The sequence below is a fragment of the Muntiacus reevesi genome, chromosome 3 (assembly GCF_963930625.1).
Source record: "Muntiacus reevesi chromosome 3, mMunRee1.1, whole genome shotgun sequence".
NCBI lineage: Eukaryota > Metazoa > Chordata > Mammalia > Artiodactyla > Cervidae > Muntiacus > Muntiacus reevesi.
In genome coordinates, this window is record NC_089251.1 from 244552157 (window position 1) to 244623741 (window position 71585).

Here is a 71585-nt window from a genome sequence, read left to right on the forward strand (position 1 = left end):
AACAGTAATGACGAACCCCACCTGTTAAGGTTCTGTTTTCTTCCCTGAGTAACTGGCCCAGGATTAGGCCAGATAGGGAAGGAATCTGATCAAGAATAGAAACTTAAGTTATCAGATTCTCTACAACTAAGTCAGAACCTTCCAGAAAGAACCTCTCACAAGCAGTAGTCCTAGGCAGCTAATTTTGAAAACAAGGGCTAAATACCTGTTATTCTAAATAGTTCAAGAGCTTTTACATTGAAAAAAAAATACAGTTGACCCAGTCGTAGGACACAGATTTGAACTGTGAGTGTCCACTTAGATGAGAATTTTTTCAATAATAAATACTATCAGTTCAGTTCAGTCGCTCAGTCGTGTCCAACTCTTTGTGACCCCATGAATCCCAGCATGCCAGGCCTCCCTGTCCATCACCAGCTCCTGGAGTTTACTCAAACTCATGCCCATCGAGTCGGTGATGCCATCCAGCCATACTATAGTACTACACAATTCCAGGTTGGTTGAAAGTGTGAGTGTAGAATCTAGGATACAAAGGAACCATGGATGTTGAGAAATTCTGTATATGGGGACTGTATGTTATATGTGGATTTTCCACTGTGAGGAGGGCCAGCACTCCAGTCCGCAGTGGTCCCTCAAGCCTCAACTGTATTGCTATTACATACTGTTTGACTAAAAAGCATCTTATATAGGAAATCATCTTTCTTGCATCCCATTCATTTGCTGCTGCTGCTGCTAAGTCACTTCAGTTGTGTCCGACTCTGTGTGACCCTATAGACAGCAGCCCACCAGGCTCCCCCGTCCCTGGGATTCTCCAGGCAAGAGCACTGGAGTGGGTTGCCATTTCCTTCTCCAATGCAGGAAAGTGGAAAATGAAAGTGAAGTTGCTCAGTTGTGTCCAACTCTGAGACCCCATGGACTGCAACCTACCAGGCCCCTCCCTCCATGGGATTTTCCAGGCAAGAGTACTGGAGTGGGTTGCCATTGCCTTCTCCATGTTTCTGTTAAGAGAATTGAAAACAGATACATTTTCGAAAGTCTGTCAGAATTGCAGTTAAAGACTGTTACTTCCACACTGTTGGTGGGAATGCAAACTAGTACAGCCACTATGGAAAACAGTGTGGAGATTTCTTAAAAAACTGGAAATAGAACTGCCATATGACCCAGCAATACCACTTCTGGGCATACACACACACCGAGGAAACCAGATCTGAAAGAGACACGTGCACCCCAATGTTCATCGCAGCACTGTTTATAATAGCCAGGACATGGAAGCAACCTAGATGCCCATCAGCAGATGAATGGATAAGGAAGCTGTGGTACATATACACCATGGAATATTACTCAGCTGTTAAAAAGAATTCATTTGAATCAGTTCTAATGAGATGGATGAAACTGGATCCCATTATACAGAGTGAAGTAAGCCAGAAAGATAAAGATCATTACAGTATACTAACACATATATATGGAATTTAGAAAGATGGTAACGATAATCCTATATGCAAAACAGAAAAAGAGACACAGATGTACAGAACAGACTTTTGAACTCTGTGGGAGAAGGTGAGGGTGGGATGTTTCAAAAGAACAGCATGTATATTATCTATGGTGAAACAGATCACTAGACCAGATGAGATGCATGAGACAAGTGCTCGGGCCGGGTGCACTGGGAGGACCCAGAGGAGTCGGGTGGAGAGGGAGGTGGGAGAGGGGATCGGGATGGGGAATACGTGTAACTCTATGGCTGATTCATGTCAATGTATGACAAAACCCACTGAAATGTTGTGAAATAATTAGCCTCCAACTAATAAAATAAAATTTTTAAAAAAAGAATAAAAAAGAAAAAAAGACTGTTACTTCCTTGGTGTCCTGTTTCACAGTGAAACACCTTGCCTAGTACCAGAGTTTCTGTCCAGAGGCTACCTTTAAAGATCAGTTTTGTGGGAAAGAATCAGATACTTTACATCCCTTTCTCTTTCACCAAAGGGACAGAGATCCTGAGTGTGTCCGTCCACTTCCGGCAGCCTCTCTAAGCATTAAAAAGAGGGAAAAAAAGACCCTGCTTTGTGAAATACGGCAGAGTGTGAGTGTGAACTGGAAAGGGCCTGGCAGCAGCGGTTTTCCTTCAAGCACTGCTCTCTTTTGGAACGCGTTGTTCCCCGTCCGTCAGAAGTTGTAATCTGTCGCCATCTCGTGGTCCCTCCGTCCACCAGATGTTTGAAATAGCGAGAATTGGGCGTCTTAAAATGTGCACAAGATTTGCCCAAATACAAATTACTCCGTCCTCTTTGATTAATTTCTTTATTATTAGAATATTTTCACCTTCAGAAAGGGACCATGTGACCGAAAGGGAAGGGGCCATGTGACCATTATTTGAGGAACTCACCACTGTTCTTTAGAAGAAAAGGTTGCAATTTCCGGAGTCCTCTCGGCTGCGTTCAATTCCGGCTGGAATTCTCACTCGCTTGTCACAACTTTTAACCCTTTCCTGTCTTTCAGGGGTGAGTGTGAGTGTCTTCCAGGGGTGCCTGTTGTGGGTAGGGGTGTCGATTTAGCTCTGGTTCCCAAGGAAAGTCCAGAATGAACTCTCTTTAAAGTACACAATCACACCGAATTCGCTCTCACTTAAGAAAAGCTGAGTGTACGGTTAACAACGCTTCCCACAGCCCTCGTCTCGGGAGACAGACGTTTAAACCGTGAGCACTGCCATTCCCCCACCCCCCTCTTTTTTGGTCATAAATTAGATGCTTAAAATAGACCTTAACGAGCAGGCAAAAATGAATTCACAATGTGGCTCCAAAATTACCTTTTCTGATGGCTAAAAATGCTAAATGCGTCAAAAAAGATTGACGTTTCATATTTACTCACCTTGACGTGGACCATATTTTACGCATAGAAATCTCCCCCGCAGCCCATTCGGGTGCCCCTTCCACTCCTTACTTCACCCACTCCTTTTTTCCTTTGCCGAAAGGTTTGGCTCCAAATCCACTTGGAGTATCTTTAAACCTCCCAGAGAAGGGGCACTGTGGGCGGAGGGTCGTGTTCCCAAGCCCCAGGCATCCTTGACCTAAAGGAAAGTTGTCTTCTGAAGACACAATCGAGTAGCCGGAGCTGCAGGCTAGCAAAACCTCCGCGCCCGGAAGAGAGAGACCAGAGGGGTCGCACTCGCCGCCTCTTTCTTCCGCCTCTGGGCATCTTGTTCCCATTTCTTCAAAGTGCTAAATCTTAGATCAAACGCAAACGAAACAGCTGGGCGGATACCACTCCCTTCCGGGCCACCCCTCACCACCGGTTCGAGTCCCTAGAGAGGATATCTTTTTACCACCCCCATTATCCAGGGCATCTTCCCCCGGGAGTAATAAAAGATAAAAAGAAGAGTGGAAAAATATAAACAAAAATATAGACCCCAAATATTCTGAAGAGCCAAAAGACAACCACAACCACCCTCCTTGCATATTCTTACTGGATAGGCAAAAGGGGGCGAGGTACTCCACCATCACCACCACCACCCCGCCCCAACAGGGGAAAACAAACCCAGCATTTACTGCCGGGAGGCGGATGGTGCGAGGGAGGCGGGTTTGCTAAATCCTGGCGACCTAAGCCGACGAACTGGAGGCTTCAGCTTCCAAATCGTGGGCTCTGTCCTTGGTGCTGAAAGAGCTGTGCCCTGCGTCCGAACTCGCTGCGCTGAAACTGTGGAATTCTGGGCCCTCAGGTCTTTACCATCTCCGCTAAGCCCAAGAGCCTGGGTTGGAGTGGAAGATAACTGGAAACCAAACCAAACCCACGAAGTCCCCAAGACTGTTTCTCTCCCCTTCTAACTGGAATGTCCATGAATGCAGGGATAATATAAGTTGCCAAGACAGTGCAAGTTCCCTGAAAACAGTGCCTGACTCCAAACATGTGATTAATAACCATTTAACATATTACTAATATCTAATTAAACATTTTAAAATTAAGGACAAGCAGGAGCCTTCATTCCTCCCTTCCATCTATATAAAGGAGAAAGGGAGGGATATCCTCGCAGCTGGACGGACTCAGCTTTAATTTGCGATAGACAATCCTGTAGATTTCTTTCTAAGGCGAGATTATTTTATTGGCTAAAACGTTAGAGGTGAGCGTTTTGGACACAGAAATCAGAAGAGGGAGTGGTTGGAAATGTCTGAGGCCACAGGTGAAGGTAAACAAATCTTCCTTTCTGGGGAACCTCGGGTCTTGGGAGAAGGTGGAAGGGACAGAAGGTGAGCAGGCGTCTTCCTAGTACAGCACACCCTGAGAGGCGCCTCCTCCGGCTGGCCTCCTAGCCCCAGAGCATCTTGAATGATTTACCACTAGCACCCAGGTCCCTGACTGACGTAACCATTTCTTTTAGGGAGACCTGAGGAGGGGGCGTGGGTGGAATTCCGAGCCTTTTTTCTTAGTAAACTGCGTTTTTCAAGCGTGGCAGAGAAGCTACGCGGTGCGCGGTTTGGAAGGTTTTTTCCTGCGCGAAGTGGGCACGCCCACCTGCCCAGTCCTGAGCTCTGGGACTCAGAGTTGCAGTGACCCACGCCCGCCCTTCCGCATGCTCTTCCGTCTTTAAAAAGTGCCCGAGGTCTTACTGTAAGATTGAGAGAGGGCAACAGTATTTTCTTTAGTATCAAGGGCAACGCGGTTATTTCAAACCTCACAACGAGAACCCTCTTACTAAATCGGACTGTATCTTCTCAGGAGGAAGGGCGGAATCCTCGGTCTCCCTTATGGAATTTTCAGTGTTTTGTAAGATTTTCGGCATTTCCACTGTGTAATGGTGAAAGGCAATAAGACATTCAGAGAGAAGAATCAGGATTTCGGTGGGCTAGCAAGGTCGAAGAAGTGTCCGTAAATAACCCCTGCCTGCAGCATCGCAACAACAAAATCACTGTGAAAACGAGGAAAGAAATCACTGGTTACACGGTGTCACCCAGACACGGTGATCAACTCTGCTTTGCCCTAAAGAAAAAGAAACTGGGGTGGAGGAAAGAGGACACTATAAATTAGAGACGAGGTGTCTGAGGGTTGGCTTGAAAAGGCCGGAGAATAACAGCCCCGCAAGCCCCTCCAGGTGTTGACCCTGGGGCGCGAGCAAAGACCCGGCCAGCACAGGGCCTCTCGGTCCCTGGCCGCATGGCGCCATCTGGTGGAAATTTTTCCGTGAACGCCTTTTTACCGCGAGGGGCTTTCGGGACGCGGCAGTTCGTTCAATCCGTCTAAATATTGCAAAAAGAGAATGCTTAAACAGCGTGAAACGAAGGGAGAGTGGAGGGGAGCGGGCCTGGGCAGAGATGGCCGGTCCGCTTCCCCCAGCCCACCCCCGGGCCACCTCTATGCTCGGGTTCCCCTTGTGTGTGGAGCGGCGCTCGTGCGTGTTATTAACCTTCAGATGTGATCAATCAGGAGGACTCCTTTCCCCATCACCAAGGGAACCAAAGCTAGGAGGGAGCGTGTAGTGGGTTGGAAATCGGACCCTTTTCTCCACGGAGGCACTCGGTAGTGTGCTCCGGTGGAGTACTTGGGGAAGCACCGAGCAGGATGAGAAAACTGAAGTGAAAAAGAGATGGAGTCCTCTAAGGGTCTGCGAGCTCTCCCCTCATGTCTGTGTCCTTTGCTTTTACAACAATCCTGGCTCAGTAGAGAGCCAGCAAGGACGTGACCCAGGGAGCGGTTTCTGCTCAAGGAGGCATCACAAAGCTGGGGGAGCCGCGGGGCAAGTAACTGAGGCTAAGCTACAGCTCTTGTCTTCTCGAGGATATGGTAATGGGGGAGAGGAAAGGGAGGGAGAAGCACTCAGCGAGGCAGAATTCTTCATAGAATTTCTCTTTTCCTTCTCCTTACTCGACCCTCTGCCTAACTCAAAATACAGACCGTGTTGAGTACGTTCTGGATTACTCATAGGGCTTCTTTTCGTTTTTCCGGGTGCAAACCCGTGATCTGGGTTTATAATCGCCCTATAAAGCTCCAGAGGCGGTCAGGCACCTGCAAGGAGCCCCGCCGCTCTGCCCACGAGCTGCCCCCGCGAGCAGCGGCCTCGTGATTCCCCTGCTGAGCCGGTCCCCGCCTCCCCACTCCGCCTCCGCCTCCCCCAAAGCCAAGCAGCCACCTCTTCGGATCGCTCTCCTCTCTTCCAGGAGCTCGCGTGCGGGACGGTGCCTGCAAAAGACAGGCTGCAGCTGGAGGTGACGCCGGGCAGATTACGCCTGAGGCAGAGCCGGGCCGAGCCGGGCCGATTGCTGGGCGCTACGCAGAAGAGCGATAGGAGCGCGCGGCTTGCTGTCTCCCAGTCTAGGTGGGTAAGCGCGCAACCGCCGGGACCTTCCCAGTGCCCAGCCGCTACTGTTCAGCTGGGTCCTCTTCACCCGCGGTTTCATGGCCAACCCCCACCCCCCGAGTCTGCCATCTATCCTCCCGAGCCGAGAGCGTCCCGCCCGCCCGAGTCTTGGCTCCCGGTTCCTGCGCGGCGCAGAGACCTCAGCCTTCACAATCATCCTATCCCCATCAGCGAGATTCATGCCCCGGGGACGTACAGGGGCTGAGGCAGAAGTGGGGCGAGAGCGATTTTCTCCTCCGCTTCCCGGCTGCGAGCACCGGTCTCACCAACGGGCTCCTGGCCAGCAGCAGCCGAAGGCGCGACTCGGAGCGGTAACCTGTTACTTCCCCAGAAACCGCTGTCTCCCAGCTGCCTGCGTTGCGGTGCGAGTGCGCGCGCGGGGCTAAGTGTGGGGGTCCTGTGGAGAGTGTGGAGGCGGTGGCCTGCGGGCGCTACTCTGCAGGCTCTTGTATCTACCCAGCTTCGCCCGCACTGTCTCTGTTCCCTGGCCTTCGGAAGCCATCGCACCAATGCCGAGCGCGGAGCAGGGGCGCCGCGCACCTATCCTTGTCTGCCGCCTCCCGCGCGCTGGGAGCAAGTTGGTTTCCCTGGTGATGTTCCCCTTTCTTGCCTCCTTCACCCTCCCCGGGTCTGTACAGCGAGAAATACGGGGTGGAGGGGAAATACAGAAACAAGGACGGAGCCCGGTTCTTTGCTTCGAAATGGCTTAAAGCGGGTGGGGCAAGAGGGAGACGAGAGAGGTTCCGACTCGCTGCTTTCTGGCTGTCTGGAGTACAAGGTGACTGTATATCTTCCCCAGCCAAATCCGCGGGAGACCGTGAACACACGAACCCCCTTTTCTTCTCTCACCTTGTCTCACCAAAGTCCCCGTTCCCTGGAGCAGTTAGCCTCCTTCTTTCCAGGGAATTAGCCAGACACAACAACGGGAACCAGACACCGAACCAGACGTGCCCGCCCTGTGCGCCCTCCTCCGGCTCACCCCCCCCCCCTCCGCCCCTCCCGGCCGCCCGCCAGCCGGCTGCCGAGACCCAATAGGGCTTGTCACGGCTGGGCTGGAAGATCGCGCAGAGTCTCCCTAGCCCTCCTAGCCCAGCCGCCCGAACCCGCGCGACCTGCACTGGCCTTGGGTTCCCCTAGTCTCAGCGCTGCGCTCCAGGTCGCGCCACCGCGCCGCTAGACTGGACAGGAGCCCGGGGCTACGTTGCGAGCGCCCGAATCCCAGAGCTCGCGAGCACGTCTCCTCCCCTAGTCCCCAGCCTGGCGCACCCCGACCCAGCCCGCCAGCGGCCCTTCCTTTCGCCTCTCCCTAGCCCAGACTTCAGCCGGAGCGTCCGCGCCCCCGGCCGCTCAATCGCCTCCCGCGCGCCTGGACCCCGGAAGCCCTCCCCATACAGCTCTCGCTTCTCTTTGCAGCCTTTTCTAGTGCCCGACTGGCCGAGGACCCCGGACAGTAGAGGCGTCGGGACGACCGAACTGATGGCGTCTTCGACCCCTTCTTCGTCCGCAACCTCCTCGAACGCGGGAGCGGACCCCAATACTACCAACTTGCGCCCCACAAGTAGGTCCTGCTCCAGTTTCCTATCAAATGGACTGTAGGAAAGATGGGGGCGCTGGGACCTGAGGAGCCTGCGCTGGCGGAAAGGGAAGGGGGAGCGCGGAGATGATGGAGGCTAGAAACAAATGGGGCTCTGACCCAGGTCCCAACCAGAGGTCGTTCGACTGCCAGGAATGCTAGGTGATTCCAGGGCGCTAAGAGAGTGGGGACCACGCAGGGTCGGAGCGGCGGCGAGCCTTCGCGGCGGGTGAAGGACGCGCGGTGAGCGTGTTGTTTTTGTTGTGTTGTGTTGTGTTGTGTGTGGTTTCTTTGCTAGGTGAGACGCCCGGGGTCGGTGCACCGGGCGGTGTGAGGAGCTGGGAGACTCAGCGGGAATAGAGTTTTCTATCGCTAGCTTTCGTTGAGCCGAGATCTGACCCCTCCCCCTCTGCCTTTCCCCCTGGAAGTCTATAATCAGAGGAAATTTCGACGTTAATTGCAGCTTTTAGAAAACTCGGGGTCCCTAATTGCTCCAAATTTGCGTCGAGCTATTGACGAGTGAGGGAGAAGCCAGTGGCGAAAAAGGAGCATAAAACCTTCTGAGATTAAGCCTCGACATTTTAGACAATTAATTACATTTCAGAGAAATGTAAAAAAAAAAAAAAAAAAAAAAAAAAGTGGGCCGCATTCTGAGTGGCAAGAAGTGGGGAACAAGGAGGAGCCCAGAAGGTTTGCCAGGCCAACCTTTTCCGGGGCAGGAGGCCTGTCATCAGTGGACAGCTCCCAAAGAGTGAAAGGGGGAACCAGATAAAAGGTGGCGGGAAGATTTATGCTTCCCTATCCCTAGCTCGGTGTGGCTCCTCAGCCCATTTCTAGAATCTGGGCTTAATTCAGATTGATTTCCTACCTCTTTGTAGAGGTGGGAAGATGGAGAAATTGTTTTCCGTTTTCCACTTTAGATTGAAATGGTCTCCCTCCAAATTTATCAGCTCAAGAGAGTAAGGGCACCAGAATTTCTGTATAAAAGGGGGTCTTAGGGATGGTACTGTGATCGGAAAGAGGGCTCATTGCTTCGCTTTTACGGCACTTTCTGTAAGCTTGAGAAAACATCAATTGTTCTCAACAAGGAAGGTTGGCAGGGAGCGGAGGAGGGAGTGGTCAGGTAAACCCTTTATCCTCCCCATAGGTGCTGCCTTTGGCTTCTTGGCAGGAGACCTTCTCTTAAATTTTTAGACTGCTTTCCAGTTCCCTTTGCAGCTCCAATGCCCCACCCCCCAGGGAAGCTACAATTACCCACACAATAAAGAGGGACTCAAGAGAGCCGCCAGGCTTGGTGGCTCATGAGCCGCACGCTGGCCACCAGAGCTGCTCGGAACAGTCCAAGAGAAACACGAGGCTTTAGTGCCTTTGTCTGTTGCTGTGGCACAGATGGATTTCTTTTTCAGTTCTCTCCACATTTCCCGCCCCTTTTCTGCTGCCTTGGCAAGGGTGGGTATCCATAGTGTTCATCCACCCTCGAGTCCTGCACCCCTAGCATGCCCCTACTTCCCAGAGGCAGCCCCCAACGGAGCCCATGTGCCCAACCCCAGGTCCAGACCCAGTAGAGGCACTGACCTGAATTCGTTCTTGGCCTGGAGGTCGCGCCAAGGCAGAGGGAAGATCCTGAAACACAGGTTCTGAGAAGCACCTGTCTTGTCTCCTGCCCCAACAGCCCAGCCGAGGTGTGAGCATCCCAGGCTGCGCTCACTCACCTGGCTCTCTACCCACTCTCGCCTGCCCGGCTGGCTCCGCTTCTCTGTTCCTCCAAGGTCTCCTGGGAAGTGGTTTTGCTTAATTCACACAATCTTACACAACCTCTTGCTCCAGCGACCCCGCCTCTTTGCCCTAGACCACTCAGTCTTCCCTGCATCAAAGGGGCTCCCTCACTTCCTCTTCCCATCTCATTCCCTTTCTTTCACTGTAAAAGGCAGTGCAATGGGTCTGAACTCTAAATGGGTCCCACCTCTAAAAGGCAGTGCAGTGGGTCTGAACTCCAACGCCATAGCTGAGTGACCTTGGAAAACGCTCCTCGCCTCTCTGAGCCTCAATGTTATTATTTGTAAAATGAGTCTTAGATTAACACTCCTCTTGCTTCATAGGGTTATGAGGATTCGGTGGGATGGCGTTTAAACTGGAAGCACTGTTCCGGGTGGAAATAGCTCTTTACCTTAAAGGTGTTGCTACTGGGGGTTTAGCTTTCGCACTGATTTACTGTCTGTTGCAGGAACTCCATCTGTGACACGCTGTCTCACTGACATCGGGCTAGTTCCTCTCCCGGCTGAGGCTCTGTTGTGCCTCGGGTTTAATGGATGTCACTCTCCTTATCGCAGCCAACATTCGCGACGGGCTGAAGGCACCGGCCAGGGTGGGGGATGGGAGGGACTAGAGACGCCTTAGGAGAAATCTGAGGGGAATCTCTCGCTAGGCCCATCACACCAGGTCGCATGCGGGCTCCTCAGGCTCCCCTGTACTCCTGGGTGGAAGCTGAACCCTGAAGGCGGGATAGACACTGAGGTGTCTGAGAATACCGCAGCTCCTGAGTCCCCGATTTAGACCTGGAGAGAAAGTGTCTGATTGCCTTTACTTCTCGAGATGCCGGAGGGAAGGGTTAATGAGGAGCAGGTTAGGAAGAGGGGGCAGGGGATGAAGACCCCAGGCGCACTATTGTCTACTGACTCCCCCAGCCCCACTCAGGAGCAGCCAAGCGAGCCCGATCATCTAGTCAAATACTATTTTTCACCCAATTAATTCCTGAACTCTTCCGCGACCCCATTTCATGCCAGTTTATTTTAAGCTGCCACTCGGCTGGAGACCCGCCAGGAAATTATGAGACGCATTGGTCCCAGATGTCTCTTGTGCTCCCTTTCCGGGCCGCTGTGGTCGCCCTTCGAGTCTGCGGGGCAGAGACCGAGGGCCTGCGGGTGGGTGCTGGGCCACTGAGGCGCCAGCCCTGTCCCGCTCCGCGACCCCTCGGCGGCTACCCGACTGGAGTGGCTGGGGTCGCTTGGAGGCCCAGCAGAGCGCTGTTCCCTCTCTGAAGTAGAATCGGAAAGGGAGTGTGGTGGGTTCTCTGAGGGCACGAGTCTCCCTGTCAGCCCACAGGTCAGACTCCCAGCTCGTTGGGGAAAGAGCTATTTAATGAGGCGCACTGGCAAAGACCTGCCCCCACCCTCCCCAGAACACCTTTGCCTTCGACCGCGTCCCGGACTGTCGGAGCCTCACTGAACGCACGTCTCTTGCTTTCTAGCGTATGATACCTGGTGCGGCGTGGCCCATGGATGCACCAGAAAGCTGGGGCTGAAGATCTGCGGTGAGTGAAAGGGCCCGCTGGGGCCCCAAAGGGCTTCCACGCGAGCTGGCTTGGCGGGTTTGGGAGAGAAGGATGTACGCGGAAGGGAATCCTGGCTTCTGAATGTTTTCGGAAGTGTCTACAGCCCCGACGCCAGGCGGAGACGCTCCTCTGCGGTCTTGACCTTTCTCTGTCCTCTCCTGACCTGTTCCCAGGGGATCTTTCCCGATAGGGCCCAGGGGTCGGGGCTCCCCTGGCTGAGGAGGAGCACAGCGCCCCAGCACTACAGCCTCGCTCTTCGTGCCCCGCGCTGGGGCAGTTCTGACCGGAGCGCTCGGCCTGAGTGTCGCGAAGGTGGAGTAAAAAGGGCTGGCTTTCCTGGAGAGCAGGCCCAAGGCGAGACAAACGGCTAAGACGGTGGCTAACGCGTCGTACCTCTTCCTCCTCGACCATTGCGGGTTGAAAGTGGGCTTCTCGGCTGGACATTTTTGCCCCGAGATGTCGAAACGGATTCAGACTGCGTTCTTTGAGGCCTTGGAAGCCCAAAGAAAGGATTGCCTGCAGCCTAGGTGGCTTGCCTGGAGGAGGTGCGGGCAGTGCAAGCTAGAGGTTTTGCGGAGCTTGCCCTTGAAGGGAGAGGCGGGAAGGGAAAGGGGGCCAAGGGGGCGTGGGGCCAAGAGAGGGAAAGAGGGGGTGTCGGGCACGATTCGTCAGAGATAAAGGAAAATAGATCTGGAAGCTGGAGGGGACGAAAGAACAGCTCTCCAGAGATGTGAGGATCTGAGATGAAAACGCCCAAGGGGGTGTGATTTTTTTTTTAAAGGAAAAAAAGATTTGTTCGAAGGGACACAGCTGAGTGGCTCCGGCTGAACAATGAGGACTTGCTTTCCTTGCTACATTTCACCGTCTAAAATCTCTAGCCTTATCTGGTCCAGAAAATACGGACGTCCCCGGGCAGGGGCTGGAGAGGCGGGGGAAGATTAACGAGGGGCTTATTAAAAGGCAGTCCCTCAGCTGCTGCGCTCGGGAGATAGCGGCGGCGCAGGCGTGGGCGCGTGCGCCCACCCAGCCCGGCGAGCGCCCGGGGGCAGGCCGGCGAGCCCGTGGCCTGTGGGACAGAGCTTCCCGGGGCCCTGCATCCCGGGGCCCCAGGGCGGCGGCAGTTGGTGGCCTGAGCGAGAAGGCTTATTTGGCAGTTTCTGGGAGAAACCCACTCTCCCCTGCCCGACCGCGCAGCGCCCTCCCTGCGATTCTGGGGCTCCGTCCCCTTGATCCGGGGAGCAGCAATTACGGCGAGGAAGGGTTGCTCAACTCCAGGACCTAGGCGTTCTGCGGGGAAAGCCCAGCCTTGGGTTTGGCCCTCTCCCCTGCACGCGAGTCCCGGGCCGCGTCCCCGCGCGAGGGCGGCAGGCGGCGGCCGAGCTTTGTTCTATAAATAACCCCCTCCCCCCGCCGCCATTCCCGACTTAATAGCCCGTTTCGCGCCAGGTCCCTTCGGCGGCCGCGGCGCTCGGCTTCTCAGCCGTCATTGTCATGCAGCTGGGCAAGCAGAACTGAGCGGGCCCTGGGCGCCCGCCACGGTCGAGGACAGGGGTGCGGGCGGCTGGGGCCGAGGGCTGCTTTCCCCGCGGTGCAAGCTTTGCCTGGAGGGCGGCCTTCGTCCATCCCGGTCCTGGCTTCCTGGCCTCGGTCCTGGGCGTTGCCCCCTGCTGCCCCGACTGCAGCCCCTCGGAGTCTGGGAGAAAAAAAAAAAATCTAAGCGCCGCTTCGGGAGACACACCCGAAATGCCCCGAAAGGGTAGAGGTGCGGGAGCATCCCTGGATCCGGGATTAGGTGTCCTGGAACTGGGTCCGCGATCTGGGGAGTAGAGGCTTGCATTAACTTACCCGGAAGAGGAGCTCTGGCGGAATTTGGGGGTTACCATCCTCGGGGAGTTTCTTCTGTTTTCACCCTCCTCCCCAACACTAATTTCAAAAAAGTTGCAACCCCTGTAACAGGAGAGGGCTGGCAGTTTGCCCACGGGAAACTGGCTTCTGCTAGTATGCAAGCTTTGGGGGCCACAGGCTAGAAGGCTTTACAATACGTTTGATTCCGAAAGGAAACACCAATTGGATTTGTTTTTCCGTACTTTGAGCCTGCTTGGGCTTTCCATTTTAGTCTAGTTCCCGGAGGCAAAGTACAGTCTTTGGTTTGACCTGAATCCACAGCCGCTCCCCTCCTCCACACACAGATACCCACCCCGCTTTCATCCCATCCCTTCATAGGCTTGAAAGGTGCCCTCTTGGCCTGATGCTATCCAGGTTGGTTTGACCTTTCACCTTAAGATAGTTGAGGGGACTAATGGTCATTTTCTCATTTCCAAATCCATTGCCCTGGGTAACCCCCGTTAAACGTTTCAGTGCCTTGCCAAGATTCAACCCCTTCCACTCTCCTATCCCCTCTCCTGGATCCCCCCACCCCCAACCAGAAAAACAAAGCTGCTAGGAAGGCCCCTGGTCTCACCGGTGGGACCCTTAGTTCTGGAGGCAGAATCACCTGGGAGGGCAGTCAGCCAGGAGAAACCCCAGAACTTGCCAAGAGGTGGAGAGCAGGGTGGTTACAGGCATGATGGTGTGACCTAAATAGAAGGAGATACAGGGAGCCCTGAGTTCTGTTCTGTGCTCTGCTGACTTACTGGTGAGTCCTTGGGCATCAACCTCTTCTTTATGCCGAGCTCCCAAACTGGCTCCCAGTTACAGCCCCCGAGCTGTTTTATTTAGCCCCATCCAGTGTGTTGACATGTGTGTTTTATTTTGTGTCAGTCACCAGCTTTTAAACATAGATTTCAAATTCTCTATACTTACGGTTTCTTGAAACTAAAAAAAAAGTGTTTGAGCTGGGGGAGAAATCTGGCAGGGTATTCATATCCCAGAGAAATCAGGAAAAGAGCCCCTTCCTCTAGAGAGATGCAGTTCCATGCTATAGCATGGGCTTGGGCTTCAGTCCCCACTTGCTCCCTTGGCCAGGTGAGTCTTATGCCAGGCTCAGTTCAAAACCCCACTTGGAAACAACCAGTTTCAACCCAGTGCTCTCCAATTCCTCGCATTTCCCTCCAACTCATGGGGCTGATTGGACCTTTGAGTTTGGGGTCAGCTGTGAGGAACCAGCAGCAGAGCCCAGAGAGGCCCCACTGAGGCAAGTGTAAGAGAGCCGAAGCTGTGGTCAGCTTTGATCAGTTGTAGCGCCTCTTTGCCTCCTAAGATTGTTAAAGTGAAGTTGCTCAGTCGTGTCCGACTCTTTGCGACCCCATGGGTTGTAGCCTACCAGGCTCCTCAGTCCATGGAATTTTCCAGGCAAGAGTACTGGAGTAGGTTGCCATCTCCTTCTCCAGGGGGTCTTTCCAACCCAGGGATCAAACCTGGGTCTCCCACACTGCAGGCAGACACTTTACTGTCTGATCCACCAGGGGAAGCCCCAGTTATTCACAGGCTTAAAGTGAGTGAAAGTCGTTCAGTTGTGTCTGACTCTTTGTGACCCCATGGACTATACAGTCCATTAAATTCTCCAGGTCACAATACTGGAGTGAGTATTCCCTTCTCCAGGGATCTTCCCAACCCAGGTATCAAACCCAGATCTCCTGCATTGCAGGCAGATTCTTTACCTACAGTCTGAACCACCAGGGAAACCAGGTCCTTATAGCTGAGATACAGAGCAAAAAGGAGTACAGTCTGCATCAGTCTCAGGGGCCTCTGCTTCTAAGACCTCTTGCTAGCCAGGGAGATTGTCAAAGCACTAACCTCAGTGTCCTTGAGGACATTGTCCAGTACCTCATCATCCTTGGAGAAGCATACAGTTCCTTCCAGAACCTCTCAGAGCCCAGAGAGGCTGGGGTTATTGACCTTCTTTTGAGGCTCCCAGTATTTTAGAAAACATATACCTTCCCAAAGAAGTGTTATTCTGAAAATCATATCCATTAAATGTTTATACTAGCAAATTAATGGCTTTTATCACAGATTATAATGTGGTATTGGCTCAGATGGTAAAGAATCCACCTGCAATGCAGGAGACCTGGGTTCGATCCGTGAGTTGGGAGGATCCCCTGGAGAAGGGAATGGCTACCCACTTAAGTATTCTGGCCTTGAGCATTCCATGGACAGAGGAGCCTGGCAGGCTACAATCCATGGGGTCGCAAAGAGCAGGACACGACTGAGTGACTTTCACCTTCATAATATAGTATAAGTTGTGCTATGCATAAGATAATTACAAGATGTATAGAACACACTAGTTCCTAGCACACTCCAGAAAGTGTGGTTCAGGAATGGGATGCAGGTTTAAAGTTGCGTTGTAATTGTCATCTTCCATTCCTATCAGGATACCTCTGGGATTACCTGTGTCAAGAACTCCTTTGGAGATAATATCCAAAGCTCAAATGCAGGTCCTGGTCCTTTCCCAGAGGAGAGGAGATGCTCAGGGGTTTCAAGGCAGAGACTTTTCCAGGGAGTGAGTCAGCCCACCAGAAGTCAGAGACCTGGAGAGCAGGAGTTCAGCAAGGCAGGGCCTCATCTCCATTAGGGCACATGGACATGGTCTTTTTGGCCTGAGAGATTCCACAGCTGCCAGTTCTGAGTGTAGGCAAGCAGTCTTAACCAGAGGCTAGGTGAGGATGGCTCTGCACCTCTCTGGTAAATGAATGAGGGCTTCTGGTATTGGACTCTAAGGGTTCGAAGGAGGAATTCAGAAAGTAGGAGAAGAGGTGAGGGAGAAGATGCAACCCCCATCTTCATATCTAAGTGTGGAGCTCTGTTATAGTGTTTCCCCATCCTTGTGATGTCCTTTAGAGCTTTAGTGATATGTTTAAAAAGTACTGGGAACAGTGAAAGGCCTGGTGCCTCTGCCTTTCTATTCTTCCCTCCAAAAATAGACCCTGCTCCTGCATGTGGGAGGATTCTAATCACCCCAGCCTTCCCCCTGCATCCCTCCTTCCTCCACCCCTCCCCACTGAATTGCAGTCCTGGGGAAGTAAAGCTGAATTTCCCAGAATAACTTGCCTCTCTTCCAACCTCTTGGGACTTTCCTCCAAGCTTGCCTTGTGACATTTGTGACACCCCAAGGATCTTGGAATCTACAAATATAGCTTTTTCTTGGGGTCACCAAGAAACTTAGAACTTTCTTCCTCTTTTCAGGGTGTTGTATTTCTAAGATTGAGACTGAATTGGAGGAGATGAGGGAAGGAACAGAAGCAGGGATGGGTGGAGGTACTGAGGGAAGAAATGGTGCTCTTGGCTGGCAGAGTCTCCAGCCCTTTCAGCTTAGCCTGCTTCTGGGTTTGCTGCTGGTAGTTTGCACTGCTCTCCTCAAGCAGGAAAGCATTCCACCCCATCTGAGGGGCAGAGGGGAGGGCTTTGATTCCCACCCTGGACTCAGAGTTCATCTCCATGGAGTTCTTCTCAATTTATTACATTGTTGGTCACCAGCTGCCAAACTGTAAGCTCCTGGAGAAGAGGGGATCTCTCCCATTTATCTGTATCTGTCCACCATCCTAAATGCTTAGCTTACGTCCTTTTCCACAATAGGTGCTCAATAAGTATTTATACAATTAAATGTCACCACACATAAAATTTTAGGCTTTCTTGTCTCTCTAATTCCTTTATTTAAGAGGGGGAGGGTACAGGGAAACCTGTCCTTTAGGTTTGGGTCAGAAAAATTAAACTTACATTCAACCCTGGTAGCGTTTACCTGGTGTACCCAAGGAAAGCACCTTCTCCAGTTCTCAGTGCTGGTCCTCACCTCCTCCTCCCTCTGGTTGCACAGCCCATCAACCCAGTACTGGCAGTATCCTCTCTTGTTTGCATCCCTTCCCTTAAAACCCCATCCTGGGGCTGGTTACTGGAGTGGAAGCTGTCCAATTGACTTAATTCTGCGTTCCCTGTCATGTTCAGAGAGGAGAATGGGCTTCACTTACTGTTTTTCTCTCTTGCATGACTGGGTCTGTGCCACTGATGACTCTTGACACTGCCCCCTCCCCGCCTGAAGGCGAGCAGCGCCAGAGCCCATTGAAAACACAGACATGCGGCTTCTTCTCAGGGGGTGCGAGCATCCTGCTTGGAGAGTCAGCCTGGGCCGGCAGCTAATGCTGTGAGGCTGGGAGTTCGGTGCCCTTCCTCTGACCCAGCTTCTTGTGCTACAGGCTTCTTGCAGAGGACCAACAGCCTGGAAGAGAAGAGCAGGCTTGTGAGCGCCTTCAAGGAGAGGCAGTCCTCCAAAAACCTGCTTTCCTGTGAAAACAGTGACAAGGATGGCCGCTTCCGACGCACAGAGACAGACTTCTCCAACCTGTTCGCCCGAGGTACTCCCCACCCTTACCCCACCCTCACCCCACCCCCAGTGCTAGCCAGTAGGCTCTTTATTGGAGTTTCTTTACTTTCTCCTAAAATTTTGCTGACCTTACCAAAAGAAGTTATTATTCCCTCTGAGGCATCATGAAACTGCTTTCCCAACATCTGTTTACAATATTCTCCCTCCTTCCATACTGTCCAGGTAGCCATCATTTGAAAGCTGGATGAGGGCAATCAGTAAAACAATCAACTCTAAAGATACTTGCAGGGACAAATATAGATTCATAGACTGTGAAAATCCAGAACAAGCTTACATATAAGAAAATCCAGTGGTTCTCTTAATAGCATTTATGCTCCAAGGGTGGTGGCCACAACAACAAAATCGCCCTGTGGAAAGCTGTGTAACTGGGTCTCATGACCAAATTGCTGTCCTAAAGCTCATTTTTCTTTTGAAGATCTTTCAGTCACTATTGCTGCCCCTACAACAGTCTCAGTAGGTGCTTTCCCAGTCTTCCCCGATGAGCTCAAAGGTAAACCCATCACCACACCCTTCCATGAACTCCCCACAAGCCATGGAGGCCAAACCGGAACAGTAAACAAGACTCACAAAATATGAGAGGGATAATCTGAAGAATAGACAAAGAACATCATTACAGCCAGTCTGTTCTTGAGCTATGACTGACAGCTTCAGCTTTTCTCCATGGCTGCCTCGCCTGTCTGACTCTGCCTAACAAAAGTTGAAACACAGAGTCATGTCCTGACATCCCAGAGGCTGAGCTGCAAAGGATGAGGTCAAGAGACAGGCAGGAGTTCCCTCTCTCACCCTTCTAAGCCTCTTCTTTTAGTTCTCATTTTCAGTCTAAGGACATAAAGAACCACCCTCCTCAGGGAGTCCTCAGCCTCTACCCACAGAAGCCTCACCTTCCACCAGCAATAGATCAAGCACATCATAATAACACCAAACCAAAAGCCCAGAGTCTGAGCCAGATGTACAGAGACATACCTGGTACTAGGGCAGCAAGACAGAAGCCCTGTACATCACACGCCTGACAGGTGCCCAAATGAACAACAGTGGTATTGAGCAGTGGTAGGCTGCTCATGACTTCTCAAAGCTTTCTATTTATGAGCATATTAACTGTCAGAAAGTCTGTGAACTCCCAGGGAGTATAAGCAACACTTCTGTGTATGTGATTATGTACATTTTTCTGCAAAGATGGTACAACAGATAATGCACATATGTATCCTGGAAGGAAATTAAGCCTATAAAGATACCATGGATATTAGGGATTTCTAAGCTGAGGGAATCCAGATAGGAGTCAGGTGATAACCACTCATTGACTTTTCCCCCTCAGATCTGCTTCCAGCTAAGAACGGGGAGGAGCAAACTGTGCAGTTCCTGTTGGAGGTGGTGGACATACTCCTCAACTATGTCCGTAAGACGTTTGATCGCTCCACCAAAGTGCTGGACTTCCACCACCCCCACCAGCTGCTGGAAGGCATGGAGGGCTTCAACTTGGAACTCTCTGACCACCCCGAGTCCCTGGAGCAGATCCTGGTTGACTGCAGAGACACCCTGAAATATGGGGTCCGCACAGGTAATGTGGACGGCCAAGTGGACCTGCAGAAGCACCTTTGCCCTGCAGCACACCTTTGCCAATGGTCAGGATGTCAAAGTCATGTTGAAGGAGAAATACAGACCCTGGTGAAGGAAGCAGCAAAGTGCTCCCTACCTACAGAACCTCCAGAGGGACCAGCAGTTGGTGGAAGGCCCAACCCTGGCCTTGTTATTATTTATTGTTGTAAAAGCCTAGCATTATTTATTGTTGTAAAAATAGACTTAAAAGATACAGATACACGGTGCTGTGTCAAGTTCTATATAGAGTTTCATTGTTGATTTTAGGTTATTCACAACCTAAAGAGAGCAGAATGGTCCACCCCTCAGTTCTTTTCTCTCTTCTGTTTTCACCCTGACTCATTTCTGATGAATCCTACACTTGCCTGTCCCTGAAACTGGGGAGAATTGGGCCTTTTTTTCTTTCTATACTAGTTTCCTATGGCTGCTACAAACTGGGTCACTTAAGACAACAGAAATTTATATTCTCTCACAGTTCTGAATACTACAAGCTCAAGATTCAGGTGTCTGCAGGGCCATGCCATCCCTGAAGACTCTTGCGTAGGATCCATCCTTACCTCTTCCAGCATCTAGTTGTTGTGGGAATTCTCTGGCATTCCTTGTCTTGTAGATGCATCACTCAATCTTTGCTTTCACCTTCACATGACATTTTCCACGTGTGTGTGTCCAGATTTCTCTCTTCTTTGGATTAGGGGCTGCCCCAGTCCAGTGCGGCCCCATCTTAACTTGTTTACATCCACAAAGACCCTATTTCCAAATGAAGTCACAGGAATCAGGCGTTAACACTTGAACGTGTCTTTTACGGGAAACAGTTCAACCCACTGCACCTTCTATTTTCCAGACCCCATGGTCACACATTTATACACTCTTCTCATTCTGTTCTATCCTGCGGAGTTTAGAGGTTCTGAGGCACCAAATGCTGTCTCCAGTGGGGAGCCCTGGAGGAGAGCCTCTTTCCTCCTTTCTATGTTATAGGAACTCTCTCTACTTGGTAATCCTGGCCAAAGTGCCTCAAGTTCAGAGACTTTGGGGATCTCTGTCTGGCTCTTTCTAATCTAGGAATCAAGCAGTGGTTTCTTCTTTCTACCGTCTTTCCCCGCTGCATCCTGGCTTTCCTGAGCTCTTGGGCAAACAGATGAACAGGAATTGGCAGTCCATGGCATAGCTGTCACCACAGGGAAGCCCCTGGGGCCATGCCTGGTAGCGTCTTGTTTTCTCTCTCTCTCTCTCCCCCCTTTATTATCTTGCTCACCCTTCCTAGTCATTTGAAGATGTGACTGGGGAGGGTGCGGGAATAGAGCTGAGTAAAACTACTGGATATTAAAAACAAGGGTTATAATGAAATAATGACACTTGCCAAAGATCCCAAACAGCTTTTGAAGTCTGCCAACACCACTGGTATAAGGGTAACTTCCTTAAATAGCGGCAAGAAGGCCAAGACTCAATTATATTACAAAGTCTGCGTTTGATTTTTAAAGAAAAGTGTGCTCATCAGTTCAGTTATATCTCACCTTGGTCTGATGGTTAGTCTGTTTCTGGATATTGTTTCACTTTTGTCTGAGGGCATTTGTTAGTCTATGTCCATCTTTTGTCTTTGCTATGCAACATGATTTGGATATATTGTCAACTAGTGTGATTGCATTTATTTATGATTCAAACCTGTATTAAAATGAAATATTTGTTTTCATGTGAGTATTAAATTATACATATGTACATACACACACACTTATTTAAATGGACTTCAACAAAATTAGTTATGTTGTAGGAGATACAGATTTTGTTGGCACTGACATAAGTAGAACACAGTGAACTAGTTTAAGCTATTTAGAGTAATCTACATGAATGTCTGGAATCTGGCCTTGAACTTACCCTAAGCTTACTATTTATGCTTCTTTTATTTTCTCTAAAGATCAGTGTTATTTTTCAAGGACTTTTGGAGTACAGAGATTGGCATATTCTGCTATAAGAAGTCCTAGTCCAGATGTTCTGAATGAGTCCTCGTCACATGGAGGGAAGAGCAGACTTTCAGAGAGAGGGACTTAGACCAAGAACATTCCAACATTAGCTCTCTGACAGTTATTTCAGAGGCACAAGCAGTTTCCGCTGGAAACGCAGCAGTCAGCACATCTTTCTAACACCAGTTCTCCGTCAGACACCTCTAGGTAATCTATCGCGATGGCTCCCTCACGACAGCCAAACCTTCTGTGTGGGGCTGAGCTTTCCCGTGAACGCCAAATTGGCCAAAATTTGGCAATAATCCTGAATTTGCCGTTGCCGAGAACAAAGCCTGATAAAGCTTGTGGTGGGTTGAAAAGGGCTTTCGAGTTATGTAATAATATAAATTATTCTACCAACAACTCAGTGAATGAATGAGGCTGTGTCTGCCCCTATTTCACAGAGCAGATGCCAGGTCAGCTCAGCAACATATGTAGTTTAACAGTCACCCGACCATATGTGGGCAAAACACACCAATGCTTGACATCATTTTGGACTACACAGAGGCCCAGAGAGTGATGGCATGCCTTGGCATCAGCTGCAGAGCTGGCATCAGCTCTACACGGGCACAGGCCCCCTCTGAGGCCTGCATCCTCTTCTCCTCCATGAGTATACCATGACTTGGGGATTAAAAGCTTGAGATGTTAAATCAAAAACTGAAATATTTATGGAGAGAAATAGGACACCACATCAAATTTGTATTTTTTTTAAAAAAAAACACAGCAGCAGAGCTCATCTGGAAATCAACAAATAAGATACTGGACAGATTTTTCTTTTTATGACATTGAATTTTTAATTTAAAAGCATTATGCTTTAGAAACGTGAGTTTGAGAGACATCTTCAGTGCTAAATGTTGATAAAGGGTGGGTCAACCTGCCCTTCCTTCAGTATTCTTGGGAAGCCCTGTTAGGCCATTGGGATGGAGGTCCCATTATTGTGGCCTAGTGGAGTGGACCTTTTGAATTGAAGATAGCTTGAAAAATCTGAATATGCCTTGATACTTGTCTGTTACTCACCTCTTTAGGTCATCCTCGATTTTTCAACCAGCTCTCCACAGGATTGGATATCATTGGTTTAGCTGGAGAGTGGCTGACATCAACTGCCAATACCAATATGTAAGTCCCACGTATTATTTTCATGTAAGCAACCATGCTGTCTAAGTCTGGCTTGTTGGGGTAAAAGTCCAATTCCAATGGTTCTATAAAAATTTTATTACATTTGCCTTAGTTGTCTTTTCTCTTAAAATCTTTTAGGTTTATCACAGTGCTGAATTAATGGTGGATGGTTGATAAACTATATTTTAATTGAATAATAAGAACATGGTCATAAGAAGTAAAAACCCTAACTTTTAAAGTTTAGTGTGAAACTTCATGTTAAAAGACTTAGCATTTCTTAATGATATGTTTAAAGAAGTCATGTTTTGGGGTATGATCTTGGTCCATTTTTCCACCCAAGCATATTGCTCCTTATCATTTAGGTCATATTTTCTTCAAAATTAAGGGGGACTATAAAGTCACAAACCAATTTGATCAGCCTATGCTCAACTAAAAGTTCTAAAACAATTCATGTAGTGATAGTCCTTTGAAATGAATTATATATTCATTTGAAAGGAATTGTATATTGCTTTGAAAGGAATTATATGTTCCTTTTAAAATAATTGGTTGTTTTTCTGAATGTGAAATATTTTTCATACTTATTTGAGTAGGCAAAGCCAAAATCTTCCAAAGTATTTGTTTGTTTCTAAGTTCTTGTAAATTTATTTGAAACTGACTCTAAAGTCCTGGTGGGCAGGAGGGGTGTGTGTGCAAGTAATATTTGGGTACTCTTCTGGTAATGACCCCACCATTTCTTCTACATGCACATGCCCTCTCTGGAGACAAGGACAGATTACCGGTTGATAGAAAGTCATCATAACCTACTGAGTACTGTCTTTTCTTTAACTTTATGATAATGTTTACCACTCTGTATATCCAGACAATGGTACCACATTCTATGAAAGAATCCAGAGGGAAATAATATGGTTATTGCAATAATTTTTAAATGACTTTATAAGAGTTATATGGATTTTAGTCACTAGAAATATTTGGAAAATAACTATCTACTTTTAAAGTTCGTGGTAAAGTAGATTTGAAAAATAAATTTAGCTTAAAGAGTGGTATTATTGAAAAAGAGAAATTTCATTTGACATCAAGATAGAATGTAAGTTGTTACAGTTCTAGGTATTCTATTTTTCTTAAATAAACTACTACCAGCCACGAAGCCTGAAAGCGCATTTTAAACTTATATTGATTTGTGTGTGTTCCAAAGCTGTTTAATGCTGTGACTCAGAATACTTAACTACATTCAGAAAAATGTATATTAATTAAGGACTCCTGCTTTGTTTATTAATTTAAAACAATGACAAAATTTAAAAAGCAAATGTGATGAGCAAGGCCATTAGTGCTAAAAGGCATAAAAGATTAAATTGATTGAAAAGCAAAGTGGTTTTCCTGCTCCCTGCTTGTAAATCAAGGTTAACTTCATGGATTGTCCATGTCGGATCACTGAGGCTCTGGAGAGCTGGGCAGAATTCGGGTCAAAGATACAATCACCTGTATGATCTCCTGAACAAAACCCCCTCTTCCAGTCTTCATAATCTTTGTGGTTTGTGAGATAAAAAACATATCAGCAAACCTAGACATCATAATATAGTAATTATAACTTGAAAAAGACACTAATGCTTAATTGAACATCTCACACTAAGGAATTATTTTAATTAGAAAGTTTAGCTTTTTAAAAGAAACTTAAGTATTTAGAAAATAAATGAGAAAAATAGAGTAAAAGGTATATACACATTAAGGCCCAAGGACCCTTAATTATATATATAGGCACTGAATTCACTGTGTCTTTAAATGTGTATTCTGTAGGCCTCTTGGCTGTGATATATATATATATATATATATATATATATATATATATATATATATATATATATGTATATCTCAATCTCAAGGTAAATAAAAGAAATTCACCCTGTTGAACCATTTATGACCACATATTCTCCTAAAAGGCTTTCCTTTAACCAAGGAGATCTCACAAATTCTCCTTTTTGTGTGTGTGTGTTCATAAAATCAAAGTCCCTTACTCTTCCCTTAGCTCAGCCATGAAATGCTAAAATATTGTCCAGCCATCTGAGGTCAAGGCCAGTCCAACTAAATGGCACATAGTAATTGCAGCTGTACTGAACAGTGGATATTTATAAAATATGATCCGATTCCAACAGATCGATCGCACAGGTTATTTACAATTGTGAAATAGTTTCTGTCAGTTCTCAAGACAAGGCATTGTCTGAAGAAGTAATAACTATTATCTAGAAATTGTTTTAAGCCAGTTCCCCTGGAAGATCCTGAAATGTGGCAGCACTGTCAGGAGCTTATGTAGAAATTTGCTCCCTTGTGACAATACCGTCTCCAACTGGGAACAGTGTTCAAAATAAGTCTAAGAAAGAATGGCAAGAAGGGTTTTTCTGACTGAGTAGGATTTAATTAGTGATATACTCATTTTTTGATCTGCAGTATTCATTGAGTTTGGGTGGCACTGGTAATAGAGAATAATAACTACATTCCTCAGTATAGTCTCTTTAAGAGAACTATCGAATGTCTCCATCCAAGTGACAAAGTATAAGGCACCTGATGGTTAGAATAGAAGGAACATTCATGTTTATGCTTTCACACCTGCCTGTGCATTCAGCCTGGAGGTACATTCTTCCAAGCAAAGGACTCAGTGAAGATTCAAAGAAAACATCACCAGTGTGCAGCTGGCCACAGCATATACAGCTCTCTTCTTCCAAAACATGGCCAGTGAGCACAACTCTGCGGGTTGAGCAGTGACCGGGTATAAACAACAGCCTGCCTTCAAGGATCTGATGACAATTCATAATCCCAGTGGCACGATCTATCACGGCCCTTTGTTGTGAGGTTATTATTTCAAGTATCTAGCACTTTATTTTCATAATAATTACAAAGAGGGAATTTTCTATGCGGGTTATCCGTCACTTTATACTAGTAGGCAGGTTGTTACAAAGGAGCCTGTAGTAAGTAGTTCTCGTTTGTCATAGAAAAGCAACTCTGATGTAAAGGACTTGGAATTCAGGCTGGAAAACACCCTAAATATGAGATCTTGGAACAGCTCACTGAATTTCTCTGAACCTCAGCTTCTTCTTCAGAAAAAAAAAAAAAATATGAAGAATAATTATGTCCATCTTACAGAGTAGTTCTGAAGCCTAACCAGGATACCAGTGTTAAGTGCCTAGTGTGTACAAGGTGCAATGCATCCCCCAGGAAAGGCAGCCACCCCACAGGTCACTGTTGCGCATCTGCAACCCTGCCTCACTTCAACCTTCCAGCTCTTTCGTTTCTGTCTCTCATCATCTCTGGACATCAGAGGGGCTCACTAAGCTCCCCCTCAGGTGTGTTATCTTTTAAGGTAACCGCTATATCCATAAGGAGGATAAAATCTAAGAGGAGTGTCAAGTTAGTGAGTCAACATAGAAAATTATTTCTTCCTCTCATTAAAATAATTCCTGTCTTAGCAGTCACCAAGGACACAGGGTCCTTGTGCCTTTCTGATCCATATTGAGGCATGTGGCTCTCATCTTCAGTATCTGCATCTTCATGGTGCAAGCTAGCTAGTGGAGTTCTAGCCATCACTTATATGTTCTAGATCTCAGGAAGCAGTGCAGGCAGAGAAAGGAAGGACAAAGGAAGGAAAGAAAGAAAAGGAGGAGGAAGAGCAAAAAGGAAACACACTCTTTGCTTCCAAGAACCTTCTCAGAAGTTCCATATGACATTTCTCATAGCATCTCTTTAGCCAGAACTTAATCTCATGGTCACACCTAGAGAAGATAGAAAATAGTCTTTGATCTGAATGAATTGCAACCCCAAATAAAATTGAATGAAGTAAGGGAAATTTTTATATTGGTTAGCAACTGGCAGATCCTGCCACCAGAGAAAATCAGCTTAACAATCAGTTTGCCTTGGTTCAGAGTTAAACCCACTGGGAAGGTGAGTTGAACTACTAAAACAGGCTGACTCACTCCCCTACTCAGAATATAGAAACTCTCCTTTAGTGTCACTCCCTGAATGTCAAAATCATACTGTTTTTAAATCCTTACTTTGAATCCTGTGTTCTTATGCTTTGACCTAGAGCTTTTGGCAGTTTTAGTGTCTTATCCTCTGATTCTGAAATATCATCCTGTACTATGACTTTGGCACCTAACCAGCTTCTTCTGAATCCATATTTGACCTTTGATCTCTTGACTTTATCCACTTTCATCTGTCATTTACGGAAGGGGTACCAAACCTAGAGTCCTGGCTGCAAGAGAAGAGTCTCTTACAAGTGTATACGCAATGATGTGCATATCCTTGTTGCCTTCCTGGAGAGAGGGACTATAGCTTTCCTGGAAGTCCTAAGGGTATCTATGATCTCAGCTAAGAACCACTGCTCTAGGGTGGACTTCACAGTCTTCTCTAAGGCTTTGGGTGCAAGCAGGCTCCCAGTTGTAGACATGGCCCAGGATGAGAAAGCAAGTTCAGAGGAAGTGTCAGGAATGGGGACACCATATTAGCCCATGTGACAGGCCTGGCTGAGGATCAACAACCATGGGGCAAGCTACCAGCTTCCAGGAGAGGATGTCAAGACTAAGGTCATGAGTCAGAGTAAGTTCGGTGTTAGCTATGGTGTTGAACTAGTCCTTCAGACCCAGGCAAGGACTGTCAAATAGGATGTAACTAAGGCCAAGATGCTGGAGTCATCATAATAAACTTCCTCCTCAAAACTGAGAATTGTGTCTTGTGACAACTTTGTCTCCTCAGTATATAAAAAGCCACTTGGCAGAGAATAGTCATTCATTAACTACTTATTGAACAGAACTAAGGCTTTTGGAATCATGAACCTGGCATAAATAAGGAACCTGAGGTTGATGAGATCAGATGGTCTCATGATCAAACTCTCTAGATTCTTCCTCCTGATCCTGAGAATAATGGTCCTATTGCTGGTAAGAAGACTAGTTCATGCAAATCTGGGGCCTAAATTGATTCAAATCATGAAGTGGACCAACCCTCTGGCCTTCCACACCATCCTTTCTCCCTTCCCCATGTGGTTCCTGCACTGACTTGATTCTGGTCCAGCTTTCATCCAGTCCTTGACAAGGTTCTGATATTATGGTATGATTCCATTGATTCCTTGCCTTACCCTAGAGAGCCTTCTCATTTGGTACTGTGAGACTCCAGCACACAGCTGGCCACTAGTACCTCTTTACAGTGCATACATTTTTGCCAACAATCGGTGGCACTGTTTATAACGCATTTGTTCAAGAATGGATAGAACCACATCATGAGTTTGCCCCTTGGTACACTCAACAGCACAGGCTAAACCAGGAATCCTTCTCTTCTTCTTCCTTTATCAGGCCATCAGACATGAGGGAGTGTTGGTTGCTACGGTGATGGGGCTCAGAGCAGAACCAAAGCATGATTGTGACCTCCAGAGGTGATGGTAACTGAACACATGATTTCCAAGGGTCTTCCTCCTAAATTTCAAGGGTCCTCCCAAGGAAAACAAACATATTCTTTTTTGAAAACAAAATTCTTCCACCAAGAGATATACCCTGAGGATCCTGCAGGATCTTTTGTCCTCTTTTACCACCATGTGATTAATTGGATTGTTTAATTTTTCTCCATGTTTAAAACTTAGTATCTTCACCTGTGTCTTTGTACAACCATTGGTATCTCATTCTTGCAAACAGCTTTTCTGGATCATTAAGCTAGCAAAAATTCCCATTAGTCCTCATCACTGGCATTCAGCCTGAATACCCTAACCAGGGATAAAATCTCCCCTTATCATTTGGCTGAGTCCATCTAGGAATCTCTCTTCGGGGAGCATGGTCTGAGCCGAGCCCACAGACTCTAATGCTTAGGAAGGCCAAGCAAAAAGAAGAAAGACAAAAAGCCTCACAGTAAATATCTTTTTGTTTTGGCTTAATTTTCTATAGACTGACCTTCTTTGATTTCTTTTAAGCCCTATGCCTTGGCACCATGATCTTGTTTCAATGACTATTCACTACACTGTGCTTGTGTTTGAATTGCTTTGAGAAGAGCGTGGCTGTCTACTTCTAAATAAAAAGTCAAAGCTAACCTACCAGTATATCTGATGCCCTCAGTCAGCTGTGTGCCAGTTGACATTCTTCTTGGTTTTTTTGTAATTGGTCATTAGAAATCATCAGTTATAATTATTCTTGACAGGTATTGACTTCATAGAGTTATAGAAACCTAACTGTCCTTAGGGACCATCAGTAAAAAAAAGCTATGTAGATAATTATATTGTGATCTTTAAAATATCGTCAATATTTTCAATTATCTTCATGGTTAGCTTTCAGATGTTTACATTGTTCTTAAAAGATAAACTTTGGTTCTGGGTTTTATAGATTCTACAAGTGTGAAATCGGCAGTCTCTTTTTAAAAAAATGTTGCAAACAAATTTTATATAGAACTTGGAATATTTTTTTCGATTAGCATTTTCATCATCCTATATTCTTAGACGTGAAAGGAACCCAGAAAAGTCATTTTATTTCCTTCTGTTTCTCTGGGTGGACCATACCTAAGACATTCCTTTCAGATGAGAGTCTGTTTTATTACTGACGAATCACAGAGCAGGTATTTCCACCACCTCTCTCAGTAACCCAGGCTGGTTTCTGATATTTTGTGATTAGTGACTGAATAACACTTCTAAGAAATGAATTGTTTTAGTGGTTTTGAACATCTTTTTTTCAAACCCAAGTGCAAAACTAAACCAGTGATCTGTGTTCTCCAAATAAGTGATTTGACTTCTTTATTTTCATTTTTTTTCACCACCTTTCCAGGTTTACATATGAAATTGCACCAGTGTTTGTCCTCATGGAGCAAATAACACTTAAGAAGATGAGAGAGATAGTTGGATGGTCAAGTAAAGATGGTGATGGGATATTTTCTCCTGGTAGGTTTCTGTTCTCTTTTCCAGACTCTCTTCAAGGTTTGCAGTATGGATCCTTAGGATCTTTGAGAACACTAAACACAAAGTGAGTTTGTAGGAGAGCTATGACCTGAAAAATATGATTTTTCAATAGTTCTGCCTTCTTTGTCAAAGCAAAGGCTAGCAAGAATGCTACATTCTTTGTGTTCTAACCAACCAAACACTGTTCTAAACCTGTACAAACTGACAAAGGCTGTGTCTAAACCATGCTACACAACTGTGGTCTGATGACAGCAGTTTGATTAAGCTGGGGATTAGGGAATCAAGATTATCAGTGGATTGATCAATCTTGGCCAAAATAGTATATTTACTTTAAATCTGTAGTTCAGTATAGATGCAATAAGAATCTTTAAAACAAGAACAAATAATCGTGTAAGTAGGAGGGAGTTTGGAGTGGTGTCAGAGACGGCATGATTGTATATGCTGCGCTTGTGCTTAGTCATTCAGTCGTGTCCGACTGGTTGTGACTCCATGGACTATAGCCTGCCAGGCTCCTCTGTCCATGGAATTTTCCACGCAGAAATACTGGAGTGGATTCTCTTCTCCAGGGGATCTTCCCGACTCAGGAATTGAACCTGGGTCTCCTGCATTGCAGGCAGATTCTCTACCATCTGAGCCACCATGAGGGAAAGAAAAGAAATAAAAATTGCAATTGTCTAGGCAATTCATCCACAGAATTTACCTGTTTAATAATAGGTAACTAATGCAAACATGATTCATTTTTGTTGTCCAAACATACCTGGTGACCTCAGTTCTCCTGGCATCTTGATTTAAGTAAATATGAGTTTGGTCTTATTTTAATACGCTTGGAGTTCTCCTAAATGACTCAATAACTCAGTTGGGCAGTTCTTTCAGGACAGTACCCAGGCAGTGTCACTGCTTCCATAGGTTCTGTTACTCTCTCTTTCTTTGTCTTTCTGGCTCAGAGAAAAGATTCATCTTTGTCCAGTAAATAGAGCAGAATGTGGGAGCAGGAAGGTTGTAATTCACCTGTCTCTGCAGCCACCACTTCTGCCACCTCTTACTTTGCTGTCTAGGCTTCAGGTGGGACGGGCACCAGAGTAAGTGAATCATCTCCAGCCAAATTGCCTTCATGGCTTTGTTAGTGAGTGTGATTATTTGTATTTCCAGGCAGAGGGACTAGAGGGAAGCTCTGGCAATAGAGAAGCCAGCAAAACCTATCAGGATATTTTCCTTCCCCTTTCTGACCTCCCTTGTCTCTTAAGATACCACATCAGCCTTTGTTGTTAAAAACAGTAACGAGGGCGTCCCAACTGCTCCCACTGTGTCTTCTTGACAATAGGGGGCGCCATATCCAACATGTACAGCATCATGGCTGCTCGCTTCAAGTACTTCCCGGAAGTTAAGACCAAGGGTATGGCGGCTGTGCCCAAGCTTGTCCTCTTCACCTCAGAACACGTGAGTTGGGTGCACTTGCTCATGGACTGTGGTGTTTTCCAAGGAACTCTCTAACATCTAATGTCCAGCTTCTGTTTGTTGCAGAGTCACTATTCCATAAAGAAAGCTGGGGCTGCACTTGGCTTTGGAACCGACAATGTGATTTTGATAAAGTGCAATGAAAGGTAGGCAGGGGAGAGTGAATATTAGCTTCTTGATGTATTAAATGTGCTCATCTGTTAAATTTGTTTTATTGTGCTTAAGAACTGACTCAGTACAGTGTGCCAAGCTGCTAATGGTCTGTTGAAAATATCCGATTAAATTACTTTTTGCTGCTGCTGAAGTTTTTTTCCATGTGCAATCTCATTGATTCTTCATTTTAATTTCTCTCCTTTTATTATAATTACAGGGGGAAGATAATTCCATCTGATTTAGAGACAAAAATTCTTGAAGCCAAGCAAAAGGTATGTACTCTATGATGTATCTAAATTCTGGTGAATACAGATTTTTTAAAAATAATCTTCTTTCTGCCTCTGACAATAAAAGTCTTTGTTGATATGAGATAATTTTATTGTGTTTCTGAAATTCTTTTCTTAGATGTTTGCTTATTTTTAGCTTGTGTGATGACTTGACTTTAAAGCTGTGTCCACAAAGTATCAATTTTTTTATTTTGAAAAATGAAAAATTCAGTCATTAATCCACTGGTTCTGTCTTCATTGTGCAAATGGTTAGTTTGATGTACTTCAATAAATCCATTATCCAAGTCTCACAAAGAGACAGCCTAATTGAGGTTTTTTTACTTGCTACTTGTTAGGTATAATCTCATTTTAACAAAAATTATTTAAGGTTAGGATTCTATTGAGCAAATTGCTTCCATGCTTTGGCAGATGGCCTATGATACTTGGTGAACTAAGCCACAATAAATTCTATTAAACAGAAAAATCACACAGAACAGATATATCACAAGGCACTGCCAGGCAGCTGTCAGGCCACTTACCAACTCCTAGTTGTTTTGGTTACATTCTTGTACCTCTTTCTCTGACTGCGGTCATTTGCCTGGGTCTCAGCAGAGGAAATAGATAGAAATGTCGCAAGAACTGAGCAAAGGGAGAGGAGGATCTCCTAGAATTCATAGATTTTCCCATGCCTGTCTGAGCTCTATTACTCTGCTTTCTCGTTTATTTCCTGTTCACACCAAAATTTTACTGTATCCGCCCTGAGGAAATAGTGCATAGATCTGTTTTCAATAACCAAACAGTGCTTCCATATTATTATTACATCGATACACTTAGAACAGCACAGCTTCTAAAATGTAGTATGTCCAGATAGCATTCAGATACCCGCCATCACTCACTCCAGACACTTATTGTTACTTTGTCTTGCTTTATTGTTTGCCATAGAAGATGTCACTCTTAAACATACTATTTATTTTTCTTATTTAAATTTGCTGATTGTCAGTCACTCACCATTAGAGTGCAGACTCCACAAAGACAGAAGTCTTTGTCTTTTGTGCTCACTGCTGTGTTCCCAGCATCCTCAACAGGGCCTGGCACATGAATGTCACTAAAAATATTAGTTGAATAAATGAAGGAATGGTGAATGCACCAATGGAGAATAGTCCCAGATATACTCTCAGATATCATACCAGCTTAGCTGGTCTCTGTTGGAAATGAATGCTACTGCAGTTCATTGTGTGGAAAGGAGGGAGGTTAGAAAGACTCATCAGCCTGTCCCTCTTATAGGGTTACGTCCCTCTGTACGTCAATGCAACTGCTGGCACCACTGTTTATGGCGCGTTTGATCCGATACAGGAGATTGCAGATATATGTGAGAAATACAACCTTTGGCTGCATGTCGATGTAAGTGCTGCAACTCAGAGTGGCCTGGGCCCTTCGAGGGGTGGAAGCAGCTCTGCTTTATGATTTTCCTCCAGCTTCTCCCATAGCCGCTCTCCCCACCACATTTCTTTCGTCTCCAGCAGGCTGTTCATGACAGGCATACACCCAGGCCTCTCTGTGCCCTGGGGCTTATTCAGTCCTTCCTGGCCAATTGCTGTCTTCTATGGTTCAGCCTACTAGTTCAACTCTATCACTTTCCCAGAAAGCTTCTGTCTGAACAAATGGCTATAGAGTAAAATACAACTGATTTCAAAGGGGAAAAAAATGTAAGATACAATGTATAGAAATTGGCCATGAATCTGAATATGGACACTCAGCTGCCTTCAGTCCAACCATCTATGATACTTTTCTTAAAAAGAAAGGAAGGAATGAAAAGAAAAGACAGCCATATCTGGTACATGTAGGAAAAATAAGGCTGTATATGGAAGGTGTTATCAATGAAGAGATTTTGTTCCATTTCCTAGGAACATAAGAGGTAGATTTTCACATGTGTGACTGGGTGTGTTTTTTTCTCTTTCTCTCTCCATTCTGTCATGGGTTTAACTTCTCACAAGTGGACAATGGGGTGATCTGCCCTGATATTGGACAAGTGATTACAAAGTCTGTTCCTGTGTCACATGGTGTCCCAAGCTATTTGATCAACATGCATCAGGGAACCCGCAAAAATGCCCTGCTCTTGAAGGAGCAGTTGCAGAAAATCCAAGCCCACTAGGGCAGCTGCCTTCAGAGGTTTTCAGAAGCCCTTAGAGTTCTACTCTGGGTAAACTCAGATGGCAACCTCTAGTTGCCAACCTGCTCCCAGAGCCCCCCAGGGGCTCAAGTGTCTCAAGTGGGTCATCTCAAGTGTCCCTGGCTTTCTAGAGTACTTTAGGCCTTGGATCTCAGCTCCACAGGCTCAGCCCCATTTATCTGTATTACTTGCATGGTGACCCTGACATTAATCTGGAGGAACTTTTGAAGAAGATGTGATAAATGCTAAATAGTTACAACTGCCCTTGGTGGAACAATCTGTGTGGGTTTTGTTTGTCAGAGGAGCTCGTGTTTTTCACCATTTATATTCTCGTCATGTTTTGCTAGAGGTGTGATGTGACTTGGCTCAGACTCATGAGTGTTGATCAGGGTCCCTTTCCCTCTTTTCTGTGTCCTCACAGGCTGCCTGGGGCGGCGGGCTGCTCATGTCCCAGAAGCACCGCCATAAACTCAGTGGCATCGAGAGGTAAGCGCTGAGCACAGGGCCTCCTCCATCCAGGCCATGCAACACATGGTGTGCTGAGTCCACTGATGTGTCTGCCCTGATCCCCAACATCTTATTCAGTTTAAGCTCACTTTTGTTCGGCAGGCACTTATTGAGCACTTACTGTATGCCAGGCACTGGGGAATCAAAGATGATGGATTTCCTAGTCAAATGAGTTTTTGCCTCAATGAGCTCACAGTTTAGTAAAAGAGAAAGACAAATAGTTACCACACCCTGTGATAAGCTCAACAGTAGCTTGATTGCAAGGTGCCTGAGCAGGAGAGAAGAGAAACTTACCAGTGTGGGCATTTGGAGGCTAAATGAGTTTGTCGAGGGTACGTGAAGGGGTGCTAATTTAGTTCGTTCTTCTTTCTCGCTAAGCTTACATTTCCCACTAAACTGAGGAAAGGGCAGGACACTCAGCATGCCTTATTTACCATTCACATTCATTGGGTGTTCTAAACCAAATACGATTTTGACCTAACTCCTAAATATCGATCTGAAATGAGCTCACAAAGATTCATTGATTCATTCGGCAACTATTTATCAAGCACCTGTCATGAACCAGGTACCTGTCTTCAGCCCAACCACCAGGTACTCTTCTAAAAATGTGTACCTGGCACATGTAAAAAAAATAAGGCAATATATGGAAGGTGGTGTCAACTAAAAGATTTCCCCTCCCGAATCGTACTGTCCAGTGGACTAGATGTTCATAAACAAAGAGATGTTTCATCTGCCAGGGGGTGCTATTTTAGACAGGATAGTCAGAGGCCCGTCTAGGGTGGTAGTGTTTCAGCAGATCCTAGGATAAAGAGATAGAAAGACAGATACAAGGAAGAATGTTCCAGGTGGCAGGAAGGGCAAATGCAAAGGTCCTGAAGAAGGATGTTCAAGGCAAGTTGGAGGAAGGACCATCATCCAGGCCACTGTGGCTGGAGCAATGTGACAGCAGCAAGAGCAGATGAGGGTGGAGAGGTGGACCGGCAGCAGATGTCAGGGAGGCACTCCAGTGGGTCAAGTGTTCTTACCTCTCTTGTGCCTCCCCTCCTGCCTTTCAGCTTTGAGAGGCCAATATCTGAATGAGTGGGTGAAGCATAACTTGCTGAAGCATAGTTATATGAGCCTTAACTTGGAGGACAAGATCTTATATGTAAATGGGCCAGTCCAACTGTACTTCAAATTTCTCAGGCAATTTCCATTTTCCATCTGTGAGTCAAGGGAAAACTTGAAACATTTTGCCCTAGACTTTTTCTTTTCTAACATTTTAAAGCACATATGTCTTCTGAAAGAAACTAAATCTACAGCATGTTACTACTTTCCACTTGTAGCACCAAAGAATGATTTACTTCAGTCCTTTAGGACATTCAAAAAAAAATTTCAGATATTTTGTGAGATCTGTGTATAATTGTTTAATGGTTCAGTGCATGATAACTGTGAGAAAATGGATTAAATTCACTACCTTCTAAAATATGGCTTGACACTGATGCTTTTTAATGAGATAGCATTGAGTCAACTTAGAACTTTTCGTAAGATTTTCTTTATTCATGTGGTAGAAGGTACTTCAAGCCTTTGTTCTCTTTGAACAACAGTAGAGACTCTATAGTCAAGTATACACTAAATTGTTTTCCCTCTATTGGACCTAGGCAAGATGAAGAGGTTAAAAATTCACAGCAGGAATTTAGCTCCAAGGAGAGCAGAGGCAGTATAATTCCAAGCCAATTGCTATGTCTGGGGAAAACATTCTTCACAGGTATTAAAGCACAGAGCCCAGCTGTGGGCTAGGCCATTGGGAAGGAGTTACCCAAGTTTTAATCATCATACATTACACTTGTTTGTTTCTATAATGTCCTAGCTAACGCGCTCCTTAACCATTTAATTGTGTCTGACGGAGTGATGTGGTTGCTAGGAGACCATGCTTGTTAAACTACCATTGCAGACTAAACAGGCAAGATTATGTTTATTTAGCATTTAAACAATGCTACTAAGTAGTCAAAGTCTGGAATTGTCCAACTGATCCTTGCTTTTATGTGTCAGTCTTCATACTACCTTATAAGCAAGTAGGTCAGCATCACCGGTCCGTTTTATAAGTAAGAAAAGGAAGGCAGAAAGAACCTGAGTCTATTGCCCAGCGGGAGGCAGACTAGCAGAGAGGTTATGAAGACTAGATTGACAGTCAGACACCCTGAATTTGAATCTTGACTCCAACATTTCCTGGCTGTATGACTTTGGGTGGTGTATTGAACCCTCTTGTGCCTCACTCTCTCCATCTAAAATAGAGGTGACAATAGTCCTAAGATGATAGGGTTGTTGTAAAAATTAAGTATTTCAGGCATGGTTATTAGCATTATATTTACTAACTCATTTTACTAACTTTATTCAATTCCTTGAGGTAGATATTATTCTCCCCACTTTACAGTCAGGAAAACTGAGGCACAAAGGAGTTGTGTAACTTGCCCAAACTGGCAAATGTCAGAGCAAGGTTTCAGACTTGGGTAATCTGGCTTCAAAGCTTGAGTTCATAAGCATGACACCACACTGATAAAATGCTTGTAATGCTCTTGGGATACTAAGAAACATAATAAATGCTCTTCATAAATGTTAGCTAGTATTAATAGCAGTTTTTTAGAGAAGGCAGTCTGCTACTTAGTACTCTGAGACTGCCCACAAAGTATTTATTTACCACTTATTGGTCAGTTTAGGGGGCTTCCCTTGTGGCTCAGCTGGTAAAGAATCTGCCTACAATTGCAGGAGACCTGGGTTCGATCCCTGGGTTGGGAAGATCCCCTGGAGAAGAGAAAGGGTATCCACTCCAGTCTTAGGTCAGTTTAGGGGACTGGGCATTGAAAAGATGCATTGACTTGAGTTGTGGGGGGTGATGGTTTCCTCAAGTGGACAGTTGCCGCTTGCTGACCCCTGCACCTTCTCCTCAGAGTATCATATGCTTCTTTCAGGGCCAACTCTGTCACCTGGAACCCTCACAAGATGATGGGTGTGCTGCTGCAGTGCTCTGCCATTCTCGTAAAGGAAAAGGTCTGTCCTCCCCTTAGAGATGAGCTAGTGGCCTGCACACCCTTTAGAGGGCATGAGAAGGGGGAAGTTTGGAGGTCTTCTTACAGTATTTGTTGAGGAACTCCCAAGGCTGACAGCCTGGCTCGGCCTGCTGTTGTTTCCCCTCTGTGTCTGCTAGGCTTCAGCTAACCCAGCACCTTCCCTTGGCTCTTGCTCTGCACAATTCCTTCTTTCTTGTTCAGTGCTCAAGGCCCTGCCAGTGGAGGAAACTTCAAGGGCATTGTTTTATTTCACATTCCTTCTCTCAAAAGTGAGAGTGATCGGCTGAGCTGCCACCTCTCACCTCAGGACAAAAAGAGGTGGCGGGAACATACTTCAGGTTCTGAGCATGAGTCTGTGTCCCCAAGAGCTGAAACAGATTACTCTGAACCACAACTACAAATGTCAACTCAGGGCAACTGGGAATGTTGACTAAAAAACTGTGAGTTAGTAGCCTGTTCTCTTCTTTAAGACTCTAACAATGGAACCCCGCCCTGCAGAGCTTGGTTCCTTCAGTAAAACTTTGCACACTGAAGCATCCACAAAAGTCTGGAGAGCTTTGTTCTTTCAGTAAAACTTTTGCACGCTGAAGCATCCACAAAAGCCTGTTTCTGTCCTGTGGCAGCCACAGATGCAGATGCTCCTTTCTCCACTCCTAAGTAGAGTGCCTGTTAACTTCATCTGGGAAAGGACTGGAACACCTTTTAAGGGGCACTTTGGGGAGGACAGTTCTTCTACACATGAGACTGTCCCATCCTCTGTAGGAAGTTTATATCCCCAACTCCTGCCAACTGAATGCTATAGCAATTCCCAATCTGTGAAATAACCCGAAACAGCCACAGACATTTCCAGATGCTCCTTAGAGGGACAGTAGGGTGGGCGCTCATGGTTGGCATCTGAGACGAAAGATAATTTTCCAAGTAGAGTGACAGAGGAGAAGGGGCAAAGGTTCTTCCAAGGGTGGTTTTAGAGAAGGACATCGGGACAAGTGCAAGTCCTCATGAGACATTAGAAGAAAGGTTGTATGTGACCCCAAGTCCAGCGTGCCTTGTTTCCAAGCCATCCACACTTCTGTCCTGAGAATACAGATTTCCATGTGTTGATTTCCATGGCAGGGTATCCTCCAAGGATGCAACCAGATGTGTGCGGGATACCTGTTCCAGCCGGACAAGCAGTATGATGTCTCCTATGACACTGGGGATAAGGCCATTCAGTGTGGCCGCCACGTAGACATCTTCAAGTTCTGGCTGATGTGGAAAGCAAAGGTATGAAGAATGGCCTTCAGGAAATAGAGCAGAAGTGTAATTTGCACAGGCTGGCTGGCAAAAGAGGGGCAAAGCTGTATCACAGATAATTCATTATGTGTGTAATCAATATCTAGATAATTGAGTTAACTGTATTTTCTTTGCTTGTGAATGAAATAACTTTATCCCTTATGTCAAATTCTCTCTCTTTCCATTCAGTCTCAATTTGAATTAGCATGACATTTTCTTTAACTTTCTCTTATAAGCACTAAAAATTTTGCCAAGATAAGGGCTTCCACGGCAGTTCTTAGGGATACTGAAATTATTTAGTGCAGATGTAGAGAAAGAGATAAAGATAAAATTACTGCATTTTTCTGTGTAAAACCCTGAGTTCTTTTATGAGGTCTCGACTCATGGGATGTTTATGTCAGTTTTAAGTTCTATTTAAATAACGGCCTCTTTCATACCCTCTTCTAGAAAATGTATACTTGATTCTAAGAAATCCTAAACTGAGGCATGCTGTGTCTGCGTTTATCAGTCTTTCGGGTTGCTTTTCTATGTCTAGAAGAAAAAAAGCAAGCTATTGGAATTTCCCTCAAATTTTGGATGAGGAGAAGGAATACTATGTGACTATTTGTTTCAAAAGTATTTTTATGCAGCTAAGTAAAGGCAATTTTGATTTCACAGCTTTAGATCACAACCATCATTTTTCTTTACTGTAAATTAATTTTAGTAAGTTTCAAGATTAGGTCTACTAATACCAAAACAACAAGGTTTTCCAGCCAAACATCTAGTCAAATGTCCTTCTGTAGGAAGAATTTGATGGATTATTAGTGTTTTTCCTCACTAAGTCATTTTGTCTTAATATAGAAATAGTCTGAATTTGATTTCTACCACAAAGTAATCACAGGTATTTTAAGCATATAAATAGCCACGAATTGCAAGAAGAGAAAGAGCCCTGTGATTCAGAAATGTAATAACCACATGGCCTGTCTCTGTAATTTGTGCCTTGGTTTTGCCTAACAATAACCTCTTGAACCATCTGCCGGAAGTTTGGCTCACAGTGAATTGGTTACCAAGGTGAGATCCTGGTGTGGGCTTCATTCTCAAGAGGAAAGCAGACTGGCCCAGGCACATGCTCAGCGATGACTGCTGCTTTGCCAGTGTTGGCCTTGGCCCAGGTGCATTAGCAACCCACAAGCCTCGTGCATCTGCTCTCCTTGCTGACACCGGCCCACTCAACACCCCCCATGCTGCTGTCACCAATCAGCCATGCTGGCTTTGGAAACTCATGCTCAGCCAATTTGTCAATACTTGGAGCTACTGCCGTCTCAGGGCGTGTCCTAAGACCAGTGCTTCCCCTTCTGCCTGCCTGCCTGCCACCACAAAGGGGTAATATGATGTCATGTGCAGGGTAGCCTCCCCGGGAGTGAGGGGGATGTGTTTGGTCAGGACTTCCTTCTGGGGAAGGTAGGTTCCAAAGTACTATTTCTCCAACTCTCTGAAGAACCAGTTGGGGTTTTCTTTAACCTGTCATAGACCAATACAATAAAGATGAATTGCTAGAAGGATGAAATAGAAAGCCATACAAAATATAAACATCAATTTTAAAAATGAGATTCAGTAGACGTAAAATTACTCTGTCAAACGGCCATAGAAGTTTCTTACTGCTTAATCTCAGGTTCTCAACTCATCTCATCATGGGCTGGTTACAGTGTGTGTCCGTAGACGACAGTTTGGGTGGCAGTAGCCTAAAGCAAACCAAAAATGGGCTTCAGACTCAGGCTGTGAATTACTAGCAAGAATCTAAAAGCCCTGTTGAGGCTAACTACCCAGAGACTAGAATGCTTTCAAAAGAGATTTGGCACATGTTATCACATACAGAGCTGTGAGAAAACCATACACATTCAATGAGATGGTTCTTGCTAACCATCTCCAAGAATACTCTTCTGTATATTTCTGATAGATAAAGACAGCAGAGCCCTCTCAATGCCATCACAGGGAAAGGCAACTCTTCACCAACAGATATGACTTTCTTTCTTTTTTGAAAAAACAGGGTACAGTGGGCTTTGAAAATCAGATCAACAAATGCTTGGAACTGGCTGAATACCTCTATGCCAAAATTAAAAACAGAGAAGAATTTGAGATGGTTTTTGATGGTGAGGTAAGCTGTCATCCTGAACTAACATGTATCGAATATCTATTGATGGAAGTTTACTGAGGGACGCTTCTGAAGCTGTAGTGTCCCACATTACCAGAAGCTGCTTCTGAATTTTCATTCTATGCACTCCTCGTTTACTTCCCTCTGTGTTCACAAATGTTTCTTCCAGTAGCATTGGGACGACTTTTCCCCTTCTCTTGCAGAAAGGTGTAGTTCTCAGCCAGCTCTTCATAGACAAGAGGTCTTTCCTTGGCAGGTCTGAACCCTGTATCATTCTTGGAACTTATTGTGGTGGTGTACCTCCATGAGACAATGTTCTTCAGTTCCAAGAAGCTCATGGGATGGGTATACCGATCCTATACCCTTGTCTCCCAAGACTGGTCCTAAAATGAAGTTGTACTTTCCATAGATTCATTGTGATGAGAGCAAGATAAAACTGTCTCTGCCCTGAGTTCAGATCCACACTGCACACAGGAAGGTGCTTGCTATTCTGGTGTTGGCTGAGTGCCTGCTGTGTCTTGCCCCAGACTGGGAGCTTGGTTGTATGTAGAGTAGTGACAAAAACAGGTACCATCTCTCCCCTATTGGAGCTCACAGCTAAATAAAGCTGGAATAGGAGCCAGTGCTGAATAGAAGGAATTACACTCATAATCCAGTGTAATAAAATACTGCCTGCATTCAACTCAGTCTATTTATCAGGCACCTAAACTACTAGTAACACTCTGGAGAGTCGCCAAATGAACAAGAAAGAGCCCTAAGCAGTTCAAATCCATCATACAGTGCTCATGCGTTTCACCTCTGGTGCCTCACGCTCATCATTTACACTATTTTAAATGTTCCACTAGCAGGTTAAGATGAATGTGATGTCTCCAACCCATGAAAGGTAGGCACAGTGATGGCAGACAGCAACTAGGAAGGAAACTGAAAAACTGTAGCAAGAATACAGTAGTACTCAAAAAGCATGAGAGTCCTTAGAGAAGGATCACTGAACAATTCAGTATATCTCAGTCAGCCCTGTCTTACAGTTTAGAACCAGTACCAATGTTCATGATAATAATCCTGAATTATCAGGAGAAGTTTTAGTATTGATAAAATAAAGTCAAAATATTCAGTACCAAAACAATTAACAATGCTTTGAGCATCTTCTATATATGAGGCACTACAAAAAGGCAAGATGGATAATACCCTTTATTGAAATGACTGAAATGTAGTATTTTTAACATTTCAGTGTTCAAAGGTGGGTAACTTTAATCATCCAGAAAATTGGTTGTGGAAAATAGCTCTCTTCCCAGATATGATGGGATAAACCAGGCTTTGTTCTCCCAAGTATAGAAGTAACATGAAACCTTTTTGAGGGATGGGGGTGGGGAGTTAGAACAGCTTTCTCTCAAGTTCTCTTAATTTTCTGTTTTGTTTTTATGCATGCTTGTTTGTGAAAATTGCTGCAGCCCGAGCATACGAACGTCTGTTTCTGGTATATCCCACAAAGCCTCAGGGGTGTTCCAGATAGCCCCGAACGACGGGAAAAGCTACACAGGGTATGGAATCTCTCCTTGTCTCTTCTAACCCTCTGCAGTTTCTCTGGCTGGTCACAACATCCTCACTCTAGGAGTCTGTCTGAACAGGAAGAAATAAAAGCTAAAGGTTTGGGGTGATACGGAGACATCTTGTTATATTCTTCTTCTTGGGTCTGAATTGTCCCCACTGTGGTTCAGATGCAGTGGGAATTTCTAGGGAATGCATCCCTGCATGAGGTTGGCGTTTGTCATCAGAGGGGCCATGTGCTGTAAACCATGTCTGTTAAAATATCTTTTATTAAGTTTGAGTCAACTCTAATGCTGATTCATTTTAGTTACTGGTTTCTATATCTAGTTTATATGTTACTTATAGTTGTTTGTATTTAATTTATATAATATTTCACTCCTCTAATCATTCAACAGATATTTGGTGAGCAGAGTTCATGTGCCAGACAGTATCCCAGGTGCTGGATTATACAGATGTCTTCATTTGTATTGTTGCCCATGTGAATTTTTCATTTTTGTTTTTGATTTTGACTTTATTATCATTGTCCTGTGTCTGACTTTAGAAATTCAGTTGCACAATACTTTCTGTAGGAATGTATGATTGAGTAGACTTAAATAGTCATTAGGGGCCATCATCAAAAAAGTTACAAATAATAAGTGCTGGAGAGGGTGTGAACCAAAGGGAATCTTCCTACACTTTTTGTGGAAATTGGTGTAGCCTCTATGGAGAACAGTATGGAAGTTAGCTATAAAAAGAATGAAATAATGCCATTTGCAGCTGCATGGATGAACCTAGAAATTATCATACTAAGTGCGGTAAATCAAACAGAGAAAGACAAATATCACATGATATCACTTAAATGTGGAATCTAAAAAATTATATAAATGAACTTATTTACACAATAGAAGCAGACTCACAAACATAAGAAACAAACATGGTTACGGAGGAAAGAGGGTAGGCGGGACGGACAAATGAGGAGTTTAGGGTTAGCAGATACACACTGCTGTATATAAAATAAACACTAGGTCCTACTGTATAGCACAGGGAGCTATGTTCAATATCTTGTAACAACCTATAATGAAAAAGAGTCTGAAAAATAACCTGTGTATGTGTGTATAACGGAATCACTTTTCTGTCCACTCGAAACTATCACAGTATTGTCAATGAACTGTTTATGTCAATGTAAAAATTAGTCATTAGATAGTAACCACTGAAGAAATTTGGATATAAAATATTTCTTTGCCTTTGTGTCAGTGTAAATACATAATGAAAAGCAGATTGCTCTTTTTTTCCAGCTAAGAAATGGGTTGTATTATGAAAAAGAGCATGGTGCTAGTATCAATCTTGAGTTTTGTCTTGTGTTTTCCCTTACAAGGTGGCCCCGAAAATCAAAGCCCTGATGATGGAATCTGGCACAACCATGGTTGGCTACCAGCCTCAGGGGGACAAGGCCAACTTCTTCCGGATGGTCATCTCCAACCCAGCCGCTACCCAATCTGATATTGACTTCCTCATTGAGGAGATAGAGAGGCTGGGCCAGGACCTGTAATTGCCACGCACAGTACATCAGTTTCTGAGACTTCCCTTTCCCCTCTGCACTCTAGAACAAACCTCTATATGTTGCTGAAGCACATAGGCCATTTCATTGAGGGAAAACATAATATCTTGAAGAATACTGTTAAAACCTTCCTTAAGCTTATTAGAGTTAGCCGGAAATAATGTTCTTTTTCAAAAGTTGCACATTAGGAGCGCAGTATATATGTACAGTTATACATACCTCTCTCTATAAATACACGTCTGTATAGTGAGTGTGGTAATAGATCGCAGCATGTCTCCCACTCCAAGAGAATCCATTTTACCTTCTTCCTCAGTTACTTGAGGGGCCAAACATGCCGCAAACCAGCTTGCCCAGCCACCCCAGAGAAGATGTTTTTTCAAAATGCTGTGTGTTGGGGACCAAGGAAAATGCTGTTGGCAGGCATTGACCTCACTGTCAGTATTTCACCCATCTGAAGTCATGATGGATGAGAAAAAGTGCCACTGGGTGACAAGAGTCCCACCCTCTCCATTAGTATCCTGTTAGGGGAAAACAATAGCAGAGTCATTGTTTCAGGTGTACTATTGCTGTATATTTAGAGTTTAATTTTCTGTAGGTTGTGCATATTTCTGTTGTTCGTCCTTGGGAGGGGGAGGGGAAGAATATATGTAATGATCTCAATGACTGTTTGTAGGTAAATGAAATATTTGCTTATTTATATTCAGAGATTTACCATGTTAAAGAGGTGTCTTGTATTTTCTTCCCATTTGTAATGTATCTTATTTATATATTAATGCAGTGAGTTCTGAAAATTGTTTATGGTATTTTCGTGCACTTGTGAGCCAAAGAGAAAAGACTGAAATTAGTAAGCCTTGTATTATATTAGAGTGCCCTTAAAATAATGATTTAAGCATAACTTTACCGTCTATAAAAGAATTCTGATACTGTACATAACATCGTATATATGGAAATCCCGTGACTTACATAGCATCTGCTCTTCTATTACTCTTTCTGTCTGGCTGTATGTTGGGTGTTCTCTATGCTTTTCTAGTAACTGTTGGGTAATAACTAAGTCTTCTGTAATTTTGTAGTAGTTCATGACCAATCTCTGTGACCCTTAGCACAAACCTAAGGCACTGTTTCTGAAGACTTTCTGAAGATCTCACACTGACCAGGCTCACAACTGTTTTTGAAGAAAGGAAATTCACACTGTGCATTTTAGAGTATGCAAGAAGACTATAAATAAATAAAAATATTCTCTGTGGAGAATTTGAACAAAATTTTCTTTCAGTATGTGTTTCATGCAGAAAAGAGAGGTTTCCTGTTATGGTTGCTGGGATCACCATAGCCCATTCATGCTCCCCAGCTGACTTAAGGTGATGCTCACTACCTTTATTAGGTTGGGACTCAACCCAGTCTTAAAGAATCCCAAGCCCCTTATCTAAAAATCACTAGGATTCTAATTAAATAAAATTTGCGGTTCACACTTGGAAAAAGAAAAATCATTCCTATTTTTCATTTTCCTATTCTGTATCTTGGAGTTCCATTCATTCATTCAACAAATGTTTTATTTTTCTGTTATAGGCACTGTTCTAGGACTAGAATTGCAGAAGTGTGCATGGCTGAAAAATTTTGCTTCTCGTGGGGATCACCCACCACTTGGTTCTACAGTATCTGAATACCTCTAGGAGCACAGAATTGTGCCTTCCAGCTGCTTATGCTTCTACAGTAGGCCCAGTTTACTTCCTCAAGAAATATATTTTGGTGCTGGGTTATTATGAAATAGAGACCATTCTCTATGAATATTCTGTTAAACCATGATATATAATACCATCTCATTTGGAATACAAGGAGTTCCCTATTTGGCACTTGTAGGGATTAAATGAGTCGTTTTTAATAGCATATCAATTGCACAAGTAACCATTGTATTAAACAAACTAGACTCCATAGGAAAGTGATGTTAAAGTCACTTTTTTCCTCTAACTGTTCCTTCAGATCCCCTCTGAAGAAGGGGTTGATTGTTTCCATGCCTCTATTTGAATTCAGGCTAATCTCATGGTTTTCCTGGCCTCTCAGACACAGAACAGCCTCATTTTAGAAACTGTCCAACTCTGTGTAATAAGCAAGACCTCAAATTTGTATCCAGTATAGAGTTTCTCCCCTTGCTCCTGATACTGTTTCAGACTGCAGTCCATTGGGGGCGGGGAGGGGCGTGTCCAGGGTGGCAAGGCTGATGGTGGAGACACAGTCAACTTCTTTTTTAACTCTTTCCAGCTACTGTATTTTCCCATCTACAGTCAGATCTAGGGAGAGAAGGGGTCAGAGTAACAAAGTCACAATTTTAGATAACTGTTAAATTGTCAGTTGGCCTCCAGGTCCCTGGTCTATGACATATTTTTTTCTCATGGGACAATATTTTGAGAAGAAATTTTTAAATTAAGATATAACTAAGGTACAGTAAGATTCACTCTTTATAGTGTAATATGAGGGGAAGGGGCGGCAGGCGCCATGTCGGGCCGCGAAGGTAGAGAGAAGAAGCCCCTGAAGCAGCCCAAGAAGCAAGCCAAGGAGATGGATGAGGAAGATAAGGCATTCAAGCAGAAGCAGAAGGAGGAGCAGAAGAAACTCGAGGAGCTAAAAGCAAAGGCCGCGGGGAAAGGCCCCCTGGCCACTGGTGGAATTAAGAAATCTGGCAAAAAGTAAGCTGTTCCTTGTGCCTGAGGCAATGATGACCCTTAGTTCCATTCCTGTTTAAACACCTGGATTCCCTGCCATGATATCTGTTGCCGCCTATAGCTAGAATGAAGGGTTGTCTTGGAACCTAGTGTACATTTAAGAATAAACTTTTGTGTAGTGTAATATGAATTTTGACAAACCCATTCAGTAATGTAACCATCACAATACCTAGAACAGTTCCATCACACCCATAAATTCTCCCACATCCCTCTGTGAGTAGCACCTTCTCCCACCCCTAATTCTTGGCAGCCTCTGATTGGCCTCTTTCTAGAGTTTTGTTTCTCCCATTTTGTAAATGGAATCATATAATATGTAACCTTTTAAGTCTGGCTTCTTTCTCCTAACACCATGCATTTGGAATTCACCCATGTTGTTGTCTGTATCATTTGTTCATTCCTCTTAGTACTGCGTAGTATTCTATTTGTATGAATGTACATTTTTTCTGTTCTCTCACATAAGGAAATTTGAGTTGTTTCCAGCCTGGGGCAATTAAAATAAAGCCACTATAAACAATAAGGTACAGATTTTTTGTGTGAACATGGGTTATCATTTAACTTGGGTAAATAACTAGGTGTAGGATTGCTTAATCATATGGCAAGAGTATGTTTATCTATGAGGTTAACTAGTTCCAAAGTGGCTGTACCATTTTGTATTCTCACTAGCATTGCAGAAATTTTCTAGTTGCACTATATTTTGCTGACATCTGGTGTTGTTGATTTTTTAAAATTTTAACCATTCTTTTGTTGTTGCTACAGCTTTATTGAAATATAATTCATATGCCATGTAATTCACTCATTTTAAAGTATATAATTCCCTGGCTTGTAAACTGTTCACACAGCTCTAAAGCCATCACTTCAGTCAAATTTAGAACATTTTAATCATCCCACAAAGAAACCTTGTACCCATCAGCAGACATTCCTCATTCCCATATACATATCCTCTCCAGCCCTTGGAAGCCACTACACGGCTTTTTGTCTATTCTAGACATCACATATAAATGAAATCACACAGTTATGTAGTCTTTTGTGACCAAATGTGACTTCAGATGTTTTCAAGGTTTATCTATGATATAGCATTCATCATGACTTCATTCCTTTTATTGCTGGATAATATCCTATTGCACGGATACACTACTTTTTTTTTTATCTCTTCATCAGTTAATGGACATTAAGGTTGCTATCACTTTTTGACTATTTTAAATATACTCGGCTTTGTGGTTTGGCTCAGATGGTAAAGCATCTGCCTGCAACGCGGGAGGCCCGGGTTCAATCCCTGGGTCGGGGAGATCCCCTGGAGAAGGAAATGGCAACCCACTCCAGTATTCTTGCCTGGAAAATACCATGGACGGAGGAGCCTGGCAGGCTACAGTTCATGGGGTCGCAAAGAGTCGGACACAACTGAGCGGCTTCACTTTCACTATGAATATTTGTGTACAAGTTTTTGTATTGACATTATGTTTTGTATTGTTTTTACGCTAATAGTGGTATCTTGTTTTGGTTTTAATTTGCTTTTTTATGGGGCACTTTTGAAAGATTCCACTGGAGTCCTTCCACCTCATTGCACATGAGGCATCAAAGTCTCTCCTCCTGTAATCACTTAGGACTCAGCCCCTCAGCCCTGGGTCCTTGGCCACCACCCTATCCAGACCTTATATTGGTACCCCTTCTCTAGGTAGTACTCTTGGTGGAATCTTTTATTTAAAATCAACTATGTGGGTTACATAAGGAGGGCTTTTAAAATATGTACATACAGGATAAAGAACGACTATCACAGAATACTTGAGTACCCACTGCTCAGCCCAGGAAATAAAACATCATCAGTACCTTAAGAGCTCTCCAACTCCATAATGAACTCTTCCATAACTAGATGCTTTCCTTTCCCCAAGAACTAGATTCATTATTCTGAATTCTGTGTTAATCACTCCTGTTTTTCTATATAGTTTTAATACATATATATGAATCATTATTGTTTAGTTTTACTGGGCTTTGCACTCTATATAAATGAAATATTACAGAATATATACACTTAGGACTTATCCATCTGTTCAACATTATGACTTTGTAGGGCCAGTGCTAACCCATTAAGAGCCTAAAGGCACCCCTTCATTCAGGGATAGACATCCCTGTGCAGGTGTTTTCAGCTTGGCATGTGGAGCACATAATAGATTCTAGCACCTACTAAGCCTGCTCCCACAACCTGCAAGCACAGCCTTATGTGGCAGCCTCATGGTTTTGAGATTCACTTTTGATGATGCTATAATCCATTCATTTTTATGGTTGTAATGCTATTTCATTGGTATGAATATACTTAAGTTGGTTTTTTCTTCTAGGAGGGTAGTTATATGATTTTCCCCCCAGTTTTTGCCTTTAGGGACAGTGTTGCTATGGGTAGTCTTGTTTTTGTTTTTTCTTCAGTTTAAAAAAATATATATATAGATGAATAGTTTATTTACAATGTTGTGTTAATTTCTACTGTACAGCAAAGTAATTCAGTTATATATATATACACACACATATATGTATATTTGCACATTCTTTTTCATCATGGTTTATCACAGGATATTGAATATAGCTCCCTATGCTACACAGTAGGACCTTGCAGTTTATCCATTCTGTATGTAATAGTTTGTATCTGCCAACCCCAACCTCCCACTCCACCCTTCCCTCAATCTCCTTCCCCCGGCAACACAAATCTGTTCTTTGTCTGTGAGATTGTTTCTGTTTTCTCCATAAGTTCATTTGTGTCATACTTTAGATTCCACATGTAAGTGGCATTTTATGGTCTTTGTCTTTCTCTTTCTGGCTTACTTCCCTTAGTGTGATAATCTCTAGGTCCATCCACATTGGCAAATGGCATTTTTTCATTCTTTTTATGGGTGAGTAGTATTCTACTGTGTGTATGTGTATATATTTATATTTTATATATATATACACACACCATATTTTGTTTATCCATCCGTCTGTTTGTGGATTTTAAGTTGTTTCCATGACTTGGCTATTGTGAATACTGCTGCTGTGAATATTGAGGAGCATGTATCTTTTTGAATTCTAGTTTTCTTTGGATATGGCCCAAGAGTAAGATGGAAGGATCATATGCCAACTCTACTTTTAGTTTTTTGAGGAACCAACATACTATTTTCCACAATGAGCATTCTTTGCACTTGTTTCCTGGTATTCATGTGCAAAATTTTTTCTAAGGCTTAATGCTTAGAAGTGAAATTGCTGGATCATAGAATACTTGTTGAACTTAACTGAGTAAAGCAGAGTGGGCAAACCAAGTTACACTTTCACCAGCAGTGCACATTTTCCATACCTCACCATCACTTGCCTAAATTTTTTGCCAGTCTAGTGGGCATGAAATTGTATCTCCTTGTGGTTTTGTCTTTCCCTAATTACAAATGAGGTTGGGTATCTTTATGTCCTCTCTTCTTTGAAATGCCTAAATCACACTCTTGTCCAATTTTAAATATTTGCCTTCCTCATATAGTTTTTAGAAGCTCTCTATATATTCCAGTCACTAATTCCTTTTGATTTTGTATTTAATAAATATCTTCTCCTAATTTGGGGCTTGACTTTTCACTTAACTAATGGTCATTTTTTGAAAACATGTATTTAATGTAGTTGGATTTAGCAACATATTTCTTTACAGTTTTTGGTTTTTTATCTGTCTTTAAGAAATTCTTCCCTATACCAAAGTCATAAAGATATTCTCAAAAAAAAAAAAGATATTCTCATGTATGTATTGACTTCTAAGTTTTATGGCTTTATACCTTTCACATTTAAGTCTTCAATCCACCTAGAATTGATTTTTGCATTTGGCTCTTCCTCAAGAGTGAAAGAGCTATTATTAGCCTTTTTCTCTTCCATATAAATTTAGAATTAATTCATCAAGTTCAACCAAAATACCTTGTTGGAATTTTTATTGTAGTTTCATTGAATCTGTGAATCAATTTTAAGAATATTAACATATTTTCAATATTGAATATAATAACCTTAAACAAAGTTTATATCTCCATTTACCTAGGTCACCTTTAACGTCTTTCAGTAAAGTTTCATAATGGACACGCACAGCTTTTGATAGATTTATTCCTATGTGCTTTATACTGTTGTTATTTTAATGGTATCTTTTTAAAATTGCATTTTCTAACTCATTGTTGCTGATGTATAGAAACGTAGCTTCTCAGTAATGATTTTGCATCCAGAAAACTTTCTAAAACTCAATTAATTTTGGTTCTTCGGTGTTTTCCAAATATAGAAATATACCATCTATGGATAATGAGAGCTTTGTTTATTCCTTTTTTCCCCCGTTCCTTTTTTTTAAATTGGAGGATAATTGCTTTATAATATTGTGTTGGCCTCTGCCATACATCAACATGAATCAGCGACAGATGTACATATGTCCCCTTCCTCCTGAATCTCCCTCCCACCTCCCACTCCATCCCACTGCTCTAGGTTGTCACAGAGCACTGGGTTGAGCTCCCTCTGTCACACAGCAAATTCCCACTTGCCATCCCTTTTACATATGGTAATGTACATGTTTTCATGCTGTTCTCTCAACTCAATCCCACTCTGTCCTTCCCCCACTGTGTCCCAAGTCTGTTCTCTATGTCTGCGTCTCCATCGTTGCCCTGCATAAATAAGTTCATCAGTACTCATCTTTCTAGATTCCATACACATGTGTTAATTGCCTTCCTCTTTATTCTTTTTTGATCCTTATGATCCTCATACCTTTTCCCCCCTTTCCTTTGGTATACTGCACTGCCAGAATATCTAGTACAATGAGGAAATGAAGGGTTGGTAGCAGGCATCTTGCCTTATTCTGGATGTTAGAGGGAATGTTTTCAGCAGACACCATGTAGTTTTATGTTTCTTTTAGGTTTTTGGTAGATACACTTTATTGGATTAAAGAAGTTTCCTTTTATTCCTAGTTTGCTAAGAGTTTCTGTAATAGATGAATATTCAATTCGTGTTATTATCCATAAAATACTAAAGTTTTCCATATCTTCTTGTGTCTATTTTTGCAAGTTGCATTTTTTCAGGATTTTATACATATTTTGATGTTTTCAAGTTACTATAAAGTTGTCCATGATATTTTCTTTTTTAAAAAAATCTGTTGCATCTGTACTTATAGTCTCCATTTTTCCCCTAGAGGAGTAATTTGTATCTTCTTTGTTTCTTAATTGATTAATCTTAGCAGAAGTTTGTCAGTTTCGTTAAGCTGTTCAGAAAAATATTTGTCTTGGTCAATACTCTCAATCATATAAATTGCTTTTTACATCATTAATTTCTGCTTCTATGTTTATTATTTCCTTTCTTCTACTTTTTTAAGGTTTATCTGCTGTTTGTTTTTCTAACTTCTCAAATTCTGTGCTTTTCTTCTTTTCTAATGGAAGCAGACACCATGCTTCCATTTGACACACAATAATGTGTTGTCATTCAATTCTAAATATGTTATATTTGTCTATTTTTCCTTGTAGTTTCACTTTTGCTCTGTTATTGGATATAAACAAATTTTTGATTGGCATATTTTTCTGGTGATCTAAAGCTTTTATTATTATGCAGTGACCCACTTTTTTTTGCCTTCTCGTCTATTTGTCTGATATTAATACAGATATACCACACTCTTTAGTCTTTGCCTAATATGTATTTTCTCTTCTTTGAACTATAATATTTCTGTATCCTTATGTTTTAGGTATGTCTCATATAAACAGCTAGGTTTCAACACCTTTTCCATCTGCTCAGCTTTGTCTTCTAACTGAAAGATTTTATTGATTGCGATTAATTATATATTTGGATTTAATTCTACTATCTTATTTTGTGCTATCCATTTGTTCCACCTTTTCTGTTCTTTTTTCTCTTTTCTTGTAAAAGATTTGGATTGAGGTTTGTTTTTTGTTTCTGTTGTTTTTCAGTTTTAACTTATGAGAGTATAAGTGCTCATAAATTATACTGCCTGTGTCTACCCTAAAGATATTAGCATGCATGTCATTTCAAAAGTTAATAATCTTACTCTTCTCATGAATTACAAAAGAACCTTAGATACTTTTGCTCTGATCATCCTCTTCCTGATACATATGCCATTGTTATACAATATTTTAGATCTCTTTTTTTAAATCTATAATTTATACATTATTAATAGTTTTATTCAATTGATTTTTGCTTAGATATACCTGCATATTTACCAGTCCTCTATGCATGATTCCTTTTTACATCTCAGACCTTCCATTTGTGTCATTTTCTTTTTCCTTGATCTGCATGTGTTTGAACTTTTTTTTATTGAAGCTTATTAACAACCGCTCTCTGAGAATAGACTCTCTAACTTTGGTTCCTGGACATCATTTGTGAGGCTGGTTTGAAAGCACAGTTATTTAGGCGATTTGCTGCCTTGAAGCTGAAAAAGGTAACTCTTAGATAAGGCAGACTTTGTTAAACAGGAAATGTTCCCGTCACATCATGCTTCTAGGCATGATGGGGATTCTGTTGTCTCTTACAGATAAAAGAAACCATTTACATACATCAAATTTACCTGCAAGAATCTTAAAATCCTTTAATCTGACCAAGTAATGCAGAGCAATTTAACAAAGGGAATCTCACTTTATTTTGGGTTGAAGGTTAGAATTTCTTATAATACAAAGTTTGCTTTAATATTCCAATAAAACCACTTCAAAACTTCTTCTGATTCCCTCAGTGTCCACAGCGGACATTTGTGTTTTTTACCTGTCGGACATCTAATCTTGCTTCTTCTGATCATCACACTCCAATTCTGCTTTGAGAGAATATCCTTTCTTCATTCGTGCCCCATGTAATTGGAGAAATAAGCCCACCCTCTGATTCCAGAGCTGGTCATCTGAGTTAAGTGTGGTCAATCAGCGTACACTCCCGGCTCCAAGGATGGACTCTTGACCCTGGACAGGCTGACAGGTGAGGCGATGAAGCTCTAATCAACAAGAACTCTACCAGCGAAGTAACATGTGAGAAGTCTAAGCAATCTTGGCCCTGACACAACAGAGGGAACATAGGCCCCACATGAAAGCTTAGACTATGTTCATCCAAGCCCACCGCCTTTCCAGAGAGGAAGGGATGTCAGGGTTGTGAGCTGAGACCCAACACCCCGGAGCGGTAGGAGCCTGGAGGCTGAGAGGGAAGCGGCCTTCCGGAGGAGATGCAACTCCTCCACACTGCGGTTGTTTACTCACTCAGTTGTGTCTGACTCTTGAGACCCCATGGACTGTAACCCGCCAGGGTTCTCCGTCCATGGGAGTTCCCAGGCAAGAACACTGGAGTGGGTTGCCATTTCCTCCTCCAGGAGATCTTCCAGCCCCAGGGATGGAACCGGAGGAGAGGGCAAAAGGGAGAGGAACAAGTGGTTCTCTGCTCTGCCCCCCAGTCAGCTCGGTGAGCCTCCAGGCGGGCCACCAAAGTGGGGGAGAGGACAGCTTTGAAAAGCTGGATTGTCTTTCAATAATCAAGAATGACAAGGAAGTAACAGAATCTGAGCTATTGCCAAGGACCCCGTACATAGTGAGAAAGTTCCAGTATTTGGGGCTAGAGATTGGAAGACAAATAAAGCAGGTTCATGTTTTACCCCAGAGTTAAGATTGTTGAAAATGTTCACAACAAATTTACAATAATGGCAGAATAAGCACCAAGAATCTTATTTTCTCCTGAGTAGGCGAGCTGCCCTACCCTTTCCTGGAAGGAAAACAACAACGACAAAATATCCGGAGAGAAGGGACAACAAGAAAGAAGGGGGAGGGGGGGAGGGAGAAAGGTTGGAGGGAGAGAAGAGATTGTAAAAGTAATATCTGTGGCTAAACTTAGCCGTGAGCCTTGGAGAAAATAAGGTGAAAGGAAGGAATGGGACGGAGTGAGGGTTACGGGTGCTCAGCTAGCTCCAATTACAACCTAATAGAGAACGAAACTGATTCGGCAGTCGTTTCAGGCTTAATAAAAGAACAGCCTTCTTGGCTTAGTCTAGTCCGGGCAGTCAGAGAAGCTCAGTCCTCCCGGGAGGCAGATGTAGAAAGGTGCCTTGTGTTAATGTTATTTTTAGGGTTGGAGGTGGCGATGGTGGTGGTGGAAAAAACAGAAAGCCGAAGAAGAAAAGCCACAGAACACTTCCTTTGTGCTGTTTTAACAGAAAAGCTCTCCTTCTCGCCTCAAGCTCAGTAGACGCCACCTAGTGGGGAAATGGCAGACTCGCACCCAGCCGGCAACCGTGGCCAGTCCAGGTTTGATATTTCCTGTTTACCTTGCTTCACCTACAAAATCCAGAGGTGTAAATGACGTGTTCGCCTCTCAAAAGCTGCCCCTCACTTTGGGGTAGAGGCAGCCGATGATTCAGGCTAGCAGGAAGTGGCCCAAGAGACCCAGAGAGCCCTGAGAGCTGGATAGACAAAGGGGCCTCGGTGGCTGCCAGACTCAAGACGGGAGCTGGGAACCAGAGAGACTGAAGACTGGCCAGGGCTTACAGCTAGCTGTGGGCAGCTGAGGGTCCGCAACCCGGGGTGCCTGCTGAGGCAGGTTGGAGCTCACTGGTCCTCAAGACCGAGATCTGACATTTAGAAGGTCATTGGTATTCAAGGCAGTAGCACCAGCCGGCAGAAATACAGTGGAGAGATTCATTCTAGCCAGGGATCGTCAGTCCTCTGGCCCAGTCTGTAGTTTATACCGCTGTGTGTGCATTCTGGCCTAGAGAGAACTCTGGGGCCGGTCGGAGCATGGGCTTAAGGAATGTTTCAGCCAGTGTGAATTGAGGTATCTTTTTCCTGAGTTATAGTTGACATATGACATATTAGTTTCAGGTGTACAACGTAATGATTCCATATTTGGATTTACTGTGAAATGATCACTGCAATAAGTTAACTTGCATCATCATAGATAGTTTAAAAAAATTGATAAGGACTTTTAAGATCTACTCTCTTAGATCTACTTACTCAGCTTGCAAATAAGCAGCACAGTATTATTAACTATAGTTGTCATGTTGTACATTACATCCTCATGACTTTTTTAGAACTGGAAGTTTGTACATTTGACCCCCTTCACCCATTTTTCTCACTCCCCAACCCACAGCTCTAGCAACCACCAATCTGTCCTTTGCAGTTGTGAGGTTAGGAATTTTTGGTTTTGCTTTTTAGATTCCACATATAAGTGAGATAATATGATGTTTGTCTTTCTCTAACTTACTTCACTTAGCATAGTACCCTCGTGTTGCATAATGTCCATCCATGTTGTTGAAGATGACAAGATTTTCGTCTTTCTTATTGCTAAATAATAGTCTTTATATATATATATATCACATTTTCTTTATCCACTCATCCATCAATGGACATGTAAGTTGCTTCCATGTCTTGGCTGTTGTAATGCTGCAATGAACATGGGAGTGTATTTTATCTTTTTGAGTTAGTTTTATTTTCTTCAGGTGAGTACTCAGAATTGCTGGATCATATGGTAGTTGTATTTTTAAATTTTTGAGGAACCTCTATACTGCCTTCCATAGTGGCATGCAGCCACTATTTACATTCCATTTACATTACCACCAATAGTGCACAAGAGTTCCCTTTTTGCATTGCCCTACCAATACTTGTTACTTTTTATCTCTGATGAAAACCATTCTAACAGGTATGAGGTGATATCTCATTGTGATCTTGATTTGCATTTCCCTGATGATGAGTGATGTTAAGTGTATTTTCGTGTGTTTATTGATCATCTGTGTATCTTCTTTGGAAAAATGCCTATTCAGATTTTCTGCCCATTTTTTAATTGAATTGCTTGCTTTTCTACTGCTGAGTAGTATGCCTTCTTTATATTTTTTGGATATTAATTCCTTATCAGATGTATGATTTGCAAATATTTTCTCCCACCCAGTAGGGTTCTTATTCACTTTGTTGATGGTTCCCTTTACTGAGCAGAAGCTTTTAGTTTGATATAGTCTCATTTGCTTATTTTCACATTTTTTGCCTTTGCTTTTAGTGTCAGATCCCAAAAATCCTCACCAAACTGATGTCAAAGAGTTTGCCACCTATAGTTTCATCCAGGAGTTTTATGGTTTCTGGTCTTATATTTGAGTGTTGATTCCATTTTGAGTTAATTTTGGGGTATGGTCTAAGATAATGGTCTGGTTTCATTTGAACTGAGTTTCTGGTGCTCACAATCAGAAGAATCCTGACTGATACATCGACTCAGTCCTATTGCAGAGGACGTTGGAGAGGCCCAGTGGTCAGAAATAAAGTGGCAGTAAGGCAGTACACGTGATCTATACCTACCTGCCCACATCCCCTTCTCAGGGATGGTCCTGTCTAGACTATCTCGATGAAGATGTGGACCTAAGCATATTGTTCCAACCCTGCACTTGGCCAGGAGCTGGTGCTTGATCCTTGGACAGTCAAGATAGGTTAGGTTATGCTACCTTAAGGAATAACACCCATATTATTAGTGGCTTAAAAGAACATGGAACGGAGGGAGGAACATGGGCTTATTTCCTATTCACACTCCCTGTCCATAATATGTCATGTTATGTTGTCCTCAATCCAGGAGAGGTTGAAGGGGCAGTCACTTATTTTAGAGCATTGCTGGTCACTGCAAAACAAAAAACGAAACAAAAACAAGAAAATGGCTGAGATAATACAAGGGATTGAATTGTCAGATCAAACATACAGGGATCATCGATCCTACATGATACTAAAATGTATTAATAATTCAAAAGATATAGGCAATTCCAAGATATAAGTGAACATGGAGGAATTTGGGACTATCACTACAGTTCTCCCTTTCTTTCTGTGTTAGAGGATATTCTTGTTTAGATTTAAAATCTAAATCTAGGTTTTAAGAATGGCACCACTTAGGAAAAAGGAAACTTTCACCTAAGAAATATCTCTAACTTATACTCCAGTCGTGACATAGCTGACTGACAGTTTTCCATTGGGCCATGCCCCATGAATGCATATATTCCAGATTTGCTGTCAATAAGCAACCAAACAGACCAAGTACCTCTTGTTAGTAACATTCTATACATGAAGACTCTCCATTATCTGCCATCAGGAGGTGTGTATAGCACACTAATAAGGAATAATATCTTTGGATTGCCCTCTGTTACGTGTTGGTATTCCCAGAAGGAGGAGAATAGATTCAGGCCAGAGGGTAATCTTTTCCTTTGTGGTGATAAATCATGCTTTGACTTTTAAAACATTTCCATCTGCATATTAAGCGTATCAGTTCTATTTGCATTTCAGTGGCCAAAGCAGGTCACATGGCCAAGTCTGGAATCAAGCGGGTGGGAAGTATAATCCTTCCTTGGGGAAGGAAACCAGATATTGCTAAACAGTGATATAGTCTACCCACAGGCAGCCAGTCCAGAGTCAGGAAGGGGGACCCTGATGTACAGATTTCCCTGGTAGATCAGACAGTAAAGAATCTGTCTGCAATGCGGGAGGCCTGGGTTCAATCCCTGGGTTGGGAAGATCCCCTGGAGGAGGAAATGGCAACCCATTCCAGTATTCTTGCCTGGAGAATCCGCATGGACAGAGGGGCCTGGCGGGCTACAGTCCATGGGATGGCAAAGGGTCAGACACAACTGAGTGACTAAGCACACGCAAGGTGTTGCTAACTGCTGTAACAGATAACTCTCAATTTCAGTTGCTTAACACAAAGAATGCTTATTCCTCTTTCTTTTAAAAAAAAAAAAATTATTGACGTCTGGTTGATTTACAGTGCTGTGTTAATTACTTCTCTTTCATATTGCAATTCTACATGATACGTAGTAGGCAGCTTTCTACATGGTAACTCAGAATCCCAGCCTCCTTCCATATAATTACCCTCTCTGGTAGCCTCAGAGTTCTCTTCTAACTGGTTCACAGGAAAAAGGAGTGGGGTTCCTGGATCATAATAGTGATCTTTTCTTGTGCCTATTAGCCATTTGCGTTTCTTCTTTGGAGAAATGTCTGTTTAGGTCTTCTGCCTATTTTTCAGCTTGGCTATTTGTTTTTCTGTTGAGTTGTGTATGCTGTTTGTATATTTTGGAAATTAAACCCTTGTTCACATCATTTGCAAGTATGTTCTCCCATTTTATAGGCTGACCTTTCATTTTGGGGTGTTTTTTGTTTTGTTTTATGGTTTCCTTTACTGTGCAAAACCTTGTAAGTTTGTTCAGTGCCATTTGTATATTTTTGTTTTTACTTACTTTGCCTTGGGAGAATGAACAAGTCCTAATATTCTTTTTTTTTTTAAGTATACTTGATATGCAACATTTGTATTTAAGTATACTTGATATACAACATTTGATATACAACATATACAACTTGATATACAACATATACTTGATATACAACATATACAACATCTCTGTTGTATAGCAGATGACTCAGTTATAGACATATAGACATTCTTTTTTTAATACTCTTTACCATAGTGGTTTATCACAGGATATTTAATGAACTATCCTATTGTATAGCACAGGAGACTGTATTAAGTATCCTGTCTTAAACCATAATGGAAAATAATATTAAAAAAGAATATGTGTATATAACTGAGTCACTTTGTTATATAGCAGAGATTGGCACAACACTGTAAGTCTAGTATACCTCAAAAAAAGAATATTAGGACTTGTTCAGTCTCCCAAGGAGAAGGCAATGGCACCCCACTCCAGTACTCTTGCCTGGGAAATCCCATGGACGGAGGAGCCTGGTAGGCTACAGTCCATGGGGTCACGAGGAATCGGACACGACTGAGTGACTTCACTTTCACTTTTCACTTTCATGCATTGGAGAAGGAAATGGCAACCCACTCCAGTGTTCTTGCCTGGAGAGTCCCAGGGACGGGGGAGCATGGTGGGCTGCCGTCTATGGAGTCGCACAGAGTTGAAACGACTGACGCAACTTAGCAGCAGCAGCAGTCTCCCAAGGTAACTACAGTAGGACCTCATTGTTTATCCATCTTATATTTAATAGTTTGCATCTGCTAATTCCAAACTCCCAGACCCTCCCTTTCCCACCCCTTCATTTTGTAGTTGGTTCATTTGTGCCATGTTTTAGGTTCCACATATAAATGATATTATATAGTATTTGTATTTTTCTGACTTATTTCACTTAGTATGATAATCTCTAGTTGCATCCATGTTGCTGCAAATGACATTATTTTGTTCTTTATGGCTGAGTAGTATTCCGTCATATAGATGTGCCTCATCTTCATTATCCATTCATCTGTTGATGGATATTTAGGTTGTTTTTATGTTTTGGCTTTGTGAGTAGTGCTGCTATGAACATTCAGTTCAGTTCAGTCACTCAGTTGTGTCCGACTCTTTGCGACCCCATGGCCTGCAGTGCGCCAGGCCTCCCTGTCCATCACCAACTCCCGGAGCTTACTCAAACTCATGTCCATTGAGCCAGTGATCCCACCAACCATCTCATCCTCTGTCATCCCCTTCTCCTTCCGCCTTCAATCTTTCCCAGCATCAGAGTCTTTTCAGATGAGTCAGCTCTTTGCATCAGGTCGCCAAAATATTGGAGTTTCAGCTTCAACATCAGTCCTTCCAATGAATATTCAGGACTGATTTCCTTTAGGATGGACTGGTTGGATCTCCTTTCTGTCCAAGGGACTCTAAAGAGTCTTCTCCAACACCACAGTTCAAAAGCATCAATTCTTTAGTGCTCAGTTTTCTTTATAGTCCAAGTCTCACACCCATACATGACCACTGGAAAAACCATAGCCTTGACTAGACAGAACTTTGTTGGCAAAGTAATGTCTCTGCTTTTTAATATGCTATCTAGTTTGGTCATAACTTTTCTTCCAAGGAGCAAGCGTCTTTTAATTTCATGGCTGCAGTCACCATCTGCAGTGATTTTGGAGCCCAAAAAAATTAAGTCTGCCACTGTTTCCCCATCTATTTGCCACGAAGTGATGGGACCGGATGCCATGATCTTAGTTTTCTGAATGTTGTTTTAAGCGAACTTTTTCACTCTCCTCTTTCACTTTCATCAAGAGACTCTTTAGTTCTTCTTCACTTTCTGCCATAAGGGTGTGTCATCTGCACATCTGAGGTTATTGATATTTCTCACCCCGGCAATCTTGATTCCAGTTTGTGCTTCATCCAGCCTGGTGTTTCTCATGATGTACTCTGCATATAAGTTAAATAAGCAGGGTGACAGTATACAGCCTTGACGTACTCCTTTTCCTATTTGGAACCAGTCTGTTGTTGCATGTCCAGTTCTAACTGTTGCTTCTTGACCTGCATACAGATTTCTCAGGAGGCAGGTCAGGTGGCCTGGTATTCCCATTTCTTTAAGAATTTTCCACAGTTTGTGGTGATCCACACAGTCAAAGGCTTTGGCATAGTCAATAAAGCAGAAATAGATGTTTTTTTCTGGAACTTTCATAGGGGCGCTTATATCTTTTATAATAGTTTTGTCCAGGTGTGTTCCCAATAGTGGGATTGCTGGATCATATGGTAATTATGTTTTTAGTTTTCTGAGGAATCTCCACACTGTTTTCCAAAGTGGCTGCCCCAATTTATATTCCCCCCAACAGTGTAGGCAAGATCCCTTTTCTCCACACCTTCTCCAGCATTTATTATTTATAGATGTTAATGATGGCCATTCTGACCAGTGTGAGGTGGTACCTCACTGTAGTTTAGACCTGCATTTCTCTAATAATAGTGATGTTGAGCATCTTTTCATGTGCCTACTGGCCATCTTTGTGTCTACTTTGGAGAAATGTCTCTTAAGACCTGCCTGTTTTCTGCTTGGGTTGTTTTTGTTGTTGTTGTTGTTGTTGTCCTAATATTCTAAATGGACATCTGTTAATGTCTTTGATAATCCCCTGCCCTGGAAAATGATACTAGATCAATGTCTCTTGTTTCATTCATGGACTTTCAGCATTAAGTTTGGGAAGGTGGGAAACAACAAATAGTTGTAGTTTTGAAGTTCATTTTTACTTTGCTCCCTGCTAGTACCTTGAAACAGATGGATCCATTCAAATGAAAATGAAGTTTAAAAAGTGATTTTTATTAAAATTAGCATTCAGTTTGAGCTCTCCTTTATTCATTCCGCAAATAACTATGTGAATTCCCTGTAAATAGGTTGTATATATGACATAATTCATAGTCTTTTGTGCTCTACCAATTACACTGAAATTATGACAGAAGTTACCACAGAACCTCAGTAATCATTATGATGTAATTTGCAGTTTTCAGATTTGGGAGCTTTTTGGAAGCTGAAAGTGACTAGCCAATTGTTTTTAAAGAGTACAGTAATGACTGTTATTACTGAGAAGTTGAATGAAGCTCCTTTTATGCCCTGAAGATTACCTGATAATTATACCTGATGGTGTCATTAAAAAAAGTAACCAACACATAAATAGATAGCAAACTATAATAACAGTCCAATAATGTGGGCCAATATTGTTGGCTGTGAAAATTAACACACTCTTCCATTGTTCTTTATTTCTCTAATGGGAACACCTGCCTATACAAGTACACTTAATTAGATTCATTGCCTCGCCTCTTGAATGGCATTAGACAATCAGTGAAATTAAAGGGAAGATTTCTGAGATTTTGTTTATCATGTGAAAGCACAGTAGGCCATCAAGACTCAAACTATTAATGAGTCAGCTCACCTTACCTCACCCGAAACAAACCTGGCTCTATCCTCCCTTCACAGCTCCGTGAATATGGTGCCCACACCTACCATCACCGTTTCCTTTCAATCATCTGATCTGGACTAGAATGTATTACTATGGCCCACATCTCAGAAAATCCTGACTTTCTATAGGTGAAGCCCATTAAAAGATTTTTAGCTTTTAAGTACCCAAAGCCAGTATTTTTCCTCTGTTTTTTCTCCTTTAAACTAGGCTGTAGTAGACTTTCCCCATTTTTTATTTGCATATATTTTTATCATATATATTTTTTCCATATATTTTTAATATATTTTTGCAAATATTTTTCCAATATTTTGCAAATATTTCCATATATTTTTGCATATATTTTATATCATATATATTTTTGATTGATATATAGCTAATTTACAGTATTTCATATGTATGACAGAAGGACTCAGTTATACACATATATATTTATGTGTATATAAATATACACATAAAGATATATATATATATCTTGTCTAAATTATTCCCCATGATAGGTTATTATAAGATATTGAATATAGTTCCCTGTGCTATACAGGAGGACCTTGTTGTTTATTTTGTTCCCAGACATTTTTTATGCAGGAAAACATTTTTCTCATTCAAAACTGACTCTGGGTTGAAGTGTCAGGGATTCAAAGCTTGGTTTCTGTCCCATTCACCTTCTTTCCTGCCTTCCCACTCCTCTCACCTTTATACACTCAGTTCCCATCTGAGCAAAGCTTGCTTTTATGATCGTCTCTGGTGCCAGGCCTTGTGCTATCTTTACTAGTGATAATTGTCCTGTAAAATTTACTTCTAGGGAGTGAATAAAAGATTCTCTCCCAATCTTAAAGTACCTCAATCAGAGTGAGTCACATGGCTTCTGAACTCTGATGTCCAGTTACCTTTTTGCAACTCTGGTATAGCCAATGAAACTGCCCACCATCCTCACTCCCCTGCTGGAAGAACGGAGGTTCCTGCCTGAAAACAGCCCAGTGACAGCATTCAGGTTGAGTCTTTGGTGCCCTCATTTTCCACAGCAGCTATTCCAAAATAAAAGCTCCTGCCTTTCACTGATAGGTTGCCCCGGAAACCACTTTATTACATCTATTACGATCTTTGTTCATGGGCTGTGTGGCTGCTGGTATTGACTCCCATTTCTAATTTTAATAAGACTTATACTAGCTAGCTCACTGAAACAACCCTGTTACATTTTTTATTCAACTGATTAACTCCAACTGTTTTATGACTAAACCATTTTATTTAACTTTCTCCAAAAGTACCCAATAAAATGCCTCATGAGTCGTTTTGGGGGGCCTTTTTAATGAGCAAGAGCTATTATACTTTTCAAAATTCTTGTGATCAAACTCATCTACTTTTAGAAGGCTCCAATTGAAGGAAACACCGTCTGTAGAAAACCTACTGCCTGTACGGGATGACATGATAGACAGAAAGGCTGAGGTTTCACACCACTAGGGTGCCACCCCGCTCTCCCTCTCTCAGGAAACCTCTTCAGCCCCTTTCACAGAGCTGAGTATTGGCAGCCATGTTTATACTACAAGTTCCCCACTCTCTGTCACAGCTGCTTGGGCCTGAGGGGAGCATCTAACCTAAGTCAGGCCAATCCAGATCTCTGGCCCAGGAATTTGGAACTCAGCCTGAGCACTTAGTTGGTCTTGGTCTGTATATATTTTGCAATCTCAAGAGCAGGGATTGGGGTGGGAAGTGCATGTTACACGCCACCTTGTGGACAGCGGAAGCAGGAAAGCCAATCTGAAGAGAAGGGAATGAAGTGAACAGGGCATTCCAACCCTTGAGCTCATCTCTGACTGATGCTCTGCTTCATTTCCCTAGAGTTCCATGAACTCCCCCTGCAGCCTTATAACAAAGCCCCAAGTTCTGCTTCAACTGGCCTCTTATCATAGTGTAGGTGGTGCTTTTAAAACTGCATCCCACAAGTTCTTTGCTATTCCTCCCTTCTCATGGTGAAGGATAAATTTCCTCCCCTGAAATGTGGGCTGCAAAATAGTGACTCACTTCTAACAGAGAGAATGGGGTAGAATGGACAGTGTAAGACTTCCAAAACCAAGTCATAGAGGGCCTTGCCACACACTTTGCTTTCTTGCGTCTCGATCACTCTGGAGGATCCTGGAGCCGTGTCTTGAGGACACTCAAGCAGCTTATGGAGGGGCTCAAATTGAGAGACACTGAGGCCTGCCACTGTCAACTAGCTCTTCTCACCTGCCATGTAAGTGAGCCACTTTGGAAGTGGATCTTCTAGTCCCAGTCAATTCTTGGCCAATGCTTCAAATAAAAACTCATGAGATTCCCTAGCCAAAACTGTCCAGCTAAGCTTCTTCCAAATCTTTGACCTACAGAAACTGTAAGAATGTAAGTGTTTATTGTTTTAAGCCACTAAGGTTGGGGTAAATTGTATGCAGCAGCCTTCAAGGCCCCACACTATTTGGGATCCCTCTCAAACCTCATTTCTGGCCCCTGCTGACCTTGCTTTCTAAGCTCTAACCACATTTTTTCCTCCTTGCAACCTTCACCCTAGTATTTCCATTACCTGAAGTTCTCTTTTCACAAAAACACTTTCTCATCTTTTAGGTCTTAGCTTAAATGACAATGCCTCCAAGAAACCTTTCTGAGACCTTACCCAAACTATCTTTCTATCCCATTCTCTCACAGTATTCTGTTCTTTGTGTTCATAGATGTTTACTATAATGTGTATATTTATTTGATTTGGGGTTTTCTTGTTGATATTTGTCTTTCCACTGTAAGTCCAGGGCCAAGCACACAGTAGATTCTCAGCAGTATTTGTGAAATAAATACTATAAGTGAAATGGGTTCCATTAGCTATGACTAGAGAAAGTGAAGTTGCTCAGTCATGTCTGACTCTTTGTGACCCCATGGACTGTAGCCTACAAGGCTCCTCCATCCATGGGATTTTCCAGGCAAGAGTACTAGAGTGGGTTGCCATTTCCTTCTCCAGGGGATCTTCCTGATCCAAGGATCGAACCTGGGTCTCGCGAATTGCAGGCAGACTCTTTACCCTCTAAGCCACCAGGGAAGTTTTTTATGACTAGAGAAGGAAATGCCAACCCACTCCAGTATTCTTGCCTGGAGAATTCCATGGACAGAGGACCCTGGTGACCCATGGGGTCGCAAGAGTCAGACACGAATTAGCAACTAAACCACCACAAGGAGTCCTTACTAATGGCCCAACAGATAAACCCTGGGCCAGGGGACCCAGATTCTGTTTCCTTGTTTTCAATAAACCAAATGCCCTACCCAGGGTGTTTTTTTATTTTCTCTCTCCCAAGATATCTTTAGGATAGGTAGATATCACCTAAGAGGGCCCACAAGCCCAAGGAGTTACTTGTCAAAGGCTAAACAGATAAAAAGCCTTGGACAGGCTGGCAAGGTTCTTTTTGAGAATCAAAAGGAGCAGATCTGACAGGATGCTCTGGCAGCTCCCTTTGTCTGCCACAGACTCAGCATATCTAGCTTTCCAGCCATTTTCAGAGCAGCAGGTCTGACCCTCATCCTAGTATCAGAAAGATCTTGATTTCTGCACTGAGCATGAGGCTCCCTAGCTCTTCCCTCTCCTGCTTTCCTCCCTGAGGCCACCGGGGGGCGCTCTTCCCTCGTCCCTCTCATTCCCGCCCCTCCCTGCCCGGTCACAGAGAGCTTCCCCAGGGGCCTCACTCTCCCGGGTTCTCAGACTCAGTGGTGCCGATGACACTGGCCCACAAACTCCCATCTCAAGCCTCTTATTTACCTACTAGGATATTTACAGCTTCAGTAAATATCCTGAGATCTCCCACAGGTAAAGTGACTTTTCGTCACAAGTAGTTGGTGGCTCAGGTGGTAAAGAATCTGCCTGGTCCCATCCCGGGGTTGGGAAGATCCCCTGGAGGAGGACATGGCAACCCACTCCAGTATTCTCGCCTGGAGAATCCCATGGACAGAGGAGCCTGGCGGGCTGCAGTCCATGAGGTCACAAAGCGTCGGACACGACTGAGTGACTAACTTTCACTTTCAGCCAGGACATACAGCAGGGCCTCAGCCCGCGATGACCTCCAGGAGCATGGCCATCTCATGGGCAGACCCGTGGAGTACGCGGATGAATAGATAGCCACAGCCACCCCTCACTCTCTCTCTCTCTACCCCAGCCCCCACTTTCCCAAGACCACTGGTCTCATGTCCCCTCTGCCTCTCTTTCATTCTCAGCCAACTTCCTCTGTTTACCTAAGTTCTACAAGGCTCAGCCTGTGCCTCATTTCTACAGGGCCAAATCCCACAGCACCCCCAGGTCACTGGCATTTCAGCTCTAGTTTTCCAGGCAGCTTGTGAAGATTCAGATCATATTTTCAAGCCAAGTTATGCCAGTTGGGGAGCAGTGGGTCATCTCCACATGGAGGCATCTGGGGCCCTCAGGGGCTGGGGGCAGGGTCCTCCTCAGGCTGTGGGCAAGTGCTGTTCCAGAAGGGTGAGGGGTGGGCAGGCCTCCTTCAATGTCATTCTCTACCAAGACCTGCCTCTCAGGAGGGAAAGTGTGATTTCAGGGTCACCCAACAGCCTAGCTATCTACCCCATCAATCTTTGGAATTCAGGGAATTTTCTCCAGGAAAAAATTCCTGATACTGGAGGATACGTTACACAAACACAGTTTAGTGTCTAGCAAAACAGGACTTTGGAGGCCTGGGATATCTAACCTCACTCATCTCATGTCAGCTTGACAGCACTGTATTATGAAGAATTGTGCCCTCATCATTCTGTGATGTTTAGGTGTGAGGATGTACTGGATGTCTACCTGGATGTGTTGAGTCACTCAGCATCATTTCTTTGAAGAAAGCTACCCTTTTCCAGTCAGTGCGGGACTGGAGTGTCCCTTATGGTGTCCTGTCCCTTCATGCTCAGAGATGAACATACAATTGTGACTGAATCTGTTCTAGCCTGGCCTCAGTGATTGGTGCAGAGGTGGATAAGGGACCCCGGCAGGACCACTTAGAGTCCTTTGATAGATATGTTCTGTTAAAATAACAAACCCTGAGGCTGCCAGATGCCCTCTTCCCCATGACATGAGAAAGACTGCAGGGCTGAAGACAGGGGTGGGCCTGCAGATCAGGGGTCCCCAACACCTGGGATCTAATGTCTGATAATCTAAGGTGGAGCTGATGTAATAGTAATAATAATAATAATAAAGTGCACAATGAATGTAATGCACTTGAACCATTCCAAAACCATCCCCCTCCCCGTCCATGGAAAAATTGTCTTCCATGAAACTGATCCCTGGTGCCAAAAAGGTTGTGGACAACTGCTGTAGAACACAGAGATGGAAGAGAAAGAGACAGGGAGGGAGAACCTTCATAATACAGTTTGACCTACTGGATCCAACTATGCCCAAAGAAGCCAACTCATTCCTTTTTTTCCCCTTAAACTACCATATCACCCCATTATCCACAGTTTCTCTTTCTGCAGTTTCAGTTACCCATGTTCAACCTCAGTCTGAAAGTATTAAATGGAAAATTCAGGAAATAAACAATTCATAAGGTTTAAGTTGTGTGCCTTTCCGAGTAGTATGATGAAATCATGCTGTCTTGCTCCACCCGCCTGGGTTGGGAATTCTCCCTTTGTCCAGCATATCCTGCTCAGTAGCCACTTAGCCATCCCCATTATCACTGTGTCTATGTTCAGGTCACTCTTATTTTACTTACTTATAAGGTCCCAAGCACAAGGGTAGTAATGCTAGCAGTTTGGATCTGCCAAAGAAAAGCCTGCAAAGTGCTTCAAGTGAAAAGGTGAAAATTCTCCACTTAATAGGGAAAGAAAAAAAATTGTATGCTAAGGCTGCTAAGATCTAGGTGAAAACCAACCTTTTCTCCATGAAATCATGAAGAGGGAGAAAAAAATGTAGGCAGTTTTGCTGTTATACCTCAGATTGCAAAAGTTATGGCCATCAGTCAGTTCAGTTCAGTTCAGTCACTCAGTCGTGTCTGACTCGTTATGACGCCATGAATCGCAGCACGCCAGGCCTCCCTGTCCATCACCAACTCCCGGAGTTTACTCAAACTCATGTCCATCGAGTCAGTGATGCCATCCAGCCATCTCATCCTCTGTCATCCCCTTCTCCTCCTGCCCCCAATCCCTCCCAGCATCAGGGTCTTCTCCATAGTGCATGATAAATGTTCAGTTAAAATGGGAAAGGCATTAAATTTATACAATAAGATATTTTGAGAGAGACCATATTTGCATAACTTTTATTACAGTTTATCATTGTAATTGTTCTATTTTTATTTAGTTATTAATCTCTCTACCTAATTTATAAATTAAACTTTATCACTGGTGTGTGTACATAGGGAAAGACATAGTATTGTATGTAGGATTGGGTTCTATCTGTGGTTTCAGGCATGCATTGGGATTCTTGGAATGTATTAATATCCCTCAGAGATGAGACTACTGTAGTTTGAGCTGAATTTCCTGTCACATGAAACTTACAGAATTCAAACTAATAATCTCATTCATTTTACAGAGGAGACTGGGAGCCAAGAGAGTAAATGATTTGCCTAAGATCACTCATCTAGTTAGTTATATGGCCAGTTTACAAAGTAGGTCCTAAGAGAATGTGACATGACCCATCTCTCCTTGCTGGGTCAGAGAAAAAGACCCTGTTTAAAGCTATTTGGATTCATTATCTCTCTCTTCCCATATCATTAGAAAGTTGATAAGCATCCTATAAATGTCTAAAAGTGAAGTCGCTCAGTTGTGTCCAACTCTTTGTGACCCCATGGACTGTACCCTACCAGGTTCCTCCACCTGTGGGATTTTCCAGGCAAGAATACTGGAGTGGGTTGCCATTTCCTTCTTCAAGGGATCTTCCCAACCCAGGGATTGAACCCAGGTCTCCTGCATTGTAGGGAGACGCTTTACCGTCTAAGCCAAGTCTAAGCCACTGTTAATATTCTTAAACAAAACAAGATCCTAGCCACAGAAAACTCCCCCCATAATGACAATGACCCATTGACCAATCTTCTTTTGAGAAAGTTATTTAATTGCTTACTAACCCACAAAGTATACTATTTCGCAGTCTGCACCCTTGCTACTTAAGGAGTGAAGTCTGGACTTGGACACCACAGTGGAGCCCGTGAAAAGGCAGGTTCTCCAGCATCAAAACATGTATATTATCTATGGTGAAACAGATCACCAGCCCAGGTTGGGTGCATGAGACAAGTGCTTGGGCCTGGTGCACTGGGAAGACCCAGAGGGATCGGGTGGAGAGGGAGGTGGGAGGGGGGATCGGGATGGGGAATACATGTAAATCCATGGCTGATTCATGGCAATGTATGACAAAAACCACCACAATATTGTAAAGAAATTAGCCTCCAACTAATAAAAATAAATGAAAAAAAAAAAGAAAGAAAATGCAGGTTCTCAGGCCTCACTCCAGACCTTCAGAATCTGCATTTTAGCAAGATCCTCAGGGAGTTCAATTCTCAACAAAGCTTGAGAAGCATGGATCTTCCATACCTGAGAATCCTTACTGTAACACACACACACACACACACACACACACTTTTGCCATATGCCTTTTAAAATTTAATGAACTTATACATACACACCCTTTATCTGAAAATCAGGCAGCCCTTTTGCAATAAGGAAATAGTTTGGTGCATCTTTTTCTTGCTGAACTTGTGTAAGCGCATACTGGAGCCTTCCAATAAACCATAATTTTAATAGAAAGAAATATTGTTGAGGCTTAATGCCAAAATGCCAGGACTACAGATTACAGCATCTTCTTTTTTTGACTTTTTGAAAAATGGAACCATATTTGCTCATCTCAGATCTTTTCAAAACCATCCCTAATATTCTTCCAAAACATTCTTCACAGTTCCTTAACGATGGTCAGAGAGGTTCAGTGATTTCATTTGTGTTTTCAATACTCTTGAACTCCTCCAGGTCAGGTCATTCAGGCTCATTTAGAGTGTCTAGGTCAGTGGGTTTCAACCCTGGCTGCACATAAGAGTCACCAAGATAGCTTTAAAACTACCCATGCTTGAGCCCCTCTACAGGCCAATTGAATCAGCGCAGCAGGGCATTTCTTTTTTAAGCACTCCCAGGTAATTCTAATGTGTCACCAGGGTTAAAAGCAATTGAATATAGTGGGTTTTTTTTTTTTTTTTTTTTTAATATCTAACACCCAGCGCCTGCAGAATCAGAATCTCTGTGACTGAAGTTCAAGCATCAGTAGTTTTAAGCCCCCCAGATAACAGTCAGGTAGAGCCAGGATAGAGAACCACTGATGAGAAACTGTTCTCAATTTAAGCCAGATATTATGCATATTCTTCTGTATATGGAGCCTAATCTAATCCAAACGAATGCAAGTAGGATTCACCATGTGGATAAATTCCCCAGGCATCCTTGAGCCCTCCTAACCCAAGGTCCCTTGGCTAGCAAGGAGAAATGATCAATTCAAGGAAAAAGCACAGAAGACCAGTTCAGGAAAAATATATAGCTGCCAGATCAACTCAGTAGGAGATTTTATTGTTATTGAGCTGAAATATTCCTCTAGCCAGTGCAAAGATGTTAAGATGGCCCTTTGCCTGACCAGAAGAAGATGATTTTAAATCTTACTGGATTCTGGTCCAAGTCCCTGGAGGAAGCTTAAGGGAGGCTGGGAATAATAGAAAGGAGGTTGGGTGGAGGGACAAGGGGAGGGTGCGCTGCCTAAGGACTCTGCCACATGTAGGCTAATCACCCCCTATATAGATATAAAGATGTAAAGATGCAGGGATCAATTCAGAGTGTCACCCAGGTCCCAAAGCTGAATTAGTGAGGCCTCTCGATGTCACCTCGAGAACTAACCTCATGGCAAGGGCAACACACCTCAGTAAGAATCTCTAATTACTTTCTTTCCTTTTATTGATCTTGGCTGATCTATTCATTGGGTCCAACCCTCACTGAATGGAGACTGGTCCATTTAGTCTCCTCCTGGCTGAGGAGCTTGCTTAATTATTCTTGCTGTCTAGTTCATCACCTTTGAGCATTCTCTATGAAAGATGTCATTGACACCTCAGAGAAAGGAGTCCTTTATAATACAACATTTTTTCTGGAGAGAATTTCATCTGCCACATGGGAAAATACAGCTTGTCAGGCAGACGAGTGGAGCATTTTTTATGCTCTGAGAGTTTTCTTTCAGCTGTTCAGTAGGCTGTGGTCTGGGTCATTTTCAATATCTACTGAGAGCCAGTGAATGGCTGGGCCCACAGACCTGGCTGCATAAACCACACAGCCCTCCTGTGGGCCTGGGCCCCCTTCAGAGGTCCCATGTCGCTTTAAAAAGAGCAGTAAGCTGCCATCCCGGGTTCAAATTCTGACTGATTCTGCCCCTGTGATATTGTGATGTATAGTAAGAAATATTTGTATTGGTCTCTGCCCCTGGTTCCTGACACAGTGCTCCTGGAAACCCTGGAAACTCCTGGGTAATAGGAGTGTCTTTGTTCCAATGAGGCAGCTCTGGGTAGGCTTCTGGATGGCTCCTGGATGAATGATGGTTTTTAGATAGACCAAGCTATGATTAGAAGCCTGGAATTATCAGCCCCCACTCCCATTCTCTTGAGAAGAGAAAAGGGATGCCTATGTGATGATGCTACCATAAAATCCCATAAGTATGGAGTTCATAGAGTTTCCAGGATGGTGAACATATCCACATAAAGAGTTGATGCACTGCAGCTTCATGGGGACACAAACTGCTGTGTGTGGGAACCCCCCAGACCCCACACCTATGTATCTCTTCTTCCGGCTATTCTACTGTATCCTTTATCATCTCCTTTAAGAAAATGGTAAACATGTTTCCCTGAGTTCTGTGAGAACCTCTAGCAAATTAACCAAACCTGAGGAGAGGGTTTTGGGAACCACTTACTTGTAGCCTAGCTGGATAGAAGTTGGGAATAACCCGGGACCTACTACTGGCAGTTGATATATCAGGTGGGGTGGCAGCAGGCTT

General features: G+C 43.7%; 2 protein-coding genes across 3 annotated transcripts; both read left to right on the forward strand.

The window, feature by feature from the left end:
- Positions 1–7789: 7789 nt before the first annotated feature.
- GAD1 (glutamate decarboxylase 1) lies at positions 7790–43241 on the forward strand. Of its 2 annotated transcripts, XM_065927907.1 has the most exons (16): positions 7790–7895; positions 11158–11220; positions 17367–17525; positions 18867–19109; positions 22167–22257; positions 29037–29149; positions 30489–30604; positions 30689–30768; positions 30993–31047; positions 32326–32442; positions 33633–33697; positions 36667–36745; positions 37879–38028; positions 40064–40171; positions 41617–41706; positions 43068–43241. In XM_065927907.1, exons 1-16 carry the CDS (start codon positions 7814–7816, stop codon positions 43239–43241), a joined length of 1785 nt encoding a protein of 594 aa, XP_065783979.1. In that variant the 5' UTR covers positions 7790–7813. The 2 variants fall into 2 exon arrangements, with proteins under 2 accessions (XP_065783979.1, XP_065783980.1); XM_065927908.1 differs by lacking the exons at positions 29037–29149; positions 30489–30604; positions 30689–30768; ... (6 more) ...; positions 41617–41706; positions 43068–43241 and adding an exon at positions 27588–27624 and having other exon boundaries at positions 7814–7895.
- Positions 43242–45722: 2481 nt separating this feature from the next.
- On the forward strand, positions 45723–46016 carry LOC136163472 (translation machinery-associated protein 7-like). The gene has a single exon (XM_065927909.1). The coding sequence runs from the start codon at positions 45738–45740 to the stop codon at positions 45930–45932; it is 195 nt and encodes a 64-aa protein (XP_065783981.1). The 5' UTR covers positions 45723–45737; the 3' UTR covers positions 45933–46016.
- The last annotated feature ends 25569 nt before the right edge of the window (positions 46017–71585 follow it).

Bases quoted from the DNA above. Each gene is read 5' to 3' on its own strand.
- GAD1 (XM_065927907.1), top strand. From the start codon at position 7,814: ATGGCGTCTTCGACCCCTTCTTCGTCCGCAACCTCCTCGAACGCGGGA. The intron at 11,221-17,366 runs GTGAGTGAAAGG...CTTGTGCTACAG, and splicing joins GCTGGGGCTGAAGATCTGCG to GCTTCTTGCAGAGGACCAAC. The intron at 31,048-32,325 runs GTATGTACTCTA...TCCCTCTTATAG, and splicing joins TTCTTGAAGCCAAGCAAAAG to GGTTACGTCCCTCTGTACGT.
- LOC136163472 (XM_065927909.1), top strand. From the start codon at position 45,738: ATGTCGGGCCGCGAAGGTAGAGAGAAGAAGCCCCTGAAGCAGCCCAAG.